Raw genomic sequence first — 62,585 nt, forward strand, 5'->3', positions numbered from 1 at the left:
ATTACTGAAGGTCTGCTTCGTATTAGGTGTTATTAAAGAATTAGTATAATTGTTGGTGTGATAGTGGCATATTATTATTTTGTAGTATGCATTAGCAATGTATCCTGAAGCATTTATTATGGAATAAAATAATATCCTGAATTTACTTTAAAATATTCTAGTGTGGTAGGGAAAAGAGAGACAGGATACTTGAAAAGGACTGCCATTATGTTACTGATGGATGCTGAGGGATGGGCCTGTGGTCTTCGTAAGTCATTACATTCTTCTGTATTAGAGTGTATGTTTCACATTTTTCCTATTAAATATAAAGGCTCAAAGGCCACATTCTGGAAGGCTGAGGCTTAAAGCGGCTCTACAGCTCTCCCAAGCCTGCTGGGACCTGGCAGGGGAGCTTGGGTCTGACCTGGCAGTGGAGCAGAGTCTCGTGGAGACTGAGGATCTGGAGGACAGAAGCGACAGGAAGCCACAGAGCCACTGCCTCCACCCTCCAGACACATTGGCCATAATCACATTACAACTACAATTGTAAATATTATAATATTATAAATATTATTGTAAATTGTAAATAGAGCCTTTGGGGTCTGCAGCACTATTTAGCCCGGAAGTAACCATCAAGGTCTTCCGTAGCTGGGACCTGTTTGCTCTCTACTCCTCCTTACAATTCAGGATCTTGAAACTAGCGAATCAGAGCTTTCCTGCCACCACCTTCACTTTTCTAAGTGCTGAGCAATGAAGGGTCCCCTTGGCCTTGGCCGAGACTTCTTTTTTAAAGACTTAAAGCCCCCTTAAGTCTAGATGGGTTTGTATGGTACTGAGACTGAACCCACGTCAGGCAAAGGCTTCCAAGGGAGGGAGTTTGCCTGGAAAGTTCTGGTGGGACGTGGCGTCTAACGCTCTGAAATTAAGGGATACAACTGATACTCGGGAGGAATAGTTCAAATGGTAGACGCCAGCGGGCACGAAACAGGAGGATCAATGCCCATGTTCCCCAAAGTTTCTCTTCTTGTGGTAGGTGCCTTGTGGGTTCTTTATAGAACTGTAGCCATAGCATAAGATGCTCTATCTTGAGCAGCACAGATTTTTTTAAACTTACATATGTTTTCCTTTCTTGCTGACCCTGACATGTCTTAGATAATGACTAGTTAACTAGGTGAGAATTAATCTTGCTTGTTTAAGAATTCTAGGGACTGGCCTTAAAGAGGTGGTAGATGGCCGAACTTGCAATAGAAGATTAATTGCACATAAAACCATCAGAGGATGCTGATCAGACCACCCCACGACCAGTTTCGAGATGATTATCAGAGCTGACTGTGCTCTTCTGCACCTAGTTCCCCCACGTGTGCACTCCTGACACTCCCTTTAAAAACCTTTGTCCTCTAACTGGTAACTTGGAGATGGTCTCAGGACATGAGTCCACAATCTCCCCAGGTTGCTGGCCTCCTGAATAAAGCAACTTTTCTTTTCCACCAACACTTGCCTCTACAATATTAGCGTTTCTGGCAGTGACCAGCAGAACCTGAGTTGGACACTGGCCTCCTCCAGTTACAGAACTTAGTGTGTAGGCAGTGTACAAAGCAGGAACCACGTGTGGCTTGTAGAGAGGGGAATATTTTATAAGCTTCTGGTTTTTCTCAGATCAATGTAGAACACAGGAAGATGAGGGTTTTAATCAGTTCTTCAAATTAATGTCTATGAGTCATAAAGGAAGACACTGAGGTAGCAGTAGGTCCATGTTCAGAAAGCCCATATGTGTTGGACATTTTCCTCTCAGGGTTCCAAAGACCTTCAGCAAATCTTACTTCCACCCCTTCCTTCCTTGCTCTCCATACCTTAAAGAAGCCAACTCATTCTCTCCTTGGAGACTTTCCAATACTACACATCCCTCTGCTCTTCCAATGCCTCTGTAAACCCTCCTAACACTCTGTCTTTCTTTTTTTTTTTTTTTTTCCTAACACTTCCAATGACTTGTTTTAGGTTTAGATTTAGAGCCCTTGAGACTGATGAGGGCAGCAGCACTTGGTTCATCCCATCATCACCAGGGCCCAATCCTCCACCTTCAAGAAGTAATTATTGAGTGAATGGGAGAATGAGTGAATGAGTTAAAATATATATCATACAGGGTTGGTGAGTAATGTAAGATAAAGTTCTCTTCCAGTTACTCTTTGGGACAAGCATTAAAAATGTTTGTAGAGAGGAATGACAAGGATAAAGAATCATTTGGGGTATGAAGATGAGGGAGGAAGGAAAGATTAAAAAAAAAAAATGAGAAGTTTGGAAAGGTGCATAGCAGTCGGCCAGAAACCACCATCTTTAAGTATAAAAACACACTGCCTTATTGCACTGCTATAAACCACAACCCGGATATGATTTTCACCAAAAATGACAATATAACACTGGAGTACTTTTATTTGAAAGAAAAATGTTTGCTTCAGATTGGCTTTCCACAGAGCACTTGCCTCTGTGAAGCCAAGTGTTTCATCAAAGAGTCATATGTTCAGATTTCCTTTCCCATTCATGCAATTTCTTTTTCTCTCCTTCATAAATAACCAAAGACTCTAAATAGATTTGCAGGCAAGCCTAATGAAGTTTGTAGGTGATAACTGCTCTAGGGGATGTGGAAGAGGGGCTGCCAAGTTTCAGTTTCCTGATGAGAGGTTAATTTCCCAAAGAGAGGAATTGGGAAAAGCAGACCAGGAGGAGACTCATAGGCGAGTCCAGGCAATAGAGGGGATAACTGAAACTCTGAGATGAGTTTGCAGATACTTTTCACATTATGTCTAATTTTCAATAGGTTTTAAAATTGCTAAAATAAAATGTTTTTACTTTTTTTTCAAAAAGGAAGAGTTTGGAAAAATATTTTTGCTAAATAATCTTTAAGATAATAATTTTAAAAGAGAAGATAATGTAATTGGAAAAACTACGTAAGATAATGGAATTGAAATTTGAGGAGGGAAAAAATCCTCCAGTCGTTCTCCTAATTGGATAGACCTCAAACATTTATACATACATAACCTATACTCGATTGTTATATAAATATAAAATATTAAAATCATTGTGAAACTGGATAGTCCTTTGTACTGAAGAATCTGGCTTACTCAAGTATGAGTGGAGGTGTTGGAAAAAGAAACAAAATAATTGGAAACAAAATTGGTCGATTGTTAAAAAGATCCATAGAGTTCAAAGCCCTTAACCAATTAATTCTCCTAGATACGAGTTGCTTAAAAACAAAAGCTCCTTCAAGAAGTCTATTAAATATCAAGAGAACAATATGTTATGGTAGAGTTGAAGAATAATCTGCAACACCTATTATAAGAAGTCAGCACCTTAAATGCAAGAGCTTGCACACTTACAGATGGGAGGGAAACAGGACAGAGCTCATAGAAAGTGGAGAGGAAGGCAGACCTCATTTAGGCCAAACTCAGAATACTGAACAAATACTTAAAGTGAGCATAACTATAATTGCTAAGGAACTTTCAAAAGAGAGCATAACTGGAATTGCTAAGAAACTTTCGAAAACACCCCCCCCCCAAAAAGCACACAACCGACGAAGGTGGGATTCGAACCCACGCGTGCAGAACACAATGGATTAGCAGTCCATCGCCTTAACCACTCGGCCACCTCGTCCACGTACAGCTGTTCCTTGGCGTGCTTCATTTCAGAGTTTATACTCGGGAACTCGCTGGCTAACCTGGAGAGAAAGACGCTTACGAGACGGCTTATAGACGTCTGGGAGACGTGGAGGTGGCTAGCTTCCACACGAATGGACAAAGAACTGGGATGGAAAAGCTGTGACGGGGGCAAAAAACAGGCTTAGCTTTCACAGGAGTCATAACATTGATTGAGACGTGGTAGAAACACATCTGCCTGGGCTTTCACTCCCCTTTCTCGGGCTGCCTGGTCCCCGGCAGGAGGCGCCTCAGCGTCAAGTCCTGGCAGGCGGTGGGCGTAACGCGGCCAACCTGGGCTGAACCAGTTTGCTGTCACCGTCCCTCGTCAGGGGAGCCTGGGCCCGCGGCCCGAGAGGGCGGCCGGCTGTCCGCAGGGGCAGAGGTTCCCAGAGCCCGTTCCACTGGAGTCGCTGTCAGGGGAGCTGGCGAATGTGGACTCCTAATTCGTGGTTAATGAGACAGTCTGGAAAATTAGACGACGGATCTGAATAGGGCTCAATTTCTATTCCGTGTTATTGCCGCTTCTACAATACTTTCGGGTGAAATCGCATAGAGAAGAATCTTTAACTTCGTGGGGCTCTCCTCCCGGGTCATCCGCATCTGAGAAACCACGAATTCTGATTCCTCCACGGCCCCCGTGCCCCCCCACCACCCCAGATACCTGTGTGTTTTCTAGGGAGAGTCTGTCCAACTTTCGCTAGGTTTTCCAAGCGTTCTGGTACTGAAAACGTCAAGAAACTCAACACTAGCGAGAAAATAATTCGAAGGAAGAAAGAGGGAAAAAAAGAGTGTTCAGCTCCATCTCGTTGTTTCATAAGAATGAACACAACGGACAGATGAACGAACAAGAATAGGAACTAATTCTGACTAATCAGATTGATCATAAATGCCCAGGAAAAGAAGGTAACATTGAAGGTGAGTCTTGCCGAGCAAGTTTTCTAGCGGTGGTGAAGAATGAGGTTGTCCCAGACTGAGGAAAGGGCTTGAGCAAAGGCAAGCAGGAGTACAAAGCAATCATATGATTCATCCTGTTGTCAGTTCTGATAGCAAAGGGTAAAGGAATTATATTCCTTTCACAAGGAAGGACAGTATAATTAACAGGAAAATTGTCAAAAATAGGCCTTTCACAGGAAGGAGTGGTGAATCATTGGGAAAGCAATACACTCTCATGTATTTAAAATTATTAAAGAGGAATTTGAAAATTAAAACACTGAAAACATATACTTAAACAGATTTATTAGATGGCAGATTAGGTAGAGCAGAAGGGAGAATTAGGAAACTGGAAGTTAGATTTGAGGGAACTATGTAAAATACTATCCACTGATACAGGTAGTTGGAAACTAGGAAAGAGGAATAGGAAAAATGAAGGCTAGGAGAGAAGTTCTACCATATATCTAATCATAGTCCCAAAAGGTATTACTGAGAGAATAGGAAAGAGTCAAGTATCTCCAAGTATGCATCACATATGCTTCAACAATTATCAACATTTTGCCAAACTGGTTTTCCATATTATTGTAAGGTTAATCTCAGCCATTATATTATTTTGTGTTTCCTTTCATCTGTTCACTAAGAATCTTTAATAGATAAAGAGGGTGTTCATTCATCTTCAAAATTCTAGAAGTTATCAGTATAATTTGTTGAATAAATAGTTTTCAATCAGCCAATTCTGCCACTATTTTCAGGAACAACTGTGGAGAGAACAGTTTTTGTTTGTTTGTTTATTATGCTATTGTCTATTACTTGTGTTTCCATTTATTTTCTATTGCCATTAAAATTCTACAAAGTAGGAATGCTTCTAGATTTCACTGTTTAAAATGAGATTGTCTATGCGTAAAACAAGAAGCAAAATTATTCTCAGTAGATTTCTACAAAAGTGCCAGGATTGAGTAACATAAGCTTGCAAGTTCAAGACTACTACCTTCCTAATAGTCTGCCCTGCCGCTCTCTTCTACTCCCGCATTTTAAAATCAAGACTAAAGTTGCTCCTCATTGCCTTCATCCACCTCTTCCCTCTTTAGGCATCCAGTCCAACTATTCTCGTGGTGACTTAACTCTCAAATACCTGACTGAGTTATCTCACTCTCTGGCCATGCTCTGTGGATGTCAGAGGTCTCCTGGTTAAGTAATCAGCATGCCAGCTCCAGCCCACTGTCTACCCAGACATCAAGACTGTAAACTGGCACCCTGAGCATACTATAAGCCTGATTAAAATCCTTTAATAACTATCGATGACCTACACCCTGGCGATAGACCTCTGCCCTCTCTCACCAGCCTCCCCTGCACGCTTCCACTCACACTCTGGCTGCATCCCATATTTGGTAGCGATGTATTTGGGGAAAATCAAAATATCTTCTTTGGGGAAAATGTGTGAGAGTAGTTCATATGTTTTCAGAAGCCACATGTGGAAAAGCCTGGACTGTGAGGCTGTGCTGGAGCTTTGCTCTTCTTTACACCTGCAGAAGTCTCTAAACTTCTCTATTCAGTGATAGCCCTCCTTTTATTACAAAAGAGGAGCGCAGAGCATTTGGAGAGAGCTAAGTGATGAGTCGGTGGTCCTGCTCAGGGCTTCCTCTTCCTCTGCGGAGAGGTCCAGGAAGTTAAAATAGGGCGAAGCTAGAGCTTTCCTAGAGCGACCTTCCAGGTCTAGCTGTTTTTCACTCTCCTTTGCTCGGTGGTCGGGGATTCCTGCACGAGGCTGCATAAAATTACCAACGGCTCCTGGAGGGCCTGAAAGACATATGCATATAGGGAGGACACCGATAACGGCGATTTTCAGTCGGAGGGGAATTAGCTCAAGTGGAAAAGCAGTGGCTTTGCGTACGATGGGTAGTGGGATCGATACCCGCATTTCCCAGTTTTTGGGTCAGCGGCTTATGTGGCCGATTCAAAGCCAGGAATAATTGTATGTGTTAAAGGGAGGTAGTTAAAACATTCATGTTTTTTCTATGAAGTTGTTTACCATTCTACAACACCCAAGACAAGGGCACAGTGGTGGGGAACAAATCCAGAGCAAGTGATGACACTTAATGAGGAAAAAAAGAAGGCCTTGGTGCATGTATTTATTTTATTCTCTGTAATTATAGAAGCTTTTAAGGATTAGAATTGAAACCTAAGTGGAGCCTTGACAGAATCATATAAACTTTAAGATATCTCATTTTCATTATTTTCTGACTATATTATGCTCTGACTACATTTTTCTTTTTTTCTCAAAAAAAAGCATTTGAAAATATATATTAGTAGAACTACTTTGTTTTCTATGTGCTACGGTCTGAATATTTGTGCCTCCCTAAAATTTATATTTTGAAAATCTAATGGTCAGGGTGATGGTATTAGGAGGTGGGGCCTTTGGGAGATGATTAGCTAATGAGGGCAGAGCCTTCATGCATGAGATTTGTGCCTTCATTTACAAGGCCCCAGAGTATAACTGATTCACTTCACTGTACAGCAGAAACTAACACAACATTGTAAATCAACTACACCCCAATAAAAAAAAATTTTTAAGGCCCCAGAGAGCTTGCTTGCCCCTTCCACCATGTAGGAAGTCAGCAAAACCAGAAGGCTCTCACCAGACACCTGATGAACTGTTGTATTAATCTTGGTCTTTCCAGCCTCCAGCATTGTGAGAAATAAATGTTGGGTTTTTTTTACAAGCCACCCATTCTGTGTATTTCTGTTATAGCAGCCCAAACCAACTAAGACACCATATTTACTCTTTTCATGTAAGTTTCTAATTTTATAAAGCCCAATTTTATTTTACTAAGTTTACAGTGTATGTTTACTGTATGTTTTTATACTATTCTGTAAAAGGAAAGCACAGTTTGGTAGGACTTTGTTAAAGTAATTAAACAAGGAGACCATTAGACTGAGGTGGCTCTAAATGCCTTGGTAGCTTAGGTAAGCAAACCAAAACTGGAATCTGAGAAAATGAAATTTAAGAACAGTTTATCACAATGAACCAGCTAAGCTTTCCCACATAAAGCAGCCTTAAGCTATAGCCAATCAAATAATTGCTTTGCTTTGCTTCTGACATCTCTACAAAAGTCTTCCCTCTAGCTTCTGCCTGCAGAGCCTCCTAACCACTTTTTGTTTGGCACTCCCTAATTTGAATGGGTGCTTGCTCAAATAAACCCTTATAAATTTTAATGTGCTTCAGTTTACTTTTCAATGGGTGCAATGGTTAAGTTTTTAAATCTAAGGAATTAAAATCATATTAAATAAAACAAAATGTCTAGTATGACACAAAATACTGCATATAACCTAAATATATACTTTGACAGCTTCCAAGATACTCTGGTGGCTTAGCAGGAGCTATGAAGTGATAGTGTCCACTTTATTATCTGGTGCTTTTCTGGATGGGACCTCCCTACCTTTCCCAGGGAGATGACTCTGTGACTGGACAATGTCCTGGTACATGCAGGACATATTTAGGAATCCAGACCTCAAGGGAGAGTTCTCTGGACCCAGCTTTATTACATGCACCTTCCATGACCTGTCCTGGGTGGGACATACATGCTTTCAAGTATGGGATAATATTTACAGCTAGGAAAAGTACTCTAAATTACTTAGTTCAATTCACCCTCTTGGGGTGAAGTAGGGAGGCATGTGATAAGATGTATGACCAGGCAGACCCCTTGTGTCATTGTGGAGGGGGGAGCATATCTTTAAGTCAAAATCACTAACTACTTCCTACCTACACCACTCATAACAATATGCTTTTTCTTGTAATGTTGTTCTGCAGATTTCTGGTTTGTGGGCCTCATTATCACTCATCCTTTTCCAGGCCCAGACAGTTGGATCATTTGAGGATGCCAGGTTTTGTTTCTCAGTTGATAAAAGCTGCATGGTTGTTAGTTCATCAGGGTGAAATTAAATGCAGGAAAAATACTACAGGTGACTCTCTTTTCAGAAAACAGTATTTTATCCCCCCCCCCCCCAAACCAGAGCTTTAATCAAGCAGGAACTCCATGCAAGTTCCCACTTTTGATTCCTTCTAATGGAGTTCAATGCTTATCACCTCTGGGAAGTTACTTAGCGATTTCTAAGTATGCACCAGGGGATCCCTGAGGAATGATGGTCGTAAGAGCAAAGTGAGACGCGGGGTGGGGGGTGGGGGAGTGGGGGTGGTGGTGTCAGGAAATGTCCTTTATTTGAGATCAGCTTTCAAGACAAGGTGGGGATAAAGAATTAGAGAAGCTAACCCACTGCAGCACAAAAGATTCCTTCAGTCGGTAATTGCTTGACGCTAATGGGCGCTAAGGGAGCGGTAAGAATAAATGCTATAGGACAAATTCAAACAAACACATCGAAGACGGTGTAGTAGACAGGAAAGCAAAGGGGAAAGGGTCTCTTCAAGGGATGCTATCCCGATTGCAAAATGATGCTCCAGGTGAGGGTCGAACTCGCAACTTCGGCATCACTCACACACATACTACTATATAAGTACCGCTCGCTGTCCGATTGCGCCACTGGAGTGCCTCTACTTCTCTTCCGGTCACCCATTACATGGCCTATGCAGGAATATTCAGAGTTTTTCTCCGGTCGCAAAGTTCCAAGTACCTCCATCCTTCCCGGAGTCCTGCAACTGCATCTTGCGCACAAAGGTGGACTGTGGTCAGCTGCAGACCCCACCCGGCCACCAATCCTGAAGACGCGGAGGGTGCTCTGCTAGCGGAAACGGGGGCGGATACTTTCAAGACGACAGTGAAAAGTGCAGACACTCGGGAGACTCCGACCTCCTCGAGCATTCCAAGGAGGACTTTCAGTGGGCAGAGTGGGCGGCAGAGACTTCTGCTGCTGCTTGGGTCCCGGAGCCCTTCCATTTGTCTCTCTGCGGGATGCTTCTCCTCGGGGCGTCGGAGGGAGGCTTGCTCTCTGAGCCTGGGGAGGGGATGAATGGGGGAGGACCACGAAGCCGTTGCAGGCTATCTCAGAGTGTGTGAGCATCCAGAATTCCTGTGGGCTGCCAGAGCACATTGGCTTAGAGCTCTTTAGTTTGGTGGTAATCTTTCTCGAGTTAAAAGATAATCTACCCCCAAGGTATAGCTCTCATTGAATGTCTTTGACGTTTTTTAAATGTAATATTTGGATAACTTCAGAAAGCAGTATTTGAACCTAAAACGCATTTGTATCATCGACCTGCTGTGATCCAGTTGACTTTTAAGTATTCCGAATCCAAGCATATAGTTTCAAATATGCGCAATGATAGCTTATTCGGCCGCTGTGCTACTGGATTTTAAATTTGGGCAAGAATACAAACTACCTGGTGTATAAATTTTTATACTGTCCTAGGAGATTCTTTAAAACACTTAGTTTCATTCTAGTCACTTCTTTAAGTTACTTAATTTTCTTAATGAGATAATAAGGATCTCCATGGAGCAATGCTAGTGTCAAATTTTGGTATGATGTTTAAAAATGGAGCAAAGGATTCAAATTTCCAATAATAATTATGATGATGGTTTGAAGTAGAATTTATACAGGGCTTCTTTTTTAAAAAATATTTTTACATTTATTTTCTCAGTCTAGTTCTATAGCAATCCTACAGGGGTAGATTTTTTTATTGAAATAATATATAAACAATATTCTCTGACCACTTACTGTGTTTAATAAAAGATAAGTGTAAATGAACAAAACAGTCAATCTCTTGTGGAGTTTATATCTGAGAGACCCCGAAAAGTCATACAATTTAAAAAAGGTATCAGTGAGCACAACTGAATATAATAGAGAGCAGGCAGCATTTCCAGTCATGTGAGTAGAGTGTTTACAAAAGAAAACGAAATTAGCTTCTAGCCTTTTAGGTGACTGAGATGTCAAATTTATATTTCTAAACGTATTATTATGGAAATTTTCAAACACAATGAAGTTGACGTAATTAGATAATGAACTCCCATGTAATCGGTCTTACGATCATCAACATTTTACCAATCTTGTTTCTTCTGTCTTTCCAGTACTATTTTTGTGTTGGGGGTAGGTGGTTGGAGGTGGGAGTGGAAGTAAAATCTAGACATATCATTTCACCCTAACTTCTTCAGTTTGTATGCCTTAGAGATAAGAACTCTTTTTCTTTTATTTAACTTTCTTTTCTTTATATGAGTGCAATGTTGCTATTACATTCAGCAAATTCAGCAGCAATCTCTTACTATAAGAAGTGACTTAGCCAAAAAGTAAGTGGCAAAACTAGGATTTGAATCGAGGTTCTCTGTCTCTGGCTTCTCCTACTTGATTCCTTTTCCAAGTCATTTTAAACAAAGAACTGTCGTCTTATATTAAGGGAGTGTGTGTCTTCAAGCGAACGTGGAGTAATTAATTAATTAATTTTTTAATGTGTAGGCTGAGAAGTTGTTTATAAGGGAAAGAGTAAGTGACCCACTGTTTACAGTAAACAATTTGCTTGCTAAATATATTTATAGTTTCCCTTTATTCCTTTTTTGACATCAACAGAAATCTATTTGCCTGTACACTTTGTTTTCTGGGGTCAGTTCAAAGCCCAGGAGAAAGTATGGTGCTCTTCTCAATGGGACCCCACCAACCTTGAGACTCAAAGATATTGTCTTGCAATATCTACTCTTCCTAAGTCTCAGGACTGGGTTTCTATGTGCACATGATTGTCAAAAGCAGTCTTTACCTTGTTGAGTTACCTCTGGTTTCATAAATAGTCCATCTCTTCCCAGCCAATAGCATTATCATGCTATCTCCTTTTAATAGTTTAACTGATTGACACATAAACCTATAGTGCTAAGCTGGAAATGTATTACTATTGCACACTCTAACATCCTGGTTTATCCTAGGAATATGTTGGTATACAGTGCACATACAACAAAAATAGTCAGTTGAGGGAAACTGACAGATATGCCAACCCTCTGCCCTAAGGATGATCCTTTTGTTCCTGGATTAGTCATCGATTCCACAAATATTTATTTAGCACCTGCCTTGTGCCAGAAGTCATAAGTGAATAGAAGAGACAAATAGAATCCCTGCCTTCCCAGAGCTTACATTTAAGAAAATTTTAAACAGAGGTTCCTAGTAACGCTCTGCTTTTTTGTCTCATTTCCATTTATTCATTTATTTGTTAATTCCTTCATCAACAAACATGCAGAATGTCCACCATTGCCAAGCAGTGTGTTAGACAATAAGGTTGAGATCAGAAGGCACTACGTGTCTTAATATCATTCTGGTAAAGGAATTGAAGGGTGTAGTATGAACCACTGTACCCTTAACACAAAACTGATTTCCATTTAAATCTTCCCAGTTATTTCCCTGATTATCCCATTTTCTCTCTCAAGTGTCCTTTTGCCTTGTACAATAATACAGTACTCTTGTCTATTCTGTATTAGAAGTTAGAACTAAGGGCACAAGCCATAACTTTTGAGGCACACATGTATCAAAGAAAACAAAGGCCTTGCTGGGTGGAGCCGGTTGGGAGATGACATATTTTTTAAAAACAGGGCCAGCAGGATAGGACCTCACATTTTTGTTGTGATGTAGAGTTCACATACTTATGATGTCACTAAATGTTTCTGCCAGCGAGGAGACAGGAAGGCACCAGAAGCTTCAACTCTTGAAGAGAAGGCTAGGATGGGCCTCTGTGTTAAAAGGTGCTGTAGAAAACAAAGTATAATCAAAAGATGAAAGCTGAAACAGAAATATTAAAAGAAGAAATAAGAGAAAAGGTAAGCTGGGATCATTAACAGTGAGAGAAGGGGGGAGGGGGGCTGTGATTTGAGGGGAGTGATGATGGAGGGGAATGTTGAGGCTGCAGAGCATCAGAAAAGTTTTACTTCTCTTGACATCACTAGGGAATGTATTTGGTATATGCTATGTTTTTTTCCTTTCTGTTAACAGATATTCACTGAGATCCTGCTACATGTAAAGCACTACGCTAAATGTGGTGGGAGATTAACAAGTTGGGCTGTTGTTTTCCAGGGACTTCTAGTGTAGGTGATGAGACAAGATACCCGGACACCCAGGAAAAACATAGTAACAATACAAGGCTGTGGACGGTTGTGTACAAGGGGTTCAGAGAAGACGTATAGATCAAGGAGAAAGATTTCAGTTCTTGCTGGTGAGGGACACAGGGTCAGTCTGTGACCTGGAGAGGATTTGGTTCGGCGATGAGGAGGGAGAGCTCTGCAAGCTGAGTATGAGAAAAGGCAAGGAGGTTGGACTCACATGGGTGTTTAAGAATGGAGGGAAATCCCAAAGGAACTGAGGAAATCTAACTCTTTGCCTCCTCCCCACCCACCCCCCGCCTTTTTTTTTTTTTCAGTCAGCACCCTTTTGTGTGAAATGTGGGATAGTGAAGCCATATCACATTCTTATCCTCATCTGTACTTTTACTGGTTCCGCCCTTCTGTGGTGGGCCTTCAGCCTTTCTCCCTGGGTGAGGATAGAAATCCCAAGCAATTCCCAAGTCCTGTTCAGCGCCCTCTTTGCAATATGAAGTGGTGAGATCAAATGTTGGATTCTACCATCAAAATCAAATAAGTTCTGGGCTTGAAAGGGAGGGCCCTGCTCCAATCCTGTCACTCCCCAGACTTTTCAGCCTCCTTTCCTGCCCCAGTACACCTGAAGGAAGCAGTTATACTCCCATCAGTAAAATTGGCTCATTTCAGAATGAGCCCAGGGATCAGGCCTCTCTAGGGATACCAGCCCAGCTAGAATCACTATTCTGGATCTTTTTGCACCTTACTTCTCCCTCCATCCCTAAGCTTCCCACCAGTTACCATTGGCTCCTACCTTAAAGTCTCTGCACTGCTTCTTTAGTATTCTGGGGATTCAGACCCAGAAAGAAGGGGGCCCTAGAGGGAGCTCCTGGCCTTCCTCCCCTCTCCCTCCCCAATTCAGACTACTACGTATTTGGTTGAATTTTCATGATCAGAGCCCTCCTTCTCTCCTTCTTCCTGAGCTTTATACTCCTGGCCTTCCCTCGTTCCCTTCCTGATACCCGGAAACAGTATTTTGTCTTCACAATCACCTTCTTCATTGTAGGTAAGGGATGAAAGAAAGAGGATTCCTTCAATCAGTCTGGTTCTGGGCTGGGGTGGTTGTCCATTGGGCATAGCTTCTTAGAAACTGTTCAGGGACTGTTAAGGAAAAAGGTAATACAATGACAACAAAAGGAAAGAAATTGTGTATGGGGAGTTAAAAAGACAACTTAAGGTCTTGGGAATTAACCTGAAGGCCATAGACTAAGCTAACTAGATGGGTTGTTGCCCCCTCACTTTTTTTCTGAGTAACAGGTATCTGTGTGTTCCTTGCAGTACTGCTGCACTCTCTGCATGTTTTGAAAGTAACTGACTTTTACAAGGCCGCGAAAATCGCCTTTCTCTACCCCTCTTTCATCCTTTCATTCAGTACCACACTGCTTTTTTTTTTTTTTTGCGGTACACAGGCTCCGGACGCGCAGGCTCAGCAGCCATGGCTCACGGGCCCAGCCGCCCTGCGGCATGTGGGATCTTCCCGGACCGGGGCACGAACCCGTGTCCCCTGCATCGGCAGGGGAATTCTCAACCACTGCGCCACCAGGGAAGCCCCACACTGCTTTTCTTATCTGGTGAGTGTTCTGGGCGCTCTGTGAGTTTGGGGGATAGGTCCTGAATTCAGAACAATTATATATGTGGGTTTCAAATATTTCCCTTGATTACTGTTAAATTTTGGACATGGATTTGGTGCAATGATATCTCGTTTGTTCATCGCAGCTACTCCTACTCTACAATGTTAGAATTTTGACTTTATAGAAAACAGAGAATCCATTGCTCCTGTACATACTGTAAGAACCATGTCTTGGAGAATGAGAGAGAAAGTGTAAGATAGATTGTAGTAGGGCATGGGGTGGGTGGAGTAAAGAATGGGATTGACAGAGTAATCTGCACTTTAGGTTCCTAGACCATACTCTCATTTGTTAAGCCCATTTAAAAACTGTAAATTTCATAATAAATATGAAGTGTTGTAGTCATTTTCATCTTCAACATTGTCATTCTTTCCTCAGGAATTCTCTACTTGTTCAGCTCCCATCATTGTTGGCTTCAGTATGTCTTAGTACAACCAATCCAAGTGAAACCCTTGCAAATATCAGTGGCCAATGGGAACTCAATAACAGTTACAGAAAAGACACCGAGTAGAGATGGCTAGCCTAAACTCAGTGGTGGTGAGAAGGCTAATTTTAGAAGAAAAATCACGTCCAGCTTGTAAGTCAAGACTTCACAGCTATACACACACTCTTGTTTAATTACTGTGTAAGACTGGAAAGTGTTGGCCTGTTACTAATCATTGTTCAGATATGGATTAGGATTCTGGGAACTTAGATTTTCACAAGAGAGAAGACACAGTTGGGGTGTGGGGAGGGTCGAGTGTGTTTGGCCTTGGAGACTTGGAACGGAAAAACTTCTCCTCACCTTGAAGATTCTCTAGGCACCTACCTCCCAACCCTTTCACCAGTACTGGGGGTCTCCTGGTAGTAGTTTTTTTCAACAGTAACAAAAATCTTTCTCCACTTATGAAGCCTGAGTTTTGATTAAAATTTTCTGTTCCCTGGGAATTTTATGAGTAGAATCTATTCACTACTGTATTGTTCAGGACTCTTTTTGTTGCAGGTAACAAAACCTTATCCAAAGTACCTCAAACAACAATGACAAAAAGTGAATTTATTGGAAAGATGAAGGGGGTAGCTCATAGACTCAAAGAAAGTTCTGGTAGAATCGGGGCTACATGAGAGACTTTGGGGACTAGAATTGGAGCTCATTTCCTTCAGGAGACTATGTTTTTTACTATTCATTAAAGGTTAAAGGAATTTCCTGATCCATAAATGAAAGCACTCGCCTAATAACCCCTTGCTCATCACTTTCAATGAATCATCAAAGCCTGTCCTTTCCACTTCAACCAAACCTTTGTTCCCCTCTCTGAGCCCTCCTCATGCTTATTCATCCGGACCAGGCCTTTGTTATCCCTGCCCAGACTGAGGTCTACCTCTACAAATGCTGCTCAACTCCATCTTCCTGAAACACAGAGCTGAGAATGTTCTCCTTAAAAACCTATTTTGCCTTCTTCTTGTCTCCAGGATAAATTCCTTATCTTGATAAATAAAGTTATTTATAAATTGGCACCAACCTATTGATGCATCTCATACATGTCATACATGCAAAAAGTATTAAAATGTATACATACCGTTGCAAGGATAAGAAATGAGCCACCATATCTAGAAAAAAACAGTATTGTCAGTATATTAGAACCCCCTAGTGTGCCCCATCAAGCTGCCTTTCCAGCCACTTTTCCTGCTTCTCCAGTTCCTCCTCTCCATGCCAATTAAAACTGTAGTTCTACTACATGAAACTGCTTTCCTCAAATATACCAGGCAACTTCTGTAACTTTTAGTCACACAAGTACGGAACCCTCTGGCCCTTTATTTCCTCCTTCTTCACAAAGTCAAATTTGTTTCTCCTTCAAGATTAAGTTGAAATACGATGTCATGAAGAGCTTCCCCTGACTTCCCCTCCAGAGTTAATTGCTGTACTTCCATGCTGCTGGAACATTTTCTTCTTTATTTCTGGAGTAGCCTTTCTCCTGTTGTATTGTAATTATGAATTTAGATTTGTCTCTCTGACTTGATGTTAGTTTTTTGAGGAATTCGGATTAAGCTTTACCTGTGAATCCTTAGGTTTTCACATTTTGCTTGGTAAATGAATATTCAATATATGCTTTTTGAGTTATCAAGATTAAGCTTTAGAAGATTGGGAAGCAGTTGGACATTGCTATCAATGACGGCTACTTTTTATTGACAGCCTAATTAGTTGCCAGGACTTTACCTGCTTTGTGTAATTTAATCTCACCACAAACCTGCAAAGTAAGTATCATCCCATTTTGCAGATAAGGTAATGGGGTGACTAAAAAGTAAAGTGATTTGTCTAAATTCACGTATTCCAGTAAAAGGCAGAGCCTCTCTCTCTCAGTCTGCTCTTTTTTTTCCGTATCAAGTTTCTTCTACATGAACAGTGATAAGGATAAAGAGTAAACATTAAGACAGAAAACGTTAAACTATGCTTATTCTGGAAATGAACAGATTGTGATGAAGAAACAAATTTAAACTGCCAACTGTTATTTTAAAAGCTGCAAAAATAAGCCTGGGGACCAGTGAGTGTTATATACTTTACAGACAAGTTTAGGTAGCATAAACCACTGATTTCCAGAGTTAAGAATTTAAGATTCCTGCCCTGTCCTGGAACTATTTAAGGTGAGCTTCAGATCTTTACACCATTATACATGTATTAGCCTCTGACACTCCAAATTCAGAAACTGTAGTGTCACTTTACTATGCAGTCATGAAGATCGGTGATGCATGGCATTATTAATAGCCAAACTTAACACAATTCTGATTTATAAGTCAATATGTCATCATGTACAATTAATGTACTTGCTCTGAATACAAATACTGAATATAAGCTGTATATCAAATGCCTTTTATGATGGTTAGATCTGGAAATTTATCTGTGTCTACTGTGAGTTAATAACGTAAGGAATGGAGCTCTTAAAAATGCTTTTAAAAAGTATTTCATTTTATTCCAAATATGGGGATGGTAGAGTATAGCAAATAATACTGCTTGCCTATTCCACCACCAGTCACCAACACCAGTGCCCCCATTCCTCCTTTCCAACAGAAACATGATTTTATTCACATAACCTTCTCTAAACTGCCTTGGCTTTGCGGGAGGTGGGCCCAATTCTCAGCTCCTGAGGCAGAGTTATGATTGGTCTAATTAATCACAGTGGTCACATTCTTGACAGTACTTGGATTGGGTGAGACTATATGATACAAATTTAGCCAATGTGGGGGAAATCCACTGGGGAGCATATCAGAGTAATTGTTCTCAACAAGAGATACAGTAAAGAAGTCTGAGTTTTTTTTCTGGACTTTACCTTGATATTGTGAGAGTTTGAGGTACTGCAAGGAAACCAGCTGGAGTATGAGATCCATATATTGAGAATGACAGAACACAAAGATTCAAAAAATCTTTGTCCTGATAACATCATGGAGCCACCGAGTTAACGAGGCACGTAGCCCCTCTACCTTCCAGACTTGTTATGTGCGGTAATAAATCCACTTTGTTTAAGCCAATTGAATGCTGTTGTTTGAATTGTTGTAGAGCTATTCCTGAAAGTTTCCTTGATTGGGGAGGGATCTTTGGGCTAGATGTCTTATAGTTTTATAAGCATTGTGTTGGAAGTCCTCCTGATGACTGGCATCAGGAAAAACTCGAAGCCAACCACTAAGCGGTATTAAATATATCAGTCTGGTGCGCACTGGGTTCACTAAGCTTTTCCTTTTATCTCAGCAGCTTTTCCTTTTATCTCCTTTTATCTCATTCTTTTCACTTAGAAAGCCTACTTCTCAGCCACTAGCTCCAGCCCAGCCCTACCGTGTGATTGTCGCTGGCTTTAAACTTAATGGACACATGCCCAGCCTCAGCCCCTGAGCACATAAACAGCCACTGTGAGCCGCAAACCTATATTCGGGGAAACTAGAATTCTGCTGCTGTACACGGCACTCCACTGCTCTTCCAGTTAAACACCGGGTTGAGATAGCATGGAATCACAGACTCGTGATGCCTACGTGTACCATAAATTAAATTGTTTTCCTGTTGCTCACTGGCATTTTTCTCACTCAACTCTTCATTCACGCATGCGGACTTTTAATGTAAGATTAGTCATTGTAGATACCGAGCGTGCTGCCCTTAAGGAATATAAAATTGAGTAGGGAGGACCGCGGAGCAAACAGCTGTTCACAACACTGTGATAAATGCCAAAATGAGGGGTGTGTTCTGCACCCTAGGAGTACAGGAAAGACACCATCCAAACTGGGGAAGAATTAATAACTCGATTGGGTTTGCGAGTATTTCCGCTATTCCGTTTGTTTACTCTGGTCCCTGTTTCCTGGTTTCTTTCCTTCATTATCAAAGCCCTAAAAACTCCATCATTTGCTACTTCCAGGTCCCTCACCACGAGGTCAAGGACCTGGGGCTGGCAGGTTATTGCTATAATGAGGCTTCAAAGTAGACCGCGAATCTTTATATTCTATCATCTGGGAGAGAAGAGGGCAGACAAATCAGAAGAAGGACAGTGCACGTCAAGTCACATCCAGAAATTCGATGGTATGAAAATGCAAAAACCTCATAAAGGCTAATTAATAACGGCTTAAAGAATACCAGCACTAGTAGGGCCAGTGGCGTAATGGATAACGCGTCTGACTACGGATCAGAAGGTTCCAGGTTCGACTTCTGGCTGGCTCGGGGCTCTCGTTTCCTGTTTTCGGGGGACGTATGTCCTGGGTTAGTTACAACCCACTTACGGCTGTTTTATTATGAGGAGGTCCTCATAAAACCTGTGGTGTTGTTCTTCGATCACCACACAACCGCGAAGAATGTAGGGAAGATGGGGCGGGGCGGGACTAGAAAAGATATACAGAAGAATAGGACAAGAATCTGGTACAAATCGACTAATAATATCTTCTGTACTCGCCCTTCTTGCATGAGAAACTCTCTTTTCAGAACACTTGCCTCTTGAGAACACAGTGCTCTCTTGAGAGTTAGTATGAATAGAATCCTCGACGAATCCTGCTAAATTTTCTCCAGTGCTCAGCTGTCCAAGTCCACACCGAAACAAACTACAGAGATGTCATAAACAACAAAGGAGAGAAACGTAAGTGGGGAGGGAATCAGCAGTCACGTGTTAAAGGAACCACGAGTGAGGAGAAGCAGCTCGTAAGCGATGAGACCTACACACAGTAAACGAGAACGATGTGGATCTTGTGTCTATGAAGTGACTGAGATGGGTTTGGGATTTGCTGGAAAGAGCTAACAGCAAGTTTACCTGCCCCGCAGGTATCTGCAGAACATCAATCCAACGCCGCGCATCGCGTGCATCAAGGGCAGCCCAAGCTTCGCGCCTCAAAGGTAAAGGAGTCCCTGTGGTATCTGCCCTCGAGAAGAGCCTTCTCGTGAAGGTCAAGGATGCACAGCATCTGGGTCCGCTGACAGAAGAAGGGCAGTAAATGGACGAGTTTTTTTAGCCTTGTCTACTGATCCACGCTGAAAGAGCGCGGGAGGCGGCTGATGGAATTCGGGCGATAAGCAAAGAAAATAAAGAAGAGAAAAGAAGGAGAGCAGCTCCTTTCATCCCCGCTGCGTTGTGGCCTTTTAGGATAATCCAGCTCAAACCTTTTCTTTAAAAGCTTGGAATAGGAGATACATTTCTGGAGTCAAAAGGCAGACGCCACCAACACCATTGCCCGGGTTGCTGAGCCAATGACAACCACTATTAATAGCAATTGTGTGTGCCGGGTAGGAGACAAGTCTTTACGAATTTGCATTCTCATTCCCTTCCTACTTTCAAACTCATTGGTACTGACACCCCCTGCCACCCACCCACCCCCCACACACACACCTTGTAGTTATGCTTCACTCTGTTTCGGGGATTTCTAACAAGGTAATGGCTATTTCGGTTATCCAGATTACTGACAAGGTAATGGCTGTTAACCGCAGGCTGTAACCAACAGAACCATAAGTAAAAGAACACAGTAATCAGATCTCTCAAGTGTTTCCCAGAAAAGTGAATAATAAACCACGTTCCAGTATTTTCCCCCTTTCAAATTCATTAGGAAGATTGGAAGACTTTATCATCTCCTTTTTATCAGCCTGAAACCTTGGTCATTATGAAACTTTACAGCTGGAAAGTACAGATGTCATCTGCTCAGTGTGATGAGCAGGGATTAGGGTAAAAGAGCCTAAATGATGATAAGGTTTCTACATTCCACTTGAATTATAAAATATTTATTCTAAATACACTGTGAAAATATGTGTTTATATGGAAATCCCTAGAGCAAGTATTTGGACACTTTCTGTAAGCAAAGTTTGCTGGTAAATGAATTTAGGCTGGGCGGTAACTAAATTTGCATTTCAGTACCATTCCAGCAGGGTACCAAATTGGAGGAGGAGGAAAATAGAAGAATAAAAAGAGAGGAAACAAACAGAAAACAAATTATAAAATGGTAGACCTCTATTCAAAACTAGCAATAATTACCTTAAAAGTAAATGGTCTAAATACATCAATTAAAAATCACAAATTGTCAGAATGGATTAAATATGAACAGTGTCCATAAGAAACTCACTTCAAATGTAATGATAGAGGTCGGTTTAAAATGAGAAAATAGGAAAAGATACAACATGAAATCACTAATCAAAAGAAAGCTTAAGTGAATGTATTGGTATCAGCCAAAGTAGACTTCAAAGCAAAGAAATTTACCAGCAGTAATGAAGAATGTTACATGATTATAAAGGGTTAATTGTCCAAGAAGACACAACAATCCTAAAAGTGTAGTCCCTGGCCACAGAGCTTCAAAACCATTCTCTTTCAATAATTGATAGATCTAGTAGACAAAAAAAAAATCATCTAAGAGATTGAAGAACTGAACAATGCCATCAACCAATGGATCTAATTGATCAAGATCACAATGCAAATAGAAACAAGGATCAGTGATTGAGAAACAAGGTCATATTAGTATTAAGGAATCAAGAATGGTTAGAGACTAGAAGAATGGTATCATGAAACTCATATTTTAGAAAGAGTTTCTTAGCTGTAAATACCTGGAGATTCAATTGGAGAATCTGGAAGTTGAGCATCCCACATCCACATTTTTTTTTCTGCTATCTCTTGAGGTCAGGGTAGTATGATCCCTTCAGAACCCCAGAATCTACTGCAGTGTCTGACAAAATGCAGCTCCCCAGTGAATTATGTACCAAATGAACGGAAAGTAAGTGCCAGATTCAAAAGAGCTGCACAAGAATAACGTTTAATATTTGGCAAGTCATTGGATATGGGGTTTGAAGGAGGAGAATGAGTCAAAGTTGACTTGGAAGTCTAAGCCCAAAAAGGCCAGTACAGAGGAGGTTGGGAATTGGATAGCTGGTGTGTGAATGAATGGACTACTGTGGAGAAGAACAGACAGTGAGATCATGAGCTGGAGTAGAGAAAGAGCTCATGTTTTGCAATCTAATAATCTGGTTCTCAATTCAGGCTTTGCCATTTAGCAACTCTAGAACCTTAAGAACATAACTTCTCTGAGCTTCCATTATATCTGGAAAGTGCAAATTATTGAAACTGAGCAGGACCCTTCAGGGCCTTCCCGGGGACAGATCGCCCCCCCATCCCCCGTATCCCCTGCCTGCCTCTTGTTTGTAGAAAAGCTTTAGCATTCTAGGCCTTCCCCCAGTTCAAAGAGCAAATTTAATCAGAGAAGTGAGAAAATGAAGACAAAGGAAAGCAGTCAAACAAGACAAATAATAATGTTGATAGTTTAGCCATAAAACAAACTCAAGAGAATTTAGTTCCTCCTTAAGGGCTATGGATAATATTCTAAGCCATATCTTTCAGTTATTTTGCAGATACTAAAACTCCCACCAGATGGAAAAAGTTGACTGCATGCTGACCAGTAGCGTGTAGATCCCAGACTTGTCAGAGCCAGAAAATTGATAATTGAGTTTTCCAAAATACCACCCTGTTACCTCACCATCAGTTAATCAGGGAATTTCGCATTGGCTGATTATACACCCTGTGAATGTCTACCTCACACTGTGTTTAAAAACCCTTCTCTGAAAGCTTTTGGGGAGTTTGGGTCTTTTGAGCCAGTTCTCCTTGCTTGGCACCTGGCAATAAATGCTGTACTTTGCTTCACCACAACCTGATGTCAGCAGACTGGCTTTGCTGCACTGGGGCCATTGGCCCCAAGTTTGGTTTGGTAACATTATGATAAATAGTTTTGTTTCCAAAATTCAATTAGACTACATGAAATAATCTCCATAAACCTCTTAGCAGGATGAATGGCACATACGGCTGAAAAAAAAAAAAAAAGCAGGGAAACTTTTCATTAAGTTCAGTTTAAGTTTTTGCAGGGAAGAATGTCTCCAGTCATGCAGATGCAAGTGGAGATGTAGACTAAGACAGAGAAGTATGGACTGTAGACAAATTTGAGGGCTATTGATTCATTCAGTCAGTGAACTAGTGTTAACTGGGCACCTCCTACTTTTCTTTCAACAAAGGAGATCATGAAAGATGTAAGATCCACTGAGATCTCTGAGGGCAGGAAATACGACGTCATTCAAACACAAGACCAGCAAAAGACAGGCACAATGAATTGTCCCTAGTGCCGAGGTCCAGATGGTCCTATCTTAGGGTGAATATCGGAAAGACATGGACTCCACCTTTCATAGGTGTGGAATCTTACCTGGGAAACATTGGTTTAAACGGAGTGATTTTCAAGTAACATTGAGTACATACATTCTTTAAAAGCTGGAAACAGATAAAACAGATGTTCTTGGAAAATACTATTTCCTATTTTATTTTCAAAGCCAAGAGTATAAGCTACCTGCCCTCTTAGCGCAGTGGGCAGCGCGTCAGTCTCATAATCTGAAGGTCCTGAGTTCGAGCCTCAGAGAGGGTAGGATTAAACCTTTTCACAGTCGGCCTGGAGAAGTTTGTGTCATCCGTGCTTAAAGAAATCAACCCAAAGGAAAATTACCAAATGCTGCCAGATAAGCATTTGATAAATGTTTCAATATTCTATATGTGCTCAAGAGGATGAAATTAGCGTTCTGGTTTGTTGCACCTCTCAGTGGTTTGACCGAAGTAGACAAGAAATGTAGATTACACTAGAAAACAAATCTATACCATATTTTTGGTCTTCCTCTCCACCCGATGGAAGAAGCAAGGGAATTTTCTTTTCTAAATTCGTGCTCTAAATGTCATCCAACCACAGTTAAGGGATGGGGAAGGGCAAAATCATTTATTCTTTTAATTATGGAACAAATATTTCTTGTTAATGCACTGTTCTGGGTGCAGTTAGAAATTCGGAGCTCTTCCACACATCGTATATTTCTCTATAAAAACAGCTGTGGTTGTTATGAGATTTTGGAAATATGGCACATAGGAGGAGGAAGTGGGGTAGCTTCTATAGACCTCACATCTGCAACACATTCTAGAAACTGTACGAAAAGTTTATTTATTTTATGCACGTCATTTGATTTAGCCTTGCAGCTAACCCAAATATCATTATTCCTATTTGAAAGATGAAATTGAATTTCAGAGGAGTTGAATCATTTTTCTCAGGTCTAATAGCTCTAAGGAGCAAAACCAGACATGAAAACTTGTTTTTTTTCTGTATGAAAAGATGTGAGCTTCACTTTTAATTTAAGGTATAGTCTCATAAGCAGTTTTTCTCCATACCACTTCCTTTCTTCCTTCATACATTCATAGAACAAATATTTTTAAATGAGTGGATTCATTTTTCCATTCATCAGACATGAATTCAAAATCACTTCTGTGTCTGCCACCCAGGTTCAAGACTTCTAATTGTCCTTGACTCCTTCTGCTCCCTCAAAACTCTACATCCAGTGTCTTGAGACATCGTCAAATACTGTAGATCTTTCCTGCACAACCTCTCCAGAGTCTTTCTCTTTCTTCTCATTCATCTATGCCTTCATCCATTCTATAATGTTTATGGAGAATGTATTCTGTGCCAGACAGTGTACTGGGATGGAGATGCAGAAAGACTCATGCTATTGCTAATCTTAGGAGCTAAAAGATAAACCTCACTCAATCCCTGAATATCTTATAACTTCTTTTTCGTTCTCTTTAATTCTGGTGTCCCTATTTCCTACCTATTTGGCATTCAAAATTAAAAACCTTTCATAAAATGTTACCTTGATCATGTAAGCCATCTGCGTGGAATTTTTTCAAGGGTTTTTAAGCCTCCACAGTGTTTTCTCCAATGTATCTTCATGTGTCCAGGCTTTTCGATCACTGTTTCCCTTCATGTCTATTTTACACACACGCACACGCACGTACACCCCCTCCAACTGAACCGGTATATTTCTGAACACAGGATCCCTACCTCCATGCCTGTTCCTTCCATCCTGTGTTCACTCTTCATCTGTACACTTCAATGTCCGTATATTTTTCCTTCGCTCTGATACGTCTCGCCTCTAAATTCCTATGGCTCTTGTATGTAACACAATTTTTGTTCTTGCATATAGTGTAAATATGTAACTTCTCAAGACCCGACTCAGCAAGAATCCAATAACTATCTCAGAAACAATGCAAAGCGGAGGTTTTCGTGGTGTAGTGGTTATCACGCTCGCCTAACACACGAGAGGTCCTTGGTGCAGAAACAAGCGCTGCCTTTTGCTTTCCACCATAGGGAAAATTCAGCCCAACGCCTCCCCTAAAAGGAACCAGTGATCATCCCACTTATGTTCCTTTGCTGCTTTAGTTTCGTGCTTAAAAAACAGGTAAGCAACCTGAGATAGTCCTCCCGCATTAGCCTGGTGTTCTGCGTGAGTCCTCTCAACTGGGACGTGCTCTCTTGCGTCCCGGAAAATCTGAAACCTGTACTTTTGCGGCCAGACTTTTCCCAAGGCGACTTTCTCCCTCCTTTACCAGAGGAATAGGTACCAACCGCGCTCTTGCCGCAGAGTATCTTTGAGAGGATGTGCCCTTACTCCAGCCTAATGGCCTTGACTTTTCCTCACCTTCTGGCCGGCCCCAGAAGGAATGACGTGGATGGAGACGGTCCTCTGAAAAATGAGAGGAAAAGAGAAAAGTTGCAAGTGGGGAATTAGCTCAAGTGGTAGAGCGCTCGCTTAGCATGTGAGAGGTAGTGGAATCGATACCCATGTTCTCCAGCCTTTTACCGGTTTACCGGAGGAGCTCTTGATAACCGCAAATCTTCCAAACTATAGAAAGAAATGAAAAAACTATACACTTTGGACCCTTCTCTGGGCAAGGACGAAACGGGGCAACGTTGACTCTACTGGTCTTTGGTATGTACATGTCTCATTAATGATAAATCAAGTAGGTTAAAAAAATTTAAAAACACATTGAAAATATAACACCATGCACCAATGGGTGGAATTGACCTTATAAAGCAAAATCACAATGAGGTTCTACCAAAGAGTTGAAAGAAAAGCAAGATCATATCAAAACTTATAAACTCAAAAATGGTCAGAGTGAAGCAGAGGGACATTATGAAAACAAATATTTTTAAAAACATTATTTAGCTGCAAATGCCAGGGAGACTGAAAGTAGTGAAACCGGAAGAGGATCATTCCTTGTCCATATTTATCCTTCTAGCTCCGGAGATCTGTATGGTCAGATTCGTTCTGAATCACCTGAGCCTACTGCCCAGCACAGAGCAGCTCCCAATGAATACGTACTGACTGAATTGTAAGGAAGGGATAGATTCAAGAGAGCGTCACAAGAATAATGTTCAGTATTTGGCAGGGCAGTGGATGTGGATTTTGTAGGAGGAGAATGAGCCAAAATTGACGTGGAAGTCTAAGCTCAAAAGGCCAGCATAGAGGAGGTTGGGAATTAGATAGAGTGTGGATGAATGAGCTATTGTGGAGAACACACAGTGAGATCACGAGCTAGAGCAGGAAAAAAGATCACAATTTGGAATCTAAAAGTCTGTTTCTCTATTCATATTTTGCTGCTTAGCAGCTCTGGGACCTTAGAAACATTACTTAACTTCTCTAAGCCTCCATTATATCTGAAAAATGCAAATCATGATACATACTTTTTTGCCAAAATTCAATTTGAATATATGAAATCATCTCCATAAATTTCTTAGTATAATTATAAGGCTGAAACAAATGAGGAGGTTTTTTATTAAGTTCAGTTTGTGTTTTTTGTAAGGATAATGTCCCCAGTCATGTATATCCAAGTGGAGATTTAGAGTGAGACAGAGAAATATGGACTGTAGACAAATGTGAGGAGTATTCATTCACTCAGTCAGTCAGTGAACTAATATTAACTGGGCACTGTTCAAAAGTTTCTTTTGAACATAAGGTACCAAGGAAAGCATAAAACTGACTGAGATCTCTGAAGGTGGGAAGAGGCAGATTACTGGAACACAAGAGGGAAAAAGAGCAGCAAAAGACCTGTACAGTTCTTGGGTACTGCAAGCCAGAGTGTCCAATTTCTGGGTGTATACTGGAAAGGTGTGGATTCCACAATTCCTGGATGTGAAACACTTCAGGGGCAGCATTGGTTTAAATGGAACGATTTACAAGTAAAATTTATTACATTCTTCAAAAGCTGGAAACTGATGGACATACCTGGAAAATAAAATTTCATATTTTATTTTCAAAGCCAATACAAAACATTACCTGCCCTCTTAGCGCAGTAGGCAGCGCGTCAGTCTCATAATCTGAAGGTCCTGAGTTCGAGCCTCAGAGAGGGCAGGGGTTACATTTTTTTTTTTTTTTTTTTTTTTTTCCTTCATCTTTTATCAAGCAACAAATATCTCCTGTTAGTCCCTTCCCCGTGTAGCTTTACCCCAGTCATGAGGAGTGGAAGAAACTGAACAAGAAGCAAGTAAGAAAAAAATGCATCATAAGCACATGAGGAAACGTGTGCTGGGGTGTAATCATTCGGCAGTAAAGCGGCTCGGGAGTGTGGAGGTGGCACGTTCAGCTTTCAGCGGAAGAGTCAGGAAAGATATCGCGTTGAAGGTGCCTTTTAGTCTCTCCTTTCACTCTTGCTGAAATCCTTGTGCCCGAAGTTTTTCTAATTCAGCTCAGTTTCAGTCTTCAAGGAATGAATGCTCCGTGTCGTTGGTCTATAGACAAGGAAGGAAAACCTGAAAAAAGCTATGAGGGAGTGAACATGGTCTGTACTGGACAGTGCTGGCCTTTCCATCTCAACATTCATGGTTTTTGGCTAGCAGGAGGGTGGACCTCCCACCTCTGTTTCCGAAGAGAGAGATCCTGGTGAAAACAAGGCCTTTACACTATTTTGTACTTGAATATTATGGGGCAGTTGGCCTGAGGAAAGAAGGAAGGCTGTTGAGGGACACCTAGAGAGACAAGGCATACGGCAGAATTTGTCCTTCTGAGGTCTGAGTAGCCTGGGTCTGCGAGAGAATCAGTAAGACCCAGATGGTCAAACAACAAAAACAACAACAACAAGAAAAAAAAAAAAATGAAACCAGGGGAATTCTTAGGAAAACTCATGAAGGAAGAATAGGAGTAGGATCTTTGGGTAGTTCTTCCTTAAGAAGGTTTCTTACCGGTCTGTCCCAACCCAGCCATCACAGTCCAAATCAACACCTTCAGAAATGCCTCCAAAAAAATGAAACAATCAGGTGATATTTAATTTCCACACAAACAAACCCGGATAGAATTTTTCCGCTTTGCACAGGCAGCTGAAATATGGTTTAAAATTGGGGGGGGGGGGATCCCAGGAGGTAATGCAGGAAATATATTAATCAGCATTAGTGATCAGATCCTGATGGGGTCCAAAAAAATTGAGAAAAGAGAGCATCATGATTCTGCCATGCTGAGCTGTGAACAGCCCTTGCACTTTGGTTTTCACTGAGAGACTTCCCTTTCCCTCAAATTGAGCTTAAGCTTCTTCAGACACAAAGAATCCTTTGGGTGAAGTTCTTCGAGACTCTGTGAATAGGTGGGCCTTCAGCAAACCCAACATTTGCTTAAGACAGTGGCACACAGTCTTGCAATAAGATAGAAAATGTCTTACATTTTGACTCTGTTGTGGGTATTTGGTAACCGGGCTCTGTCTGGGCTAGTTTCCCAGTTGCCCACAGAGGGCCTTTCTTCACCTCTCAGCTCCTGACTAATACATCTTCTCATTTTGAATCAGACTTAGTAATAAGGTGCCTACTTCTAGGTACTCAGTCCCTGAATCACATGTCACTTTACTACTGACACCACCCCCCACAGCTAATGACTCTTATTGTGATTTCAATCTAATACATCAACTTATGCCACCTTCCTCACAAAGTGTCTTATGAAGTGTTTTAGAAAGTGTCTTATGAAGTTTTAGAAAGTGTCTTATGAAGTTTTTCTTTTTAAATTTCTTGTCTCTCCTCTGGAATATAAGGATCTTTAGGCTCAAATCACTGTGTCCTCAGTGCCTGGAGTTAAGGCATAAATATGGCATCTGTCTTAAAATGGAAGTAATAGGTGAATGGAGTTAATAGGCAGATCATATACAAGTTAATAATTTAATAAATCATTTTATTAACTTCCAAAATGTTAATCTCTGCATCTTTCAATTCAGTTTGCTCTTTCTTTATGACTTATTTGATGTTTTGAATTTTATTGATGAATGGCAGTTTATTTATAATGCATAATTTTAATTTTTCCCAGACAGAATTTTCTACCTTCTAATTAGTGAATAACAAATAAAGGTGTAAGGGACCACAGATGTTTAGGACTCCTGCTATAAAACAGTCACAACTGATAACAGTTTGAAGTTGGGTGAAAACTAGAACCAAATTTAAAGCCTGTTTCCTTTTGCATGTATTTCCTCCAAACATTTTCTTCTACACAGGTTCTTAATTTCCACTTTCTTTCTCTCTTCAACAGTGAAGCCCAAAAATATTCCCTCGTCTCTTCTTCTAGGTGTCAGGATGAAGAGAGCTTGAGGATTTGGAGGCTTGTGAGAATTCTTATACAGGTAGACCACAAATCTTTGACATTGCGCAGCTTAGAGGCTGCAAGGAAGAATGTTCAGAATGTTCAGAATGATGACAATGTAGACAGTGTAGCAGCCTTTTCAAGATAATCAAGTGTCTTGAAAACAGTTTATTTTTTGTGGGACCAATGACAAAATGGTGATATATATGATTATAGTTTGTAGGATCCCAACTATTTCTTCGTGATTTTCTCTTAGGGAGTGGGAACTTGGAATACAGGTGAAGAAAGATTAAAAAGGAATGAAATAAATCCTCTTTCAGAACCATGTGCTAGAAATTGTACTAAAATTTTATTAATTTATGCAACTTGTTTGATTTAGCATTGCAGCCAACCCATGCATCTATGCCTTTATCCATTCTATGTTTATGGAGGATGGATTCTGTGCCAGACAGTGTACTGAGCTGGAGATGCAGAAAGACTCATGCTACTGCTAATCCCAGGAGCTAAAAAATAAACCTCAATCCCTTAATATTTTATAACTTCTTTTTCGTTCTCTTCAATTCTGGTTTCCCCCACTTTTCATAAAATGTTACCCTGATTATGTAAGCCTTGTGCCTGTATTTTTTTCAAAGGTTTTTAAGCCTCCACAGTTTTCTCCCCAGTGTATCTTCATGTGTACAGACTTTTCAATCAATTTCCCTCCAGGTCTATTTTACACACACACACACACACACACACACACACAAGCACTCCAATTGAATAGGTATATTTCTGAACACAGGAATTCTACCTCCATGCCTGTTCCTTCCACCCTGTGCACGCTGTTCCCTCCATCTTCACCCCTAAATGTCCGTATTTTTTCCTTCACTATGATATGCTCTCGCGTCTTATTTCCTATGGCTCTTGTCTGTAATATCTTGTATTTTTCATTGTTCTATCCTGCGGTGTAGATATGTAAATCCTCACGACGTGCCTCAGTAACAACAGAGAAATATCTTAAATAAACGACAAACGTGAGTTTCCGTAGTGTAGTGGTCATCACGTTCGCCTAACACGCGAGAGGTCCTCGGTTCGAAACCGAGCGGAAACAGCTGGTACTCTTTTGCCTTCCACCATGCGGGGAAAATCAGCCCTCCGCCTCCCCTAAAAGGAAACAGTGATCATCCCACTCCTGTTGGTTTGTCGTTTTCATTTCGTTTTTAAGAAACAGATAAACATCCTGAGGTAGTCCTATTGCGTTAGCCGGCTGTTCTGGGTGACTCCTCCCAACTGGGACGTTTTCCCTTCTATCTCGGAAAATCTGAAACGTGAACTTTTGGGACGCCAAGCTTTTCCCATGGCTACTCCCCCCTCGCCTCCTTTTCCTTAGAAGAGGAATGGGTACCAACCGTGCTCTTGCCTCAGGGCATCTTTGAGAAAACTTGCCCTTAGTAGAGTCAGGGTTTCAAGCAAATGATAGGGATGGAACTCTGAAAAGCTCGGGGAAAAGAGAACACGACAGAGGGGGGATTAGCTCAAGTGGTAGAGCGCTCGCTTAGCATGTGAGAGGTAGTGGGATCGATGCCCACATTCTCCAGCTTTTGCTCTCAGTCGAGGAGCTTTGGCTGATAACTGCAAATCTTCCAACCTGTAGAAAGAAATGAGAAAATTAGACCCTTTTGCACCCAGCTTTGGGCAAGGACATAACAGAGCAGCGCTGGCTCACCGGCTTTCGGTATTTACCTTTACTATCAGCCTATAATTTATTCTCTGTTTTTTCAGAATACCTGGTCATCTCAAGGGATATGCCCAACCCCTCTTTTTATTCCTGTTTCTTCCTGCTACTTAGCCGCAAGGTGGTACAGTCCTGAGAAGCACAGGACAGAGCTGGGTCAATAAAGCCTCAGTTTTCTTGTCAGGGACTGAAACCGAGTTCCCCAAGTAACCAGAAAATATCAGGAAAGACACTGTGGAAAGCAGACACGTGAAGTTACTAGTGAACTTCTGGATGCACCAGCGAACTGTGAATAAGTGGCTCTGATCCTAAACAACCTACCATGGACTTTGAGAACTGAAGTGATAGCGCACTGCCCAAGTCCACACTGGTCACTGGATTGCACACACTCCAGAGATCTCCAAATAGCATCAGAAAGGCTTTGGAAATGGATTGGACTATGAAACCACAACACACAGAAGGCTGTTCCGTACTTGGAACTTGAACACAAGGCAGTCAGGTGCCCGCAAAAGCAAGATTGGCAATATTCCCCATAAGCTTTGAACAAAACATAAAGCCTTATAATGTAATACAAAATGGCCAGGTTATAATCCAAAATTATTCAGCATATGAAGAACCAAGAAAAATCTTAATTCACTTAAAAAGAGAATCAACAGATACCAATACTGAGATGACACAGATGTTGGAATCCTCTGACAAATATTTTCAATGCTCTGAGAATTAGGGGTGAGAACTCTTTGAAATGAATGTAATGTTAGGAAGTCTTAGCAAAAAATGGGAAGATATACATCCAAATTGCAACTTCAGAACTGAAAAATATATTAACCAAAATTATAAAGAACATCTCACTGGATTGTCTCAATAGGAGAAGGAGATGACTGGAAAAAGTCAGTGAATGTGTAGATAGAACAATAGTAACTACTCAATCAAAATGACAGAGAAAAGTGTATTTTAAAAGATGGACGGAGCCTTAAGGACAAATAGGAAAATAGCAAAGTTCTTATATTCACATCATGGGAAACCCAACAGAGGAAGAGAAAGAGGTCCTTGAAAAGAGGGTAGGGGGGAACACTGGAAATATTAATGGTTGAAAACTCCCCAAATTTGGCAAAAGATATAAACCAGAATAAAAACATTCAGCAACCCTAAAGCAGCATAAAACCAAATAAATCCACACCCAGATATATGACAATTAAACTGCTGGAAACAAAAGAGGAAAAAAATGCTTGAAAGCACCAGAAGAAAATGAAAGGGAAACTGCAATCTGAATGACTGTGGATTTCTCATCAGAAACCGTAAGAACCGTAAAGAAATGGCATGACTTTTATTAAATGCTGATAGAAAAGACCTGTCACTCCAATAGCTAAATATAACAAAAGTACCCTTCAGACATAAAGGTGAAAGAAACACATTCTCATTTGAGGTAAACTGAGAGAATTCATTGCTAACAGAAGTGCTAGAAAAGAGTAATGTCGTGAGACAAGAAAAAATGATACCAGAAGGAAACAGAATAGCATAAATGAAGGAACAGTTAACCAAAATTTCAGAAATAGAAATCTGTTTGAAATAAAATGATATTTATTGGGACTGCAGCCTGGGAGACACAGATTCAAGAAGCACATGAGCTGTGTTCCCCTGGACTATAAAATGAAGGAAGCTTATTAAAGGGAAAAACTACAAGGCCACACAGTTAGTTACATAAGTTGTTTGTCCATAATTATAATTGGAACTGGCAAGAAGCAAGACTGCTTGTTAAGAAAGAATTGGTTAGGGTCTGCAATGGTTACATAGTTACAAGGGGGAACCTTGAGACTATAAGTTTGCAGCTTGTGGAAGCTGCTCCCAATATGGCTGGTGGTGTCCTTGGGTTTGGTACAGTTCAAAGTTCAAATTCTCAGTGATGTAGGGACTGGTCTAAGACCAGATCCTCAGTGGCCATCCACCCTATTTTTATATGCCTGAATTATGATTACTCCATTATTATTTCAGTTTGTCATCAGAACCATAACAAAGAAGGAAATAACTGGGTAAATATAATAGACTCTTATGTTACTCTTCAGTTCTTTAAAGTATATTTGATGTTTGAAAGTGAAACTTATTACATTATCTGGTGGAGTTTTCATTGTATCTATATGTATTATATACATAACATAAAGGGGTTATGGTAAAGGGACTAAATGGTGGTGAGGTTTCTATACTAAACTTGAATGGTAATTTATTGATTCTAAGTATACTGTGAAATATTAAGGATGTGTATGGTAATCACTAGACCAGCTACTAACAATGTTTAAATAAGTCAAGTGAAGGTAGGAAGGAAGAGGGACAAAGAAATATGAAAAACAAAGGAAACAAACCATTAATAAATTATTAAATAGTAAATGCAAACTTATTAGTGATAATATGAGGTGAGTTTCTTATAGTCAGCATATTTATTTTTAATATATTCTGACAATCCAGATATATCAATTAAAAATCAGAGTTTGTCAGTGTATTAAAAATAAATATGCTGATTATAAGAAACCCATTTCAAATATAGTTAAATGTGAGATTAAAAGCTATATTCAAGAGTAAAGGAGATTAAAAGAAAAGAATGGGAAAAGAGACCCCAAATGAGCATTAATCGAAAAAGGTAAAGTGGATATATTAATATAAGACAAAGTGGATTTGAAAGCAAAGTCAATTGCCAGGTATTAATTGAGAAAGTATACAATTATAAGATGTCAGCTCACTAACAAAATAACTATCCTAAATGTGTATGCCTCTGACCACAGAGCTTCAAAACCCATAAACAATAGCTAATGAAACTGAAAAGAAAAACAGAAAAATCCACAATTATTGTTGCAGATGTCAACAATCCTATCTCTTTCACTGATAGACCTAGTAGATAACAAATCAGGGAATACATCAAGGAACTAAACACTATCCACCACTGGATCTAAATCACCTTATTAAGTAAAATTGCAATGTAGGTAGAAGAAGTTGAGAGAAAAGCAAAATCATATCAAAATTAGGAAATCAAAAATGGTCAGTGTGAAGCAGAAAACTGGTATTTTAGAGTTACTTAGCTACCAATGCCAGGGAGACTGAAAGTGGTGAAACCGGAAGTGGATCATTCTGTGTCCATATTTATCCTCCCTGCTCCTGAGGTATGGGTGGTCAGATTCCTTCTCAGTGGCCTGAGCCTACTGCAGTGCCTGGCACAGAGCAGCTTCCCAACGAATATGCACTGAATGAATGGAAAGGAGGTGATGGATTCAAAAAAGCTGCACAAGAATAATGTTCAGTATTTGGCAAATCATTTGATGTAGGTTTTGAAGGAGGAGAATGAGCCAAAGTTGACTTGGAAGTATAAGCCCAGAAGTTCAGTGCAGAGGTTGGGAATTAGACAGTTGATGTGTGGATGAATGGGCTACTGTGGAGAAGAATAGACAGAGAGATCATGAGCTGGAGCTGAGAAAGAGCTCACAGTTTGGAATCTAATAATTTTTCTCAATTCATACTTTGCTGTTTAGCAGCTCTGGGACCTTAGAAAAACTACCTAACTTCTCTGAGCCTCCATTTTATCTGGAAAGTGCAAAATATGATACATAGTTTTGTTGCCAGAATTCAACTGGACTACATGAAATAATCTCCATAAATCTCTTAGTATGATTTAGCACGTAAGGTTGAAAAAACAAGGTGGCTTTTTGTTAAGTTCAGTTTGTGGTTTTTGTAGGGAGAATGTCTCCAGTCATATAGCTACAAATGGAGATGTAGAGTAAAAGAGAGAAGTACAGACTGTAGACAAATTTGAGGACTATTGATTCACTCAGGGAAATAATATTAACTGGACAGCTCCTATGTTTCTTTCAACAAAGGAGATCATGAAAGGTGTAAGATTGACTGAGATCTCTGAGGGCAGGAAAAAGCGCATCACTGGAACACAAGACTAACAAAAGACAGCCCATTGTCTCCAGTCAAGCAACCCAGATGATCTTATCTGTAGGTGGATACCGGAAAGGCATAGACTGTATCATTTCTGATCTGGAGCATTGACTTATTGGAATGATTTTCAAGTACCATTGATTGTACTTATTAAAAGCTAGAAACTGATAAAATAGTGGTGGCTGGAAAGTACTGTCTCCTATTTTACTTTCAATGAGCAAGATATCTGTTATCTGACCTCTTAGCGCAGTAGGCAGCGCGTTAGTCTCATAATTTGAATATCCTGAGTTCGAGCCTCAGAGAGGGCAAAACTGGTCGTTTATCTTTCCACAGCCTCCTCAAAAATGAGCCCGCGTTCGCTTCAGAGGGTAAAATTAGCTACCAAGTTTGTTGCACTTCCCAGTAACTTTAGTAAAATCATTGATGAAAACACTTAGATTACACCAGAAAACATAAGTTATATCACTTTTCTCATCTTCCTTCCACAATCCGACTAAAATTGTGACTAGAGAACTCAAAATATCTGACAGATATTTAGGATGAGAAGGGATTCAGACCTGTGGAGCATCAGCGTTTTTGTTGAACTTTGCTTGTTTGAGCAGTTTTTTCTTGATTATGTGTTGATATTTCCTGACCGTTCCTTCATTTCTTTAAAATTAAAGACCGAGTAAAAGCCCTGATTTCCAGTTTCCGATGTTCTCTTGAAAATTCTTCCTCTTCCCTCTGCTACTTCATCCTTGTCCAGGATCCTAGTGTCTTACTATGCCAATCCTATCTTTCTCTGGAAGACAGGAGGAGGAATGAAGCCCTACCCAGCAACCTGGGCCACGTTGGGAGGGCTTAATTGTGCAGGTGAGAGGGCTGCAGAAGCCGCCCCTCCTCCTCCTCCTCCTCCTAGGTGGCCATATTTCCAAAATCTCTAACAATCACAACTCTGTTTTATAGAGAAATACATGACATGTGAGACAGCCCGCAATTCCAACTGGGCACCCCACCAAGCTGGGACCTTTACTTGCTTTCTGGCAATTCAAGAGTGAAATGGTTTCAGAGCTAGATCATTCCCATGATGAAATACTATAGATCTCACCCCACACATACACACTCCTTAATAGAAACAGTACTTTTTCATTGTACTTTTGCTGAAGTCATATTTCTGATGTTCTGCTCTCTCAGGTCCTCTTTGGTGGCAATGAAATAACCTTGTGGCACCAGGTTAGACCCATATAACTGGTTAGGGCACATGTCTAGAATGACCCCAGGTCAAAAAGAGGGTTAGAGCATGAGAATTAGGTTGAATGTTACAAAGCCTTCTTGGCACTGGAAGCTAGTGAGAAAGATATCTATTTTCCCCAGTTCTGCTCCTTCATTCCTTCTCCACAGACACCTGAGTCCTCAGAGCTTCTCTCCTGAACCCAACTCCAGGAAATATTGGATTGCCTTTAAAAATGACAATTTATATGTTTATATTTCACACAGAAGACAGCACAGACTCAGTCTTTGACCAATACTCTTTGTCATTGTACTACAACAAGGAAGGAAAACCTGCTGTGGAGGGAGTGAACATGATCTGTACTGGACTGTGCTGGCCTTTCCATTTCAACATTCATGGTTTTGGGCTAGTGCGAGGGTGGATCTCCCACCCCTGTTTTCCAAACAGAGAGATCCTGGTGAAAAGAAGGCCTTTCCACTATTTGTAATTGACATTTATGGGGTCTATGGGGGAAGAGGGAAGACAGTTGAGGGACACTTATAGAGAGACAAGATGTATAACAGAATCTGTGGGTGTGAGGTCTGAGCTTCCTGGGTCTGGAAGGGGACCAAAAAGACCCAGATTGTCAAAAACAAAAACAAAACAAAAAATATATATGAAATTAGGGGAATTCTTAGAGAAAACTCATAAAGAAGAATAGGAGTAGGATCTTTGGGTAGCTCTTCCTTAAGGAGGTTCCTTACCCACCTGTCTCAACCCAAACATCGTAGTACCTGCAATGACAGTTCAAATCAACACCTTCAGAAATATCTCTCAAATTATGAAACAATCAGGCTGTATTTACTTTCCACACATAGAATCCAAAATTGATTTTTCCTCTTGGCACAGGCAGCTGAAATATGATTTAAAATGGGGGTGGGGGGATTCCAGCAGGTAATGCAGGAAATATATTTATCAACATTAGTGATCAGAACCAGATGAGGTCCAAAGACAGGAAAGAAAGATAAAGAGGGTCATGATTCTGCCATGCTGAGCTGTGAACAGCCCTTGCACTTTGGTTTTCACTGAAACACTTCCCTCACCTTCAACTTGATCTTAAACGTCTTCAGGCACAAAGAATCCTATGGATGATGCTCTTGGAGACTGTGAATGGGCGCTCCTTCAGCACACCCAACATTTGATTAGGCCAGAGTCACACAGTCTTCAAATGAGATGGAAAATTTCTCACATTTTGGCTCTGCTGTGGGTATTTGGTAACTGGGCTCTGTCTGGGCTAGTTTCCCAGTTGCCCACAGAGGGCCTTTCTTCACCTCTCAGCTCCTGACTAATACGTCTTCTCATATTGAATCAGACCTGGTAAGGTGCGTACCTCTTGGCATTCAGCAGCTAAATCAAATGTTACTTTGCTACTGAGACCACACCCACCATAGCTAATGCCTCTTATCGTGATTTCAGTCTCCCACATCAATTTATGCCACCTTCCTCACAAACACTCTGTTTCAGAAAGTGCCTTATGAAGTTTTTCTTTTTAAATTTCCTGTATGTCCTCTAGAATATAAGGATCGTTAGGCTCAAATCACTGTTTTGTCCTCACTGTGTCCTCAGTGCCTGAAGTTAAGGCATAAATACGGCTTCTGTCTTGAAATGAAAGTATTAGGTAAGGCTAAGGAATAGGTAAATGAAATATTGAACAGTTAATAATTTAATAAATGGTTTCATTAACTTCCAAAATGTTAATCTCTGCATCGGTCAATTTATTTTACTCTTTCTTTATGCCTTATTTGATGTTTTGAATTTTATTGATGAATGACAACTTATTTATACTGTATAATTCAAAATTTTCCCAGACAGAATCTTCTACTTTCTAATTAGTGAATAACAAATAAAGATGTAAGGGAACACAGATGTTTAGGACTCCTGTTATAAAACAGTCACAACTGATAACAGTTTAAAGTTGGGTGAAAACTAGGACAGAATTAAAACCCTATTTCCTTTTGCATGTATTTTCTTCTAACCATTTTCTTCTACACAGGTTCTTAATTTCCAGTTTCTCTTCAACAGTGAAGTCCAAAAATAGTCCCTCTGTCTCTTCTTATTTTTCCCACGGCCACTCTCTCCTCCCTTCCTTAGCAGAGGAATAGGTACCAATCATGCTCTTGCCTCAGGGCATCTTTGAGTAGATGTGCCCTGAGTCCAGTCCTGGTTTCACATTAAGGACATTGACATTTTCTGAAGTTTGGGCCACCCAGAAGAGTGAACAATGAAGTGGAGATGTTACTCTAAAATACTTGAGGAAAGAAGCTAGAAATGCAATTGGGGAATTAACTCAAGGGGTAGAGTGCTTGCTTAGCATGTGAGAGGTAGTGGGATCGATATCCACATTCTCGAACTTTTACTCTTTCAATCTCATAGCTCCAGCTGACAACTGCAAATCTTCCAACCTGTAGAAAGAAATGAGAAAATTAGACACTTTGGATCCTTCTCTGGGCAAGGACAAGACAGGACAGCACTGGTTCTACTGGCCTTTTTTATGTACCTCTACTATCAACCTATAATTTATTTTCTGTTTCTTCAGAATAGCTAGTCATCTCAAGGGATATGCCCAATTCCTCTTTTATTCCTGTTTCTTCCTACTACTTGGCAGCAAGGCGGCAGAGTCCTGAGAAGTGCAGGGCAGAGCGGGGTCTATAAAGCACCAGCTTTCCTGTCACTGATTGAAACCAGGAACCTCAAGTAACCAGAAAATATCAGGAAAGACACTGTGGAAAGCAAATACATGAAGTTATTAGTGACCTTCTGGATGCACCTGTGAGTTGTGAATAAATGGCGCTGATCCTAAACAACATACCATAAAGTTTGAGAACTGGCTAAGCAAGGTTTGGTTGGGGTCTGCAATGGTTACATAGTTACAAGGGGGAACCTTGAGACCATAAAGTTGCAGCTGGTTATGTTGTTCTCAACAGGGCAAATGGCACCCTTGGGTTTGGCAAAGTTCAAAGAAAATTCAAGTTCTCACTGACGTAAGGAGGTGTCTGAGACCAGATTCTCAATGGCAGACGTCTCCATTTTTATATGCCTGAACTATGATGACTCCATTCTCATCAGAACAATAACAGAGAAGGAAATATCTGGGTGAATAGGATAGACTATTATGTTTCTCTTGAGTTCTTTGAAGTATGTTTAATGTTTGAAAGTGAAAACCACAGCATTGTCCCATGGAGTTTTCATTGTATCTACATGTACTATACACACGACATAAACTGATTATGGTAAAGGGACTAAATAGCTGTGAGTTTTCTAAATTCAACTTGAATAGTAATTTATTGATTTTAAATATACTGTGAAGTATTAAGGATGTATAGAGTAATCACTAGAGCAGCTACAGACAATGTTTAAATAAGCTGAAAGATGGTAGGAAAAGAAACAAAGAATAAAAAATAAGGGAACAAACCATTAATAAACTATTAAATATTAAATCTATATGCAAAGTTATCAATAATAACATTAAATATACATTACCTAGACACATCCATAAAAATCAGATTGTCATAATATACTAAAAATAAATATGCTGACCTTAAGAAACTCTTTTCAAAGGTGTTAATATGCAAGAATAAATGTTATAAACAAGATTAAAGTTACACAGGAGATTGATAGTAAAGAATGGGAAAAGAGATACCACACAAGCATTAATCAAAAAGAGCCGAAACGGATATATTAATATCAGACAAAGTGGATTTCAAATTTCCAGTTATTAAGTGAGAAGTTACATAATGATAAGGTGTCAGCTCACCAATGAAATAAACTATCCTAAGTGCATATGCCCCTGACCACCAAGCTTCAAAATTCATAAACCAAAGCTGATAAACTTGAAAAGAAAAATAGAGAAATCCACAGTTATCATTGTAGATGTCAACACTTCTCTCTCATTAATGTCAGATCTAGTAGTTAACAAAACAATACCATCCACCAATGGATCGAATTGACCTTATAGAGCAAAATCGCAATGTAGGTAGAAAGAAGGGCCAAAGAGTTGAGAGAAAAGCAAGATCATATCAAAACTAAGAAATCAAGAATGGTCAGAGTGAAGTCGAGGGACGTTATGAAAATAAATATTTTTAAAAGCGTTATCTAGCTGCAAATGCCAGGGAGACTGAAAGTGTGAAACCGGAAGTGGATTGTCCCTTGTCTCTTTATATCTCTCTAGCTCCAGAGGTCTGGGTGGTCAGATTCCTTCTGAATCACCTGAGCCTACTGCCCTGCACAGAGCAGCTCTCCAGTAAATATGTACTGACTGAATGGAAAGGAAGGGATAGATTCAAGAGAGCATCACGAAATAATGTTCAGATTTGTTAATAACGTTCAAGAGATGTGGGTTTTGAAGGAAGAAAATGGGCCAAAGTTGACTAGGAAGGCTAAGCCCGAAAGGCCAGCACAGTTGAGGCTGGGAATTAGATAGTTAGGGAATACCTGAATGGGCTACTGTGGAGAAGAGCAGGCAGAGAGATCATGAGCTGGAGCAGAAAAAAAAAGTCACAATTTGGAATCTAATAATCTGTTTCTCAATTCAGGCTTCACTGCTTAGGAGAAATATTACTTAACTTCTCTGAGCTGCCAACATATCTGGAAAATGCAAATTATGATACATAGTTATTGTCAAAATTCAATTGGAATATACAAAATAATCTCCATAAATCTCTTAGTCTAATTAATGGTACAAAGGCTGAATAAAAAAGCAAACCAGGGAGGTTTTTTGTTAAGTTCAGTTTGGGGTTTTTGTAAAGAGAGTGTCTCCAGTTGTGTCAATGCAAGTGGAGATGTAGAATGAGGCAGAAGTATGAACTGTAGACAAATTTGAGGAGTATTCATTCACTCAGTCAGTGAACTAATATTAACTGGGTACCTCCTAAGTTTCTTTTTAACATAAGGTACCAAGGAAAGTGTAAGAGGGGCTGGGATCTATGAGGGAGGGAAGAGGCAGATCTCTGGAACACAAGAGGGGAAAAGAGCAGCAAAAGACAGGTATGATTGTTCCTGGTCTTGCTGTCCAGAGTGTCCAAGACCTCTGGGTCTATGCTGGAAAGGTGTGGACTCCTCCGTTTCAGAATGTAGAATCCATCAGGTGCTTAGGGGCTTAAAAGGAATGATTTTCAAAGAACATTGATTACATTATTTAAAAGCTGGAAACTGATAGACAGGCCTGGAAAATATTATTTCATATTTTAAGTAGAATGTGGGAGTTTAAGCCCTTGTTCCTTCTCAGCACAGTTGACACTTTGTCAGTCTCATAATATGAAGGTCCTGAGTTCGAGCCTCAGAGTGGGCAGGGCAGTTTACCTGTCTTATGTTGCTAAAAAGAAAAGGTATGTAGACTGCACTAAAACAAACAAAAAAAACAAAGTAAAATGATCAAATGCTGCCAGATAAGCTTTGATGAATGATCCAATTTTTGCTCAGGAGGGTGAAACCAGATTTCAAGTTTGTTGCACTTCCCCGTAATTTCTGTAAACTCATTGGTGAAGTAATTTAGATCACACCAGAAAATACAAGCTATATCATATTTTTGTGTCTCTTCTCCCTCTGATGGAAGAAGCCAGGGAAATTTATCTTCCAAATTGGTGCTGTGAAGGTCACCTAACAGCAGTTAAGCAATAAGGATGTGTAAAATCATTTATTCTTTTAATCATGCAACAAATAATTCTTGTTAGTGGACTCTCCTGGGTGCAGTGATTCAAGAGTGAATAAAACCCACAAATTCCCTTCCTCATGGAGCTTTATCCCTCCATCTTCTGCTTCTTCTAGAGTGGCAGGGTCCAAGGAGCTTGAGGATTTGACTACTGAGGTTTGTGACGGTTCTTACACTAGGTAAACTATAACTCTTTGACATTCTGTGAGCTTGGAAGCTGGAGGGAGAAAGTGGAGACAGTGGTCACATCTGGAATGCTGACAGTGTAGACAGTGTAGTAGCCTTTAGAGGATGATAAAATATCTTGAAACCACTTTATTCTTTGGGGAACCAGTGACAGTATGGTGACATATATGATTATGGGTTGTAGGATTCCAACTTTGCCCAGTTGATTTTCTTTTAAAATGTGAAAGAGAAGTGATGTTCTGTTTTACTTCTTATACACGTTACCAAAACGACACCCAGAGATGGATTTCTGAAGGTTAGCTTGTCTAGAAATTGCTTCCTGAAGATCAGACCGTGCTGTTTCTTCCCCTTAAGGGTTCAAGGAAGGGAGCCATCTTCAGGCTGGAGGAAGCACCACCGTGGTTACGAGGGGATTACCTCCTTCCATTTGCTGCATCTCTGAGCCTTTGAGAGAAGGATGACCACCACTGGGGACTTGGAATACAGGCTACGAAAGAATGAAAAATAAATCCCTTTTCAGCACCATATGCTAAAAATTGTACTAAATGTTTATTAATTTTATGCAAGTTGTTTGATTTAGGCTTTGCAGTTCATCCAAATATCATTATTCCCACTTTACAGATAAAATTGAAGCTCAGAGTAGTTGAACCATGTTTTTCTCAGTTCGAATGGCTGTATGGAGCAAAACCGGAAGTGGAAAACTGATTTATTTTTCCTATATTAAAATGTAGGCTTTTCCTTTAGCCCTGTGCATAGTCTTATCACTTTTTCTCCATACTAATTCATTCATTAATTCATTATTAAAACAAACACTTATAAATGAGTGGATTTAATCTTCCATGCATCAGATATTAATTCAAAATCACTTGTGTCTACCACCCAGGTTCAAGTATTCTATACATGGCTTTGACACTTTCTTCTCCCTCAAAATCTCTACATCCAGTGTCTTCACACATACTCAAATACTGTAGATCCTTCCTGGACAACCTCTCCAGAATCTTTCTCTTTCCTCTCATGCATCTATGCCTTTATCCATTCTATGTTTATGGAGAATGTATTCTGTACCAGAAAGTGTACTGGGCTGGAGATGCAGAAAGACTCATGCTACTGCTAATCTCAGGAGCTAAAAGAATAAACCTCGATTCTTTAATATTTTATAACTTCTTTTTCTCTCTCTCTAATTCTAGTTTCTCCGTTTCCTACCTATTTGGCATTCAAAGTAAAAGCATTTCATAAAATGTTTTGATTTTAAAGCCATGTGCCTGGATTTTTTTTCAAAGGTTCTTAAGCCTCCACAATTTTCTCCCCAATGTATCTTCATGTGTCCAGGCTTTTCAATCACTGTTTCCCTCCATGTCTATTTTACACACACACACGCACGCACACACTCCACTCCACTCCACCTAAACAGGTAATTGCTGAACTCAGGAATTCCTACCTCCATGCCTGTTCCTCCACCCTGTTCACTCTTCATCTTCACCCCTCAGTGTCCATATTTTATTTCTTCTCTCTGATATGATCTCGCTTCTTATTTTCGATTGGTCTTGCTTGTAATAGTTTGTAGTTTTTGGTTATTCTCTCACACGGTGTAGATATGAAACCTTTCATGACCCACCTCAGCAAGAATTGAATAAATATGCTGGGAAAGGGGTTTCCGTAGTGTAGTGGTTATCACGCTCGCCTAACACGCGAGAGGTCCTCGGTTCGAAACCGAGCGGAAACAACTGGTGTTTCTTTTGCCTTCCACCATCTGGGAAAAATCAGTGTACCACTTGCCCTAAAAGGAATAAATGATCATCCAACTTCTTTTGGTTTGTTGTTTCGGTCTCCTTTTCAAGACACAGATAATCATCCTGAGATAGTCTTGTCGCATTAGCCAACTGTTCTGGGTGACTCCTCCCAAGTGACACGTGTTCTCTTCTGTCCCAGAAAATCTGAAACCTGAAATTTTGGGGTACCAAACTTTTCCCATGGCTACTTTCTTTTCTTAGCGGAGGAATAGGTACCAATTGCTCTCTTCCTTTGGGGCATCTTTGAGAAGATGTGCCCTTAGTCTAAATTCTGGTTTCGCATTAATGGCCTTGACATTTCCTGAAGTTTGGGCCTCCCAAAAGAGCGAATAATGAAGTATTCTGAAAAACTGAAGGAGGAAGAAAAAAGGAGAGAGAGGGCACGTTGGATGTAGGGGAATTAGCTCAAGTGGTAGAGCGCTCGCTTAGCATGCGAGAGGAAGTGGGATCGATGCCCACATTCTCCAAAGTTTTACTCTCTCTACCGAGGAGCGCCAATCTGAAATGAGAAAATTAGACGCTTTGCACCCTTCTTTGCGCAAGGACAAGACAGGGCAGCGCTGGCTCTACTGGCCTTCGGTATGTACAGATACTTTCAACCTATAATTTGTTTTCTGTTTCTTCAGAATTGCTGGTCATCTATCTAAAAGGTTATGCCCAATTCGTCTTTTTATTCCTGTTTCTTCCTGCAACTTGGCCACAAGGCGGCACAGTCTTGGGAAGCTCAGGACAGAGCGGGGTTCAATAAAGCCGCAGATTTCTCATCAGGGACTGAAACCGAGTGCCCCCAAGTAACCAGAAAATATCGAGAAAGACACTGTGTAAAGCAAACACGTGAAGTTATTAGTGAACTTCTGGATGAACCCATGATCTATGTATAAGTGACTCAGGTCCTAAACAACATAAGCTTTGAGAACTGAAGTGATAGCGCACTGCCCAAGTCCACACTGGTCACTGGATTGCACACACTCCAGAGATCTCCAAATAGCATCAGAAAGGCTTTGGAAATGGATTGGACTATGAAGCCACAACACACAGAAGGCTGGTCGGTACTTGGAACTTGAACACAAGGCAGTCAATTGACTGCAAAAACAAAAGTAGCAATATTCTCCATAAAATTTGAACAAGACACAAAGTCTGATGCAAAAATGGCCAGGTTATAATCCAACATTATTCAGCAAATGAAGAGCCAAGAAAATTGGTTAACTGACTTGAAAAAGAGAATCAACAGATATCAATACTGAGATGACACAGATGTTGAAATCTTCTAATAAATAATTTGAAGTAGTGATTATTCAGTGCTCTGAGAATTAGGGGTGAGAACTGTTTGAAATGAATTGAATGTTAGAAAGTCTTAGTAAAAAAATGGGACATATAAGTCCAAATTGAAACTTCAGAACTGAAAATGTATTAACCAAAATTATAAACAACAGTGCCTCAATGGATTGTCCTAATAGCAGACAATGACTGAGAAAAAGTCAGTGAATGTGAAGATAGACAATAGTAACTATCCAGTCTAAATGACAGAGTGAAAAGTATATTTTAAAAGATGGCTGGTGATTCAGGGACAAATTGGAAATAACAAAGATCTTATATTCACATCATTGGAGACACAAAACAAGAAGACAGAGAGGACCTTGAAAAAGGGGAAAATGGTTTTTGAATTTCCAAATTTGAAAACTTTTGAAATTTGGCAAAAGACCCAAACCAGATTCAAAACGTTCAGTAAACTTGAAGCAGGATATACTTCTATAAATCCACACCCAGACATATTACTATTAAACTGCTGAAAACCAAAGGAAAAAAATAAAAGCTTCTTGAAAGCAACCTGAGGAAAACTAAAGGAAAACTTCGATCTGAATGTTTTTGGAGTTCTCATCAGAAACCACAGAGGCCATAAAGAAATGACATGACTTTTTTAAATGTTGAAAGAATAGACCAGAATGCTGATATACCAAAAATATCGTTCAGACAAAGAGGTGAAAAATACATTTTGATCTGAAGGTAAACTGAGATAATCCATTGCCAGCAGAAGTGCTAGAAAAAAGTAAAGTGTGAGACAAGAAAAATGATACCCGAAGGACACTGGAATAGCATGATTGAATAATAGCAAAGCTAGGAAAGATCTGGGTAAAAATGACAGACTGTTATTCTCTGAGTTCTTTAAAGTATGTTTGATGATTGAAAGTGAAAATTACAACATTGTCTCATAGAGTTTCATTATATCTACATGTACTATATACATAACATACAGGGCTTATGGCAAAGGTGCATAATGGTGATATAGGTTACTATACTCATCTTGAATGGTAATTTATTGATTCTAAGTATGCTGTGAGATGTTAAGGATGTATAGGGTAATCACTAGACCACCTACTAACAATGTTTAAATAAGTCAAATGAAGGTAGGAAGGAAGAGGGACAAAGAAATATGAAAAACAAAGGGAACAAACCATTAATAAATTATTAAATAGTAAATCTGTATGTAAACTTATTAGTAACTATATTATGTGAGTTTCTTATAGTCAGTATATTTATTTATTTTTATTAGTTATCCATTTTATACGTATTAGTGTATATGTCAGTCCCAATCTCTCTCTAAAGCAAAAGAGGAAAAGCTATCCAGGTTTTGTGAGAATGGCCTCTGTTTCCTTTTATGATTTTGAAGGGTTTCTAAAGTTATTGCTCAGGACCGGCGTTACAATTGAAATACAGAGGCAGGGACGGTAATCATGGGGTCCTAGTCAGATGGGTTAGCATCTCGTTAAGGACAGACCTCCCAACACTCTTTCTTCCCCCTCTTCCTGCGTGAATTCATTTTCTATAAATTCCACTGGGCCTCAGAACCTTCCTTTGCCCGACTCTCCGGCTCTTTGCCATCCCCTCCCCAACCGGCATCTACTAGGAGACCTTAGACGCGCAAGTCCCCTCGTAATCTAGCTTCTCTAGGTCCCCGTCATTGGCAATTTCATTAACTTTTCACTATTAAAATTAACTTCTCTCGGCTTCTATAACACGGGGTTGAGGACCCACCCGACATACAGCACCGCGCATTGCTGTGATGGAAAATGACCAGCCCAGCCTCAGCACAGACCTTCTTCCTCTTTGAGCATCTATCTCTGCCTGCTCCGAGATCCCCCATCTCTCTTCCACTGTTTTCCTCCACCGGCTACAAAGTTGGAGTGTCAGTTAAGACATCGCCAGCCCTGTCATGTGTGGAACCATACGAGGAAAAAAATCAGAAAGATCCGATTTATTACACTTCCAATATTTCAATGTCCAATATTTCCGTGTCTTCTACGGGCTCATAAAAAATTTTTTAAGACACCCCCACACACACACAAAAAAAGTCAATGTTTTCTATATCTGTATTGAGCTGTAGTCATCTGGGAAGTTGCTGTTACCGACCAAGAGGGCAAGGAGATGCACAGCGAAAGACCGCGGGCGTAGACCCTGCAGGCACCAGCCAGTGTAGTTAGCGAAGTACAATTTCTGCGCTATTGGCTATTTTGAGCTCGTGGTTATTTCGGCACTAGAAGTTTTATGCCCCGCGTGGTTTTTCAGGACTAGTCTGGAGTCCCAAGCTTCACCGTCCTCAAGGCAGAGCGTCTCCAGAACCCCTCGGGAAACAGCCGTTGCGCGGAGCGGCGAGCGCATGTCTGCTGGGGACCCGAACGATTACTGTAGGAAAACTCTGGCTCTGATACAATCTCACTTCTTGATACTTCAGAGCAGAAGAAAGTACGTCCCAAAGAAAACGAACACGCCAAAGGAAAGAAATGAAATACAATGCCTTCTCTGAGACTCGAACTCAGGACCTTCAGATTATGAGACTGACGCGCTGCCCACTGCGCTAAGAAGGCGCCGACGCGACCTATTTAGGCAAACTGTAAAGGAATTATCTAATTTCTTTCCCTCGAAACGGACTGCTTTCTGGATTTTCAGTTTTCTTGGTCCAGAGTTACTGGTTATCCAAGACATTTCCAAATATCTAGATTCCTTTCTAGTCCCGCGCTCAAAAAACTTCATACCTGGAAACTAGTGTATCCACTGAACAATTGTGCCTGACCTCTGGTTGGTGCTGTCCTTATTTCTAATCATCTGGATTGTCGTTCCCTCAGTTATCAGTCGATTTTTTACCATCCATAGTCTCCTCTGTTGGAATAGTAGACTCTCACCAAATAGTAGTTGGATGAATGCATAGCTCCCAAACATATCAGCAGTCTACACTTACGTGTCTTAATTTAAATCTACATTTCCACCTATGTTGCCTGAGATGTTCCCCTCAGTATATCACAAACTGATTTTGTAAGTCTGCATGTTTTCTTCACTTCTATGTACCAAAAATCCTATTAAAGATTCTATTTATTCAATTTAATTTAGTCCAATTTAATTTTTTGCCATAAATCTATATATCATTATCCACATTTTACTGATGAAACTGAGGCTCAGTAGACTCAGATTCACAGGTGCTAAATGGCAAAGCCAGATGTTGAAAGCAGATTTTGTGGATTCCAAAAAGTGTGCTTTCTTCACTCTAGATTATGTTCTTTCCACCATTCTTCCCCATATCACCACATTCACTCGTTACACAAATATTTATAGAATTGTGAATTCTTCAGTCCATTCAACAGACATTAATTCACAACCTGCCATGTGCCTGGCACCTGAGTTCAAAAGTTCCGAGACAGCCTTGACCTTTTGTCCCTCAAATCCTGACAAATACCTTAGACTATCAGTTCTCAAAGTGTGGTGTCCAGATCCATGGGGGTTCTGAGACACTTTCAGGGTATCTGTGAGGCCAACAAATTTTTCATAATTATCAAGGCTTTATTTGCTATGAAAAACAATCCGATGGTGCAAAAACAGCAGCTCATAAAGTTTCTGGTGCCTACTATGGATCAAGGCAGTGACATCAAGCTGTGCTAGCAGCCACTGTGTCTATCTGCCACACACTCAGAAAAAAAAAGTATTTTACTTAAGAATATCCTCGATGGAGCAGTAAAAAATATTTACTAACTCTCACCCTTAAGTACATGTCTTTTTAATAATTTGTGTGAATAAATGAGAAGTGCAGAAAAAGCCCTTCAGCTGTGCCCCACAGTAGAATGATTATCTCTAAGAAAAGCACTTGGGTGACTTTTGAGTTGTGAACTGTTCTAGTTATGGGTTTTGTTTTGTTTTTCTTTCAGGGAACACCACTTTATTTGAAAGAAGTAACAGACAAAACTATGACATATTCAGGCATTTTCTCAAGAATAAAAATATTCAGCCTGTCACTTCAAAGAAAATAACTGACAGAATTTGTTTGCAATGATAAAATATTAGCCTTCAAGTGAAAATTAGCATTTAGGAAACTTCATGAATTTGCAGCTTCCCAATATTTAGAGATGTTTCTGATGAGATTGGTGATGGTATCAATGAATGTTCTTTTCTGTCTGTTTGATATTGTATACTGAAACGTTTCAACATTTGGAAGAACTATATATCTCAGTGGACCAATATAACCAAGTTGTTACCAAATCACACGTGGGTAAAAGATCCATTCAAAGTTAGCAATAAGGCGTCAGATTCTACTTTACAACCAACCCTAAAGAAGGTACTGCCTGTCAAGTATTGGTGTAAAATCAAAGAAAGATGTCCACAATTACCTGAAAAGGCTATTGAAATACTCTTTCCTCTTCTAACAGCATATCTGTATGAAGCCAAACTTTCTTCATATGCTTGAAACAAAACATTATATCTCAAGATTTTGAATGTGGAAGCAGATATAAAAATCTGTCTTCTATTAAGCCAGTCATTAGAGTTTAAAATTATATAGTTATTCTCCATAAAATTATATTACTTATGATAACATCTAATAGGTTGATCATGTTATTTTAAAAATCAAATAAACATTTAAAATCTTAACATAATAAATATTGACAGATAAAATTCACAAAGATCTTTGGGTTTCACTATAAAGTTTTTAAGAGTGTGATGAGTCCTGACACCAGAAAGCCTGAGAACTACTACACTAGATTATTTTTTACAGAACCTCTCTTGAATATCTCTCTTCCTTTTCATTCCATCATTCATTCTACTCATAACTATTGAGGACGTGTTCTGTGCCAGGCTTGGGGAGTCAGAGGCAATTGGGCAACCCCGACCTCAGGAGCTGACAGGATAAACAAAGGCCCCGTTCCCATACTCTCAAACTTCCTCATTCTCTCAGCTAAAAACAGCCTCTTAAATAATTCATTTTGCTAATGTAACCCTTCTGTTCTGTATTAATTTTCTAGAGATGCCATAACAAAATACCACAGACTGGGTGGCTTAAACAACAGAAATTTTTCTCACAGTTCGGGAGCCTACGAGTTCAAAATCAAGGCGTCAGCAGGTCTGGTTTCTTCTCAGCTCCCTTGACTTGCAGATGGTCACCTTCTTGCTGTGTCCTCACATGGTCTTTCCTCTGGGCACATGTCCGGTATCTCTCTCTTTGTGTCCTAATTGTCCCTTCTTATAAGGACACCAGTCAGTTTGGATTAGGGCCCACTCTAATGACCTCATTGTAACCTAACCACCTCCTTAAAGGCCCTGTCTCCAAATACAGTCATGTTCTGAGATACCGCGTGCTAGGCTTTAAACATATGAATTTGGAGGGACAAAATTCAACCCATAACACGCTCAGATTTTATATATTTTCTTTTTCTTTTTCTTTTTTTTTTTTTTTTTTTTTGCGATACGCGGGCCTCTCACTGTTGTGGCCTCTCCCGTTGCGGAGCACAGGCTCCCGGACGCGCAGGCTCAGCGGCCATGGCTCACGGGCCCAGCCGCTCTGCGGCATGTGGGATCTTCCCGGACCGGGGCACGAACCCGTGTCCCCTGCATCGGCAGGCGGATTCTCAACCACTGCGCCACCAGGGAAGCCCAGATTTTATATATTTTCAACTCCAACTTTTCAGCCTTTGCTGTCACTACTTCCCTTCATGGGTATTTTAAAGCCCCTCAATTAGAAAGGCCATACACTTTTTCTCATAGAGGAATTCCCACTTCCATGCCTGGTTCACACATCCGTGATTTCTCCTCATCTTCATTCTCTAAGGCCCATTCTTGATACTTCCATTCTTATATGATCTTGACTTTTTTTTCTGGAATCCATGACTCCTTTTCAGTTACCACCTTATGGTTTTTGCTGTTCCAGTATTCAGTATGGATGTGCCCCATCTTTCATTAATATCTTCCATCTAGCAGTCACTGTATCCATAAGGGAGTGCAGCCAGTGGAGGTACGCTCCAAAACCTGACTTATGCATAGACTAATTATTGGGTTGGCCAAAAGTCTCCTTTGGTCTTTAAGTAAAAATAAAAGACACATTTTTCATTTTCACCAAGAAGTTTATTGAACAATGTATTCGCCGTTTTGTTCCACTACCTTCTGCCATTTTCCAGGCAACTTCATAATTCCATCTTCCCAAAATTTTTTTATCTTTTTGAGCAAAGAACTGTTCCAGGTGCCTTTTACAGTCTTCCAGGGAACTGAAATTATTTCCCTTAAGAAAATTTTGTAAAGGAATAAATGGAAATCCAAAGGTGCAATGTCTGGTGAATATGGTGGATGAATCAGAACTTCCCAGCCAAGCTGTAACAGTTTTTGCCTGGTCATCAAAGAAACATGCAGTCTTGTGTTATCCTGATGGAAGATTATGCATTTTCTGTTGACTAATACTGGATGCTTTTCATCGAATGCCTCTTTCAGTTGGTCTAACTGGGAGCAGTACTTGTTGGAATTAATCATTTGGTTTCCAGGAAGGAGCTCATAATAGAAGACTCCCTTCCAATCCCACCATATACACAACATCACCTTCTTTGGATGAAGACCGGCCTTTGGTGTGGTTGGTGGTGGTTCATTTCACTTGCCCCATGATCTCTTCCGTTCCACATTATTGTACAGTATCCACTTTTCATCACCCGTGACAATTTGTTTTAAAAACAGAACGTTTTTGTTACGTTTAAGTAGAGACTTGCATGCAGAAATATGGTCAAGAAGGTTTTTTTCGCTTAACTTATGTGGAACCCAAACATCAAAGTGATGGACATAACCAAGCTGGTGCAAATGATTTTCAACACTTGATTTGGATATTTTGAGTATGTCGGCTAGCTCCTGTGTGGTGTAAAGTTGATTGTTCTCAATTATTGTCTCAATTTGACTGCTATCAACTTCAACTGGTCTACCCGACCGTGGAGCATCCTCCAGTGAGAAATCTCCAGCACGAAACTTCGCAAACCACTTTTGACACGCTCGATCAGTCACAGCACCTTCTCCATACACTGCACAAATCTTTTTTGTGTGTTTCAGTTGCGATTTTACCTTTCTTGAAATAATAAAGCATAATATGCCAAAAATGTTGCTTTTTTTCTTCCATCTTCAATATTAAAATGGCTACACAAAAATTCACCAGTTTTGATAAGTTTTTCTTTAAATGCACACAGATAGGACAGCTGTCACAATACAATCTAACAAAATTGTTTCGAACGAAGTTAAAGACAACTAAGCACAACTAGAGACATCTTACAGAAAACCAAATGAACTTTTTGGCCAACCCAATATTTATATTGCCTAAAGAAATTCCTGACTCTGAGTCCTGATTATGAAGGTAGCCATTTGTTATCTTCTTATTCACTCAGGTTCTTGCCAAGCTTACAGGATCTAATGGAAGTCCCAGGAAAAGAGGGAGGAAGGTAATGCTATCCCTGCTTCTGTTTCTACCTACCTGGTTCCTTTAGCTGGAAGCTCTGTAGCATCCATGTCATGGGATGATTTATGCCATAGTCTCAGGAGTTTTTCTAATGTTAAGAGTATCTTTTCTAATGAACTCTTTCGTTGGTGAACTCTTGTCATTTGTCTTGGTCAATGCCAGTAACGGGTCTGCATGTCAAAATCCTTGTAGGTACTTGGGATGTTCTTCTCTTCCTCCATATTTGGGTGAATCATTTTCTCTTAATTAGGGAAGTTCTTTCACTCTTGTTTCAAAGTCTAGTCCAATACACTTCTTTTACAAAACCTCTTCCTCCACGCTACATTTCTCTTCAGATCCTTTTCAGAGCCTCTTAGATCTTTGGGGTGATGGTTGGGGGGATCCTGGCTATAACGACTTTCTACATTGCTACACATCTCTATTTAAATTTGAATAGGGACATAAAATGAGAAAAAAATACACATTCGTGTCTCAAAACATATAGCACAAATGCAAATAGGGAACAGCTGACAATAGACCAGGAGTTATCTACTTTCTGCTCTGGTTTTAAACAGTCTTTATGTTGTGGCATGTTAAACACAAATAAGTGGGAGTTATTGGCTAGAACAAGATATTATTCCACAAGTGCAAGTAATTGGGACACAGGAAATTCATGGCTTTTTATTTTATTTGCCATCTCTAAACAGAAATTATATTTACACCAATACTCAGAAACTGAAAATGTCAAGTAGCTTTACATTATAAACATTGTTGTATCTGCCATGTGTTTGGAATAACCCAAATGGAACACTGCCTCTTAGATATCTGAGATGTCATTTTTTGGTATGATAGAGATAATAACAAAAATGATTAACGGATAGCCATATAACTTCATCAGTTGGACCTCTCCAAATCCTGTGACATGAAAATAACCAATCTGGGATAGAATAATACAGAAGATACATTTAGGTCTTCCATTATCATTTTATTTTTATTCACTGGATGCATTCTTTTCCTACGTCCATATGAAGTTTTATGACTTATCCTGACTAATACCATCTCAGTCCCAAAATTAAAATGCTAAGCTCCATGTAACACTCTAAAATGCAAACTTGACATAAGAGAAAACTTCTCCCTTCACCCGCTGGGGATGTTGAGTCATGGCTACTTGAATAACTGCTAGGGAAAATATTTCATCTCTCTTTGCTTCCCTGAACTCCTACCCTTCCCCTGCCATCTTGTTAACTCAGGCTTTGACCCTTCCAAGTTTGAGTGTAGTGGGGGGATGAGTTAAGGCAGAGCGAGGTGAGATTAAGGGGACGGGGGTACAATAAAATTCTTACTTAAATGGTGACGTCATTACTGTGAACCTCTCTGCTTGTTCAGATTTTAAATATGAATAATTCTTCTTTGAACAACACGCAAGATTGTGGGTTCTCTTCTGCATTTGCCCTGATGAGGACGTATTCTCCTCCAGTTCCTTCCTTGTGACTTCTTTTTCAGCAGCTGTGATACTCAGTTTCCTCCTGCTTCTTTTTTCCTTAGCTGCTTTCTTTTCTCCACTCAGCCCACTTGAACTGGCTTTAAGTTGATCCCCTGCCATGGCTCCCTCTCTCCTGCTTCCCACCCATGTTTTGGGGGAAATGCCATGCCTGGTTGTCCCTGATAAGCTCTGGAACTACAGGCCAATCCCAAGAAAAGAGCAACTTCAGGCAGTCAAGCTCCCCATCTCTTGCCTTTATATTACCCATGCCCCTCTCCACCGTGTCTCCCATACTTTGATGCCATTGACTGGCCTTGCTGACACGTCTCTTGTGCAGATTTAGTAAAAGGGCAGAGACACCACAATCTGCATCATGTGTAGGGAACGAGCAGAAATAATAGCATACCAACAGCTCACTCTAAAATCCTTTTCATAAATTCTATTTCCATTGCCATCACTTTGTACTATACGGATGCTCTCCTCACCCTGCTCAGGCTCTGATGCCACTGGCTGGGCTCCTACTTCCCACAGACACATCCCTCCTGCTGATTAGGCTTCAATACCTCTTGCTGAGCTGCCCTCTTCATCTCACTGGGGCTCCGACTCTGTGCTTGCAGCCCCCTTCTTAATTAAGTGGATGCCTTCTGCACTACCCTTGGGTTGAACAACCAGCAATAGACAGTTCTCCCTGATACTTGTCTATGCGTTTTCTCACCATGATTTGCATTGCAAGTCTAATAGAACGTAAATTCTTTGTCATTTTTGTTTACTGATTGGTCCAAAAAGTCTAGAACAGTGTCTCTGAAAATATTTGCTGAAGAATATATCTGTGAAAATTTCCTTCTTTCTATAGTATATTCTTGAGATTTCCTTTATTGAGGATCACTTGTGGGATAAACTCTCAAATTTTCTTTTGTCTTCTGGTATCTTTATGTCACTAATGTTCTTCAAAAATAGATTCACTAAATAAAATTTTAGTTGAAGAGTAATTTTATTTCTTCAATTTGAAAATTCTAATAAGCTATTTTGTAGTTAACAGTGTCACATTTGCAGGCAATCTCTTTTCTATTTTTTGAGGATTGCCATTAGTCTCTAGTGCCATTGTGATCCTTTCTTTTTTCCTCCTCCCCCTCCCCCCCTCCTCCCCCTCCCCTCTCCTCCTCCTTCTTCTTGCTCTCCTCTTTTTCTTTTATAGTTTCACTATGATGTAACTGGCTATGGATTTCTTTTTATATTTCCAGCTTTTGATGAATTGGACTTCTTGAATCTTTTCTTTCCTATAAATCTTGAAGGAATAGGTAAAAAAGCTCATGTGTTATGTGTTCAGTTTTTCACTGTGGATCTCACACCCAACTTCCTCTCCTGTAGATAGAAGTTATCACAATTGTCAATGAACATGACAGTGTTCAGTCAGATGACCATCCCTGATAGCAGAAAGGAACTGATGGAGGCATAGCCAAGAGTTAGAAATGTTTGAATACTAAAGAGCATTAACTTATTGCTTAAAATGAAATCCATAGAGAAGAAAGTAACAAAACCTCCCCAGATTATATTAACATCAGAAGCAGCCTCCTCAAATGAATAGCAAATTTAAATTCTAGAGCTTTAAATTATAATGCTGGCAAGGGGTGACATCAGCAAGATGGCAAAATAGAAAGCCTTGTTCCCTGACAGAGACACCAACTTAACATCAATATTTGGTCCAAAAACCTTTTATGAGAGCTCCAGAAACCAGCTGAGAAGTTGCAGTACTCCAAGTACTGCAAAGCCAAGGATGGCTACATTGAAACGAATAAATAAAACCATTGCATTCTACCCACTGTATACTTTCCTCCAAGCTGACAGAGCCCAGCAAGATCAGGAGAAAATACCCAATTTATTGTTTCCCTCTTGGGAAGGAAAGGAAAGAATGGAACATATGCCCAACATTTTGGTTTTCGGGGGTTGCAGGGGAGGCTGCCCAAGGGACTAGTTTCTGTCTCACGTGATTACGAGCAATGACACGGAACCATCATACTTCGGGGGCCTGGGACCACAGAGAACACCGGAGAGTTTGGCAGCTTGTTGCAGCTCCACAGAACCTGCAGCACCACAGATAAACACCAGAGGGAGCAAGAGACTATGAGCTCCAGAAAAAGAATCTGCGGTGGAATGCCTCTAGCGTATTTTTCGGTTCCGTTATTGTATTCTTCAGCTCTATGACTTCTGTTTGGTACTTTCTTATATTTTCTATGTCTTTGTTGAGGTTTTCATTGTGTTCATCCATTCTTCTCCCAAGTTTGCTGATCATCTTTATAACTATTAAACTCTTTATCAGGTAAACTACTTATCTCCTTTTTACTGGGTCTGCCCCCCATGCCCCTAGGTTTTATCTTGTTTTCTCCTTTAGAACATATTCCTCTGTTTCCTCATTTTGCTACTCTGTGTTTTTTCTATATATTACATAAAACAGCCCTTTCCTAGTCTTGAAGGAGCAGCCTCACGTAGGAGATGAACCTTATCTTCAACCTTGCCCTAGCTCTTTTTTTCACACATAAAGACATTTATTTCTTGGAATTATTCTTGTGGCTGTGGACTGGCAGGTTCGAATTCTGTAGGGTTTACTTTTGCTTTTTTTTTTTTTTTTTTTGCTCGTGTTTTAGGTGTCATACCTAGACTCATTCTTTGACCTCTTCAGCTGGCTCAGCCCTGGCATTTAGGGTTCCTAGTTGAGGACCAGGCTCCAGGGAGGACTGGTCATACTCCTGGGTGTAGTTCTCTTAGTGAACCTAGTAAAGTGCTCTCTCAAAAGGACAGAAAGTCTCTGCCAGTGAACTGCATCTGCACAGGTTGTTCAGGGAACCCACTGGACCCAGTTATGCTTCCAAATTTGAGGTAGACTAGGGTCCTACCAGATTTGACATGTTCTATCTATTGTTTCAGTAGATTTGGGGTGGATTCTTGAGAAAGGCAGTCTCGTGTGCACAGTCTTTCAGCCCCTGCTTGGTCAGATAAGAATGGGCCTTGTGGGCTTCCCTGGTGGCGCAGTGGTTGAGAGTCCGCTTGCCGATGCAGCAGGGGACACGGGTTCGTGCCCCGCTCCGGGAGGATCCCACATGTCATGAAGCGGCTGGGCCCGTGAGCCATGGCCACTGGGCCTGCACGTCCGGAGCCTGTGCTCCGCAACGGGAGAGGCCACAGCAGTGAGAGGCCGGCGTACCGCAAAAAAAAAGAAAAAAGAAAAAAAAAAAAGAATGGGCCTTGTGCCTGGAACACATCCTTACCAAGAGATAAAGAGCCCACACAGTCTGTGCCAGGCTTATTGCCTTATGTGGGAATCTATTTCCCTGTTTCATAATGTGTATTCCTTTGTTCTGCTTAAGCACATGCATCAGTGACCCTCAGGCATGCTCCCAGCTTCCAGTATTTCAGACCCCATGGGAAAGGGGTTGTGGTCCTCCTACTGCGGCATGAGAGGTGTGTGCATAGCTGCCGTGGGGACCTGCTAGACGTGGGGGACTGACACTCATATTAAAGCTGACCTTGCTCTGTCTCTTCGCTATCTAAGTAAAGTGTTGTTCCATCCTGTGCTCGACTGTGTTGTGTTTTCCCTGGTGACTCTGATAGCAAGATGCAGTGAGCAGACTTGTTTGGACTTCTATTTCTGGTGGTTGGCAATAATGATGATCTTTGCTACCCTCCAAGTCGTTAGAGTCCTCCCCTGACATGAGCAATCAGTACAGGGGGAACCTGTGAATGTATTACCATGATGGCAAAAAGGACTTTGTGGATATAATCAAGTTTACAACTTTGAGATGGGGAGATCATCCGGGTGAGCCTAATCTAATCACATGAGTCTTTAAGAGTGGAGAAAGTTTCAGCCAAAAGCTGTAGGAAACCTAGAATCTGGAAAGAGCGAGGAAGCAGATTCTCCAGAACAGAACGCAGCACTGCAAACACCTTGATTTTAACCCAGTGTGCCCTGAATTAGACTTCTGAACTACAGAACTGTAAGATAAGAAATTTGTATTGTTTAATCCACTGAGTACATGGTAATTTGTTACAGGAGCCATAAAGAACTGACTCACACCCCTTTCAGGGAATACAAAGGATTCTACAGTCCTGTCTCTCTTGAGAACTGCCACTTCTTTCATTCAGAGCAATTTTGGGATATGATGTCTGTCACATGCATAGCCCCTCGGTTCATGTCTGATACATATTAGCTGAATGAGTAAATTAAAACTGTTTGCCCCAATTGTGTTCAGGCTGGGTACCTAGATTATTGGCTAAGCTGACGTTGAGTTAATACATAATTGTCCTCTGAAAAGAAGAGCCATGTATTAGCTTACAAAACAATCTGTTGAGCCCTAACTTATTTCTCTACTATGTTTTACCTGATTTTTCTTTTTCTTTTTTCTTCCTTTATCCCCCAAATTTCAAAGGTTCTTCTATATTTGTTTTGCAGGTTTCTGTTGTCTTAAACACATCAGCAAACATCAATATCAACAACACATCAACAAAAGCACAAACGTTTTTATTAACCTAAAGATATTGTACCTCAGCCTGCAGAAGGGGAAGCATTCTTCAGTTATGTTCAAGTGTTTTGTGAATTAATATTGCAGAATTTCTTTGGAAGAGTTTGAGACGCTCTATAAAAACATTTGGGGCAAGAAAGCAGATCAGGCAGCTCTAAGTTCCTGTCGCTTGACAAAAACATTTAAAAACAAGCAGAAAATGTGAAAGCTAGTTTCATGAGAATTCTGGAAGGTAGTCCAAAGTTTACAGCAACCAGTGAAAGCTGAATCAAGAAAAAGTCAACCAAAACATGGCAGGAATCTCTGTAGCAGGTTTACTTGCTCTTGCCCCACTCCCCCTCTGGCTCAGCAGCAGACTTAAAGACAGAAGTGTGTGCTCCCAGTGTGGGAGCCTGGTGCCTGATTCCAAAGAAAGCAGAACAGTCCTTGATCTCAAATTATCGTATAGGTCTGTTCTAACCTGTCTGGGGGCTACCTGGAGGACTCATGCAAGGTGCTCATCTCGGTTTTGTTTTGTTTTTTGTTTTTTTAACTCAAAACTCATGCCAAAAAAACCACGTGACAACCATTTCTTGAAAACATTTTAAGTTAGAAAAACAACTTGAAGACACTTGAGGCAAAAGATTATACTTGAGATTTACTATAGACCTCCTGAGGTATAGGAGAACTTTTTTTTTTAAATTAGGGCAATCAAAGCATCTGTGTATATAGGCTTGAATCAGTAACACCCACCTAATAAAGACCTAGCGTGCAACAAAGTAACCACTCTCTCTATAGCCATCCCGCTTGCAAAGGGTAAGTGATCCTGCTTTCCCTTTGCACCAGGGGAAAGCCAAAGATCATGTCCAAAACAGACATCCCAGACATGTCAGTGTCTAAGAACAAGATTTGTACTCAGCAAGTGGAGATATAAGTCTGTTTCAGCAAGAGGGGAGCCATGAGGTTGAGGGCCAAGGCAGAAACTCAACTTAGTTCCTTGAGTTCTCCTTGGGAGAGAAACATATTCTGGTAAGTAAGGAATGGAGCCACTAACAGGATAAAACAAGACACACTCAGAAATTTCCCTCTGCTATTTCTCCCCTCCAGACTTGAGCTAGCTCCCTCCACTTGAACTCTTTTAAAAGAAGACTTCAGATATGGCCAAATCCCTGGTGGCTTTTCATCAGATTTCCCAAACGAAGTTCTGCCCTCCTCACATAATTCACTCCCTCTTTACCTACTGGGCCCTCCATACTACCAACTTCATTTTTTGCTTCTTCAAGCTGATTCACTCCAGATTTTCTTACCTTTGTTACCCTTCTTATTTAGTGACTACCATTGTCTCATTAGGCTCTGTAGCTGCAAAGGAGTTAATTTGTATTCTGCTGTCCATATGCTTTCCAAAAATATTGGGTTCTATTCCTATGGAAGAAGATGAACGTGCATATTATGGGGGGGTGTTATACCTACAAGAGTGATGCAGAAAATGAAAAATAGACCACTTGACTTAATCTAGTATTTAACAAAGCAACTTCCCTTCTTCCTTCCCCCCATCCCAGATTCCCATGTAATATCCATATTCACCTTCATCCATAGGATTAGTACTTGCTACTCCATGTGACAGTGTGACTGAGGTCTGGCCAATGAGATGCAGGTGGAATGATTGTGTGGCAGCTTCTTGGAAACTTCCTTTACTAAAAGCTGGCACATGCCCTTTGCCTTTTCTTCTTTGTCTCTTCCTCCATCTTTCTGTCTAAAATGTGAATGTGATGGTTAGAATTCTACCTACCAGATAAAGGCAACATTCCAAGGAATAGGGGACAATGAACTGGAAGAAACCTGGCTCTCTGAAGAGTTGTGGAACAAAGCAATCATAACAGCCATAGACTGCCTATCTCTTTTTGTAAAGTCTCCTCTGATCCCTCCAGACAGAATAATCCACTTCCTTCAACATTCTTATGGTACTTTGTACAGATCTTTCCTCTAGTTCATATGTTATTGAATTAAACTTTTCTCATGCACAGGGGTAGCAAAGCAAAATCCATCCTGATTGACTGACAGTGGATATTGTATTGAGAAGGTACCTGAGCTTAAGTTTTTGTAAAGTGGAAAAGAAAATTCACAACTGATTGGTGTTAGTGCCATGGATATAGGGGAAGAAACTAGTAATTTCCTCCATAGATTTGCCACCTCTTAACTAGGCAAATATCTATTTCATTTTTCAACTATGATTTATTAATGATAGGAACCAATTTTTTTAAATTTTCTATTTCCAGTGCCCAACTAGATCACAGGGTAGAATGCAAATTGCATGAGTTTTAAAGATAAAATGAGACACCCAAATTAACTTTCCAACTGTGAGAAGCCACTTTGAGGTACTTGTTCATTCTCCTCTTGCTTGGTTATACTTCAGTGGGAAAACCTGAGATACCTTGGGAAATCAGGAGGTGAAGAACAGCAATGCTATCCTACTGGAATTGTTGAAACATGAACATGGTGATTTATTTTCTAAAAATATATTACTGATTTTTATCTTTAGATTCAATCAGACAGAAGATTATTTATTGTGAGAAAAATTCCTCTGAATCAGGGTTCTGGCAAATGACTAATGGAATAGATGGGAGCCTGATGAACAGAGTATCTATGGCTAGTTGAGGTTCCTCCCTCCAAATTCTAAAGGTAAGGGTTTCTGAACAAGACCAAAGCAACACAGATATATTTTCCTGCTCTGATCTCAGATTCCTTCTCCCATTCAAGGCAGTTCCTCTTCATACTGCAGACCTCAGCCTCTCCTGTCTCCTGAGTGGGCTCTCTACATCAAATACCCCTTTCCTGAATCCTCATCCTTTCTATGAACTTGTTTCCTTTAGCAACATATTAAAATCTCCCCCACCCTGAAGCCCTAGGCCCTGCTCACTGTTTAAGTCCTGTGTTCCATGCTAGAGATGGTCTTTCTTTGTTCTTCTTCATAGCCAAGCTTCTGAAAGAAAAGATGATGCTACCTGCATTCCCTACTTCCCTTTCCACCACGCTCCACAGAAGCTGCCCTTACTAAAGAAAAAAACCCTCTTTTTTTTCTAGACTCCGCAGAGTCTCTTTAGAGAGGCAGGATAGAGTAGTGGTAACAAGCACAGACTCAGAAGCCAGACTCCCAGTGTTTAAATCCTCATTCTGCCTCTTGACAGCTGCATGATTTTACCCAAATTACTTATCCTCCTTGTACCTCATCTTCCTCATCTATAATATGGAGTTATTGAGAGAATTAAAGCACACAGTGGTGTTGGATGATTAAGTGAGCAAATACTATAAAGTGCCTATAACAGCACTTAGAACATAGTAATTCTCATGTAGACTTTATCCAGTGTTCTTTGGTGCTATCTCATTTGATCTCTTTGACATCGCTCTCAATAAACTTTTAATTGAACCTCTCCTCCTTGGTTGCCATGACCCATTTTTTTCATTTTCCTAATTTTCTGGCTACTCTACCTTATTCTTTATCCTTGTCTCCAGGCTTCCTGTTTTGCTTCTCTCTATATGTAAAACTAAAATAAAATCATCCTTCTAAAGATTTTAAGATTGGGGATAATTGAGCGACTCCATGAATGGATTCCCATTTCTTACAAAAGTCCATTAACTGAAATCACATTAAAACATCTCTGATCTGTTTCCCATCTTCCATTCCAGTCCCATCTTCAACTCCTTGCTTCCATTCCTTCAAGCCTCACCTCATGCCCCACGTTCTACAGTCATTTCTGACCCTTTCTCAAACAAGTGGTCCTTCTCCCTGCTCCCACACTACCTTATGTAACTTCTACCTCTATCACACCACTCGCTCTCTCCATAGTAGGCTGTGAAACATTAGAGGAATGGGACTCTTTCCTGCCTTTAAATTCCTAATACTCAGCATCGTGTCAGGTGAATTGGAAGTGCTCAATAAACATGTGTTGAGTGAATGAAACAATGAATAAAATGAGCTCTTTGCTTGGGTCAATGTATCTTTAAAGAAAAAGCTGAAGAGTTCAATTCAACAATTATTGAGACCTTCATATACACAGTGCAGGAATCAGAACTCAGTACTTTTCCACTATACAGTCACCACTATTGATACAGCCGTATAAGTACAATGATGGCAAGCACAGGCTCTGGTATGAATGTTCATATTTCAGCTTCACTAGTTACTAAATGTGTGATCTTGGGCAAGGTATTCAATCTCTTCCTGCACCAGTTTTCTCCTAAG

General features: G+C 40.4%; 8 non-coding genes across 8 annotated transcripts; 6 read left to right on the forward strand and 2 right to left on the reverse strand.

Moving 5' to 3' along the window:
• Positions 1-3,542: 3,542 nt before the first annotated feature.
• TRNAS-GCU (transfer RNA serine (anticodon GCU)) lies at positions 3,543-3,624 on the reverse strand. The gene has a single exon. It is a non-coding gene; the product is annotated as a tRNA-Ser (tRNA).
• A 15,246-nt stretch (positions 3,625-18,870) lies between these two features.
• On the forward strand, positions 18,871-18,943 carry TRNAR-ACG (transfer RNA arginine (anticodon ACG)). The gene has a single exon. It is a non-coding gene; the product is annotated as a tRNA-Arg (tRNA).
• Positions 18,944-23,075: 4,132 nt separating this feature from the next.
• TRNAM-CAU (transfer RNA methionine (anticodon CAU)) lies at positions 23,076-23,148 on the forward strand. Its single transcript has one exon. It is a non-coding gene; the product is annotated as a tRNA-Met (tRNA).
• A 3,726-nt stretch (positions 23,149-26,874) lies between these two features.
• On the forward strand, positions 26,875-26,947 carry TRNAM-CAU (transfer RNA methionine (anticodon CAU)). The gene has a single exon. It is a non-coding gene; the product is annotated as a tRNA-Met (tRNA).
• Positions 26,948-30,163: 3,216 nt separating this feature from the next.
• TRNAV-AAC (transfer RNA valine (anticodon AAC)) lies at positions 30,164-30,236 on the forward strand. Its single transcript has one exon. It is a non-coding gene; the product is annotated as a tRNA-Val (tRNA).
• Positions 30,237-43,516: 13,280 nt separating this feature from the next.
• TRNAV-AAC (transfer RNA valine (anticodon AAC)) lies at positions 43,517-43,589 on the forward strand. Its single transcript has one exon. It is a non-coding gene; the product is annotated as a tRNA-Val (tRNA).
• A 461-nt stretch (positions 43,590-44,050) lies between these two features.
• TRNAA-AGC (transfer RNA alanine (anticodon AGC)) lies at positions 44,051-44,123 on the forward strand. The gene has a single exon. It is a non-coding gene; the product is annotated as a tRNA-Ala (tRNA).
• A 3,323-nt stretch (positions 44,124-47,446) lies between these two features.
• Positions 47,447-47,519, reverse strand: TRNAM-CAU (transfer RNA methionine (anticodon CAU)). Its single transcript has one exon. It is a non-coding gene; the product is annotated as a tRNA-Met (tRNA).
• Between the last annotated feature and the right edge of the window lie 15,066 nt (positions 47,520-62,585).

This window comes from Kogia breviceps, chromosome 10, assembly GCF_026419965.1.
Source record: "Kogia breviceps isolate mKogBre1 chromosome 10, mKogBre1 haplotype 1, whole genome shotgun sequence".
NCBI classification, from domain to species: Eukaryota; Metazoa; Chordata; class Mammalia; order Artiodactyla; family Physeteridae; genus Kogia; species Kogia breviceps.